Source organism: Microcaecilia unicolor, chromosome 14 (assembly GCF_901765095.1).
Source record: "Microcaecilia unicolor chromosome 14, aMicUni1.1, whole genome shotgun sequence".
Classification (NCBI taxonomy): domain Eukaryota; kingdom Metazoa; phylum Chordata; class Amphibia; order Gymnophiona; family Siphonopidae; genus Microcaecilia; species Microcaecilia unicolor.
Genome location: NC_044044.1, coordinates 46,029,411 through 46,101,098, shown reverse-complemented (window position 1 = coordinate 46,101,098; position 71,688 = coordinate 46,029,411). Strand labels below are relative to the sequence as shown.

At 46.7% G+C, this 71,688-nt stretch overlaps 2 protein-coding genes across 2 annotated transcripts in view; both read left to right on the top strand.

Moving 5' to 3' along the window:
• Positions 1 to 18,018: 18,018 nt before the first annotated feature.
• Positions 18,019 to 47,273, top strand: LOC115457764 (cellular retinoic acid-binding protein 2). The gene is made up of 4 exons (XM_030187342.1): positions 18,019 to 18,229; positions 37,203 to 37,381; positions 38,090 to 38,206; positions 45,495 to 47,273. Exons 1-4 carry the CDS (start codon positions 18,160 to 18,162, stop codon positions 45,543 to 45,545), a joined length of 417 nt encoding a protein of 138 aa, XP_030043202.1. The 5' UTR covers positions 18,019 to 18,159; the 3' UTR covers positions 45,546 to 47,273.
• A 23,208-nt stretch (positions 47,274 to 70,481) lies between these two features.
• Positions 70,482 to 71,688, top strand: part of LOC115457472 (alpha-2-macroglobulin-like protein 1) — a 2,362-nt gene continuing 1,155 nt past the window's right edge. Inside the window, exon 1 of the mRNA XM_030186889.1 lies at positions 70,482 to 70,538. Within this exon, the coding sequence (XP_030042749.1) occupies positions 70,482 to 70,538 (57 nt within the window). The remainder of the gene's footprint in view (positions 70,539 to 71,688) is intronic.

The following is a 71,688-nucleotide window of genomic DNA, read 5'->3' as shown; positions in this document are numbered from 1 at the left end:
TATCTAAATCTGCACTACCCAAGCAGCAAAGGACTTAAATACAAATCAACTTACGCATCCAGCTTTTCCTACATAAGCACGCAACTATGGAACGCATTGCCTTGAAATCGACGTACGATCACCTAAGCTTCCGGAAATCACTAAAAACTAACCTGTTCAAAAAGGCATACCCTACCAGTCCAACACAAATGCCTGATCTCTCCAACCCAACAAAACTAAAGTACGTAATGGGCATAACACAACTCTTCCGTTGTACGATTCCGTAATGTGGCTGTGCCACATGAACTTTATCTTACCACAATATCACTTTGCATTTGTTTACACCGGAGTCTGCAAACGCCTCTCTGGTACTATGTAAGCCACATTGAGCCTACAAATAGGTGGGAAAATGTGGGATACAAATGTAACAAAATAAATAAATAAAGTATTTTGCAGCCTTATGCTTGCACCTTGATTGTTAAGAGTCTATACATGCCCGTTAGTGGTTTCTTGTGTTGGGAAGGTCACTGCAGAGTCAGCATTGGGAAGGTATTTCGCCAAAGTGTCTGATAGGAAACAGAAGTCTAGTTTTTGTTGTAGGTAATTGTGCAGCTGAATGTTGCCCTGGAAAGACTACATTCTGTATTCTATGTTCTCTGTGCTTTTGCTGATCTTCCCCAGCACTCTCAGGACCCCCCCCCCCCCCCAATCCCTACAGTCTTCACTTTGCTGGGGTCTCCAGCATGTACAGTTCTTGCAGTAGGAAGCAGGATCTAAAATACATAATTAAAACAAAAAATCCCCAGCATCCAGAGAGAGCCCAGCCCTTCCTCTGATAAGCTTCCAGTTTAATCCCTGCACACAGCCGCCTCTGGATTGATGGGCAGCTTATTCCTGGTGGCCAGACAGCATGGGAGCCCTGAAAGGCAACGAAAACAGCGTAGCTCTCTGTATTGTCTCATTATTACTACTATTTTCCAACCCAGCGATGACACGATGACATGAACTTGTGGTGCCAGCAAACTCCCACCCAGCTTAGTCATTAAGAAATACCAGCATTTTTAATCAGATCTTTGATGAGTTTAATTAAGGGATTAAACAGACAAGGTTAGAACTCTGCTCCACTCTGAAAAAGAAAGTCTCTCTGGGAAACAGAGAGAAGGGGAGGGAGAGAGAGTGAAATAAAGAGACACAAGAGAGAGAGAGAGAGAGAGAAAGAAGGGAAAGAGACTGAGATGGATAAGGAGAAAAGAGAGAGATTATGTTCTTTTCTCCCACCATGAAGCTGGTTTGACAGCGGGTACCTTTGACAGAATATTCTGTGATTGTATTAAAAAGAGGGTTCATGCTGTACCACATTGTGCATTCTGGGTAAAGGGCTGGCAGATAACTGAGATATAATCATCGCTTGCCACTGGCATAACCCCGAAGGAAATGCCTTGCACGTGGTGGGCCAGAAACCCCCAGTGACAGGACAGGTAGAAGAAGCAGCTGGAAGGATATTAGTGCCCTAGAACAGGGGTTCTCAAACCAGCAGCAGAGCACATTTAACCAGTCAGGCTTTCAGGCAGGGGCGTAGCAAGACCTCGCGGTAGGAGGGGGCCAGAGCCTGAGGCGGTGGGGCACATTTTAGTCTACCGCCCCCCGGCCCCCTGCCACCCTACCGCACCCCACAGCAGCAAATACCTTGCCTGGCAGGGGTCCGCAACCCCCGCTACCTGAAGCCTTCTCCAGCGCCGGTCTCCGGCACCTCCGTGTTCCTTGCCCTGCGCTCTCTTCCTCCTCATGTCATGCACACTCCTTTAAGTGAAACTGAGCATGCTGAGGAGATCGGTGCTGGACAAGGCTGCAGCTGGTGAGGGTTGGGGACCCCCACTAGCAAAACCAGGGGCCCAGATGAAATCTGGGGGGCCCTACCTAGCTATGCCACTTCTTCAGTGGCGTTCTTAGGCTGCCTGACACCCGGGGTGGATCGCCGATGCGCCCCCCCCGGAGAAATTACCCCCTCCTCCCCCGGGTGCATTTTTACCTGCTGGGGGGCGGTGCCGCGCGCCTGTCGGCTCCGAGTCTGCTCGTTCCCTGCTGCTCCCTCTGCCCCGGAACAGGAAGTAACCTGTTCCGCGCAGAGGGAGCAGCAGGGAGGGAATGAGCGGACTCGGCCAACAGGTGCGCGGCACCCCCCCCCCCCCAGCGGTGTGCACCCGGGGCGGACCGCCTCCCCCTTGGTACGCCACTGCACTTCTTTCAGGATACTCACAGTGAATATTTATGAGATTGATTTGCATGCAATGTTAGTAAAGCATGCAAAAGTATCTCATGTATACATTCCTTGTGGATATCCTGAAAATCTGACTGGCTGGGTGTGTCCCAAGGACTGGGTTGACAACCACAGTCCTGGAAGGATAAGTGTTGATTTTCCATCTGTTTTCCTCCACTCCAGAATTTCACACTGTTATCCAGCGGCAGCATGGGGGGGGAATAGGGGAAAGGAGAGAGCATAGCACTGTCTTATGCAGTATTAAGACTGCATGTCAGCTGGGGAAGGGAAGCTTGGAGAGACTACCTCTTGGGTGGGGGGGGGGGGGGGGGGGGAGGGCAGAGTTCCCATAATAAAATATTGTTCTTTAGATAGGTCATAATGCTTCCACTATTCAGCAGTTTGGACTATTAAAATCTTGCCAAGAAAAATACAAAAACATAAAATAACACAGGAGTGAAATTAAGGCATAATCAAGTGCAGCCAGGACTGACCCTAGCGCCTTGGAAGAGAAATGTAATGTTTCCCACGTTAAAGCAGGATTCACTCTTACATTGGGGGACAGTCACATTCTGTGTGATGTGATGAAACCCTGCTGGCTCTGATGGATAGGTCAGTGATGCACAGCACTGAGAATAAGTTTCTGAACCCCCTAGGATGCTCTGTATTTTAGCACAATTAGGTGTCAGGTAGTGGGGAGCCACAGGTGCCGTGGCACCTACTACTACTACTATTTAGCATTTCTATAGCGCTACAAGGCATACGCAGCGCTGCACAAACATAGAGGAAAGACAGTCCCTGCTCAAAGAGCTTACACCTCCAAAATGTTTCTTCCTTGCCTCTCTCGCTGCAAGGTATTTACTCTTCCTTACCTCACTCTTCCGGTGTGGCAATTCTATCTTCTGTCTAAGAGGCATCATGTGGTCAGCCAGTCAGGAAAGAGGGGGGGCCTTGAACATCTGTGCATGCTCAAGGCTGACCGGCTTCCATCCCCTCCAAAACAGGAAGTTCAGAGGGGGTGGGAGCCAGCAGGCTTTGAGCATGTGCAGATGCTCAAGGCCCCGCACTGGCTGGCTGCGCATTACAGGATGGTAGAAAATGAGTTATGCTGAAGATGGGAATGCTGGACACCATAGGCAGGAGGGGAAAGGAAGAAGGGAAAGAGATATGCTTAAAGGGAGGGGGATGCTGGGCACCATGGGCAGAGGGAAGGAGCGAGATGCTGAAGAGGGGGAATGCTGGACACCATAAGACAGAGGGAGGGGACAGAAGAAAGGAAGGAGATGCTGAATGCTTGAATGCCATGGGGGTGGGGAGGGAAGAGAGAAATGCTGGAGACCATGTGGGGCTTGCGAGTGAGGGAAGAAAATAAATTTTGGAAACCAGGGGAAGGAAGGGAGGGAAGACAGAGATGCTGGAGACTGTGATGGTGGTGAAGGTGGTGGGGGTTGAATGGAAAGAAGGGCAGAGTTACAAGAGATAATAGGGGAGAATTGAAAGGAGATGCTGGACACTAGGGGGAGAGGGAGGGAGAGTGGGAAAGATAGATGCTGGATGCCATGGGGGGATAACTATGACATGGTAGAGAAGGGGTGGGGTTGGAGCTAGGAGTGGGGTTTGGGCACCCCCAAACAAAAAGGAGTTCCTCTGCCCCTGATTTATACTCAAAAAATGATTAGATCTTAATCTAAACGCTGAGAGAAAAATAACCCCATAAAGAACTCAAAGAGGTATATATTCAACCCAAAACTTCAACAGTAAGTATCCTTGTATAAAAAATTATGTGAACCCTTCATTTGGAAACTGGTGGGCACCTTCATGAACAGCAATAACTTCAACTGAACATTTCCTGGAATTGTGGATCAGTCCACATCGCCCTGGAGGAATTTCGGCTGGGCTGATTCTTCCATACAGAATGGTTTCAGCTTCGTGACAATCGAGGGCTCCTTGCAAGCAGTATTTGCTTCAGGTTTTACTACGAATCCCAAAGACTACTGCTACTACTTATAATTTCTATAGCGCTACTAGATGTACGCAGCGCTGTACACTTGAACATGAAGAGACAGTCCCTGCTCGACAGAGCTTACAATCTAATTAGGCCAGACAAACAGGACAAACAAGAGATAAGGAAATATTAAAGTGAGGATAAAATAAGGGTTCTGAACAAGTGAATAAGGGTTAGGAGTTAAAAGCAGCATCAAAAAGGTGGGCTTTTAGCTTGGATTTGAAGACGGCCAGAGATGGAGCTTGACATACTGGCTCAGGAAGTCTATTCCAGGCATATGGTGCAGCAAGATAAAAGGAATGGAGTCTGGAGTTAGCGGTGGAGGAGAAGGGTGTGGATAAGAGAGATTTACCCAGTGAGCAGAGTTCCCGGGGAGGAATGTAGGGAGAGATGAGAGTGGAGAGGTACTGAGGAGCTGCAGAGTGAATGCACTTATAGGTCAATAAGAGGAGTTTGAACTGTATACGGAAACGGATAGGAAGCCAGTGAAGTGACTTGAGGAGAGGGCTAATATGAGCATAGCGACACTGGCAGAATATAAGGTTTTGCCACAACATTCTGGTAGGGTTCAGGTTGGAACGTCTGCTCAGCTATTTCTGTAGTAGATTTACTTGATTGATTAGGGTGGTTGTCTTCAAGACTGTACCAAGCTAAAACTGTGCCCCTACAGGACTTGCCTACTGGTGCCCCTGCCCCGCCTACTTTACCACTGTGAATGAGAGAGAAGATGGTGGCCTAGGAGCAATCTTTGCATGTAATACTAAATCAAACAGCAATCAAAAGATCGGTGTTGAAACCCTGGTAAAGCCATACTAAACACAATACTAAACACCAATGGCGTAGCTACGGTTGGCCCTGGACCCCCCCTCCCCCCACCGCCGTTGCTGTGAGCTACCTTTGCTGGCGGGGGACCCCAACCCCCGCCAGCCGAGGTCCTCTTCTTCCGGCGCAAGGCTTCGTTCGGTTTCTGTGAGTCTGACGTCCTTGCGCCGGAAGAAGAGGACCTCGGCTGGCGGGGGTTGGGGTTCCCCGCCAGCAAAGGTAGGCGGCAGCGGGGGAGGGTTGGTGGTCGAGAGGGTCACTCCGCTCCATGGATAAATCCTTCTTATCTGTTCCCTTCTCCACTACTGCCAACTCCAGACTTCGCGCCTTCTGTTTTGCTGCACCCTACGCCTGAAATAAACTTCCTGAGCCCCTACGTCTTGCCCCATCCTTGGCCACCTTTAAATCTAGACTGAAAGCCCACCTCTTTAACATTGCTTTTGACTCGTAACCACTTCGCCTCCACCTACCCTCCTCTCCTCCTTCTTGTACACATTAATTGATTTGCTTACTTTATTTCTTGTCTATTAGATTGTAAGCTCTTTGAGCAGGGACTGTCTTTCTTCTATGTTTGTGCAGCGCTGCGTACGCCTTGTAGCGCTATAGAAATGCTAAATAGTAGTAGTAGTGTCAGGGCAGGTGCCACCACTTCGTCCTGGGGGATGTCTGTGTATCCACAGAGAAATCTTAGGATACAGCCTAAGTGACCAGTTGGCGTTAAGAGATTGGAAAATCAACAGTTCCATTTTTTTTTACAACCAAACTAGACACAGAAATAAAACTGGAAAAAAAACCTACGACCCCTGTTTACTAAGGCGCGCGAAACACTAGAGCCACCCATTTATTCCTATGGGTGTCTCTAGCGTTTAGCACGCGCTAAAAACCTTAGCGTGCCTATAGCGCGGCTTAGTAAACAGGTTCCTAAAATTCATCTTGGCTTCAAGAGAGAAGGGAAAAAGACAAAAGAATTTAGCAGGCTGTGGAAGTTTGGAAACAACCCGTAATAAAACTGTATTTCTTCCAGATGTGTACATTCCCTATCTTTTACGATCAGTTTTAGTCCTTTCCTAATGGCAAATCTAATCTGTTTCCTCTGGCAGTGCCGGCTTTATCTTGTTTAATTGCCTTTTTTTAAAGCTGGTTAATCCCCACATCACCCTCTTTCTCATTTGTCCCTGAAGGTCTCCTGAAGCAATTCCAGCCAGTTTGCTTCAGGGCTTCTAACAATGCTAAGAGGGCCTTGACCCTACTGTACTGCCAGAGGCCAGAGGTGCTGGATGTTTAAAGACTTTGATGAGGGGAACAATTTGGAAAGGATGTGGAGGGTAGAGAAATGATGAAAGGCCTCGATAATTTGACTTGTGTGGACAGAGTGAGGGAGCTGGTTTATTTAGCTTTGAATAGAGAAGAGGGAAGGGGTGACTTGGGAGCAGTCTTCAAATATACAAAGAGAGGTTATGATGAGGACTGCCTGGGGTTGATGTGCTGGGAGCAGGGCACAAGATGACCTGATTAAATTGCAGCAGCTGAGGCGAGGAGGTTCAGGTTAGTGATATTAGCAAGAGCTTTCCAACAGTGAGGGTACAGCTAAGCACTGGAACAAGTTCCCCAAAGGTGGTGGTGGTCCGGGGGGGGGGGGGGCTCTCCGTTCACAGAGGGGCCATTGTATAAATCAGATTGCTATTAGAGAGTTGCATGGGGACAGAAATCTTACCCGTCCCCACCCATCCCCACTGGAATCTTGCCCATCTCCACCCATCCCAGCAAGAATTTAACCCGTCCCCACCTGTCCCCCGCAACAATTTAATCTGTCCCCACCCGGTCCCGCAAGAATTTAATGGTACATTACAAAAAAAAATTCTGGTTGGCTCCCTCAGTCTCTCTCTGGGTTCGAGCTGCTGAGGAAGGCAAGGAAGGAACGGAAGTTGGAACTTGGAATACTGTGCTGTGCACATGTAAGACTTGTCTCTGATTCAGTGGCACTGTGTGCTAAGAGGTTGCCACATGCATATGCCAGTAGGGTCAGGTGACATCTGATGCTCATGCCTATGTCAGAGCTGAGGTCTGCGTATCAGCCCAGGAGCACAGAGGATTAATTGTAAGTGACAGCAGATAAAAACCTGAACTGTCCACCCAGTCTGCCCAACAGTCACACTCACACACTGAACGTGATATTATAGACTTGATTGTGGTCTTTCTTTGGCATTCCTGGGACATAGATCATAGAAGTCTATCCGGCCCTATCCTTATGTTCAGGGCCGCCGAGAGGGGGGGACAAAAGTCCCGGGGCCCGGGCCTCCACAGGGGCCCGCCGCCGCCACCTGGCCCGCCCTCTGTCGCCGCCTGGCCCGCCCTCCGTCACTCCCAGAACTAACCTTAAGCCTCCTTTCACTTCGCAGCAAGCAGCAGCAGGTCAGGCCACTCCTTCCTTCCATGTCCCGCCCTCGCCTGATGTAACGTCTGCAAGGGTGGGGCACGGAAGGAAGGAGAAGAGGTCTGCCCTGCCGCTGCTTGCTGCGAAGTGAAAGGAGGCTTAAGGAGTTCCGAGGGCCCGGCGACCTCGGGTGGGTGGGCGGCGATCTCATGTGGGCGGCGACCTCGGGTTTGGGGGGGGGGCTTGTCCCAGGCCCGGCTCCGGCTCTCGGCGACCCTGCTTATGTTCCAACTGCTGGAGTTGCCCTCGAAGCCCACGCCAGCTTATTCATCTTCTCATTTGTGGGACACAGACCGTAAAAGTCTGTCCAGCACTGTCCTCATGTTTCAGCCACTGAAGTTGCTGTCTAAACCCTTTCCAGCCCATCCTAAACCAGATTGCCGTATATTTATTTATATGAGACACAGACCATATAAGTCTGTCTGGTATTGGCCCTAGTTCATCACATCCGGAGTCACCATCTAAGCGTCACTCGACACATCCATACACATGCAGGTTTTTCATAACTTCCATTTTCTAATTAGACATCCTCTGTGTTCATCCCACGCCTTTTTGAATTCCGCCATCATTTGTGTTTCTACCACCTCCTTAATGGAGACGTTCCGCATCTGTGCTGTTAAAGCAAGGAGGAGGAGACAGCGCTGAAAGAACTTGGTACTCGGTAGGTGAGAGGCTAACGCAAGGGCAGCATACACTTTCACAGGAACCCCGCAGGTACTGTTTCCGTCCCCACGGGATCCCCGCAGAATTGCTTCTGTCCCTGTGGGAATCCTTCGAACCTCGTTCCCGTGCAGGACTCTAGTTGCTATTTCTCTTGGACAACCTGAACAAGATGAATTGGGCGCTAGTGTTCCCTCACTGCATGCAGGGGCTTTAATCTTGCTGTCTCTAAGAAATGTGGGAACCACATTTCCCTGTATACACCATGGCAAAGCCAGGACTGGATTAGCCTTTTTGGATTGACCTGGCAACCCTAACTGCAGTTTATAAGAGAGACAGAGATCTGCATTTAGTCATAACTAAAGCACTTTAGGGATCGTTGCACAAACAACATTATTTGTCTCTTGGCATTGTTTAGTAAGGAGGGGTAAAAGCGGACTGGCCGATTATTTATTTATTTTATTTGTTACATTTGTATCCCACATTTTCCCACCTATTTGTAGGCTCAATGTGGCTTACATAATACCGGAGAGGCCTTTGCTGGCTCCGGTGTGAACAAATACAGGGTGATGTTGTGGTAAGATCAAGTTCATGTGGCACAGCTACATTAGGGAATCGGAGAACGGAAAAGTTGTGTTATGTCCATTACGTGCTTTAGTTTGGTTGTGTTGCAGAGATTAGGCATTTACGTTGGCTCGGTAGGGTATGCCTTTTTAAACAGGTTGGTTTTTAGTGATTTCCGGACGTTTAGGTGGTCGAACGTCGTTTTCAAGGCTTTTGGTAATGCATTCCACAGTTGTGTGCTTATGTAGGAAAAACTAGATGCGTAAAGTTGTTTTGTATTTAAGTCCTTTGCAGCTTGGGTAGTGCAGATTTAGATAAGATCGTGTTGATTCGGATGTATTTCTAATTGGTAAATCGATCAAGTCTGTCGTGTAACTCGGGGCTTCTCCGTAGATGATTTTGTGAACCAGGGTGCAGATTTTGAAGGCGATGCGTTCTTTGATTGGGAGCCAGTGTAGTTTTTCGCGGAGGGGTTTTGCGCTTTCAAATCGCGTTTTACCAAATATAAGCCTAGCTGCCGTGTTTTGAGCGGTCTGAAGTTTCTTTAAGGTTTGTTCTTTACATCCTGCATAAATTCCATTGCAGTAATCTAAGTGGCTTAGTACCATTGATTGTTTCAGGTTGCGAAATGTTTCACTCGGGAAGAATTGCTTCACGCATTTGAGTTTCCGCATTGAGTGGAACGTTTTCTTTGTTGTGGATGCCACTTGGCTCTCTAAGCATCCTAAGGTAATTGAGAGGCCATGGTGGCCACTATTAGTAAGGGCAGCGATCATGTAGTGCTGACCCCTGAGCCCGATTGACTGAGATAACTGCTTTCACTCGGTGGCTTCTGTGGATTTAGAGTTCACAATTCCCTCCAGAAAAATGGGATTACAAGTTCGTAGGTGTCTTGGGGCAATACCAAGACAAGGTCGGGAACGTGGGACTGTTTGCCAAAGCAAATAAGACTCCTGAGGCAGTGGCTAATAGGGAGTGACCTGTGCTCATGGCTAAGGCAGACTCAGCACCATTACAAAGGGTGTATCCAGGTGAGAGATGACTTGGTAGAGCACCTTTGGGCGTTCAGGTAATCGCTGAGGGCCTTGGGTGTGTGTCCAGGTAAGACGTGCTAGGTAATAGAGCATCCAGGTGACAGCTGAATGGTTGGATGTCTGCCAAAATAACAATTTTCCATCTCCCAATTAGTGACATGGGGTTATGAAAATGTCAGAAGCGTCTTTGATTTCTGCCAAAACATGGTACCTGGTCTTTTCCTTTGGATAACTCAAGCTGGGGAACCACAGTAATTCTAGCACGGGCAAAGGGGCTGAAAGGTCTCCATGGAGTCGACTTCCTGCCTACTGAAAGGTGATCAGAGTGCATGCTGGGATCTGTAGTCCATGCTGTGCAGTTGCTGAAAATCTGTCCCTGGACAAGGGGACCCCAAACTCATTTCTCCAGGTCTACACCCCAGTCATAGTTTCAGCAGTTCTGCATGAATATATATGAGATCTGTTTGCATGAGCTGTTTTCAGCGTGCAGAAATAGATTTCATGCATATTCATTGTGGAAATCCTGAATACCTGACAGAATTTGGGAACCCTTGAGTCAGGGAAAGCAGCTTTGACCTCTCCCTCTGCTGTTTGACAGCTGTTTCTTAACAGGGACAGATCTTCTGTGGATCAAAGGCAGTGGAACTGTGCAGAGAGCTTACCTGAAACGCTACATGGGTGAGTCAGCCTATAATTAATAGACTGATCTGCAAGTGATGAAGTTTGTGGGATCCTTAACAATCAAGGCTTGACACCTGTTTTAGTTTTGGAACCTGGCTGATGTATTTGCTCCTCGGAGCAGCGCCCAATGAAGGCAGGTGGCTCAGGTCAGGCTCAAACCTGCAGCTTCCTGAGACTTTCCTTGTTTTGGGGGCTCCATCTCCCCTAACCTTTCACTCCGCTGTTTCCAAACAGCTCCTGTGTGTTCTTCAGCTGAGAAAAACTCAAAACCTGCTTGTGGGGGGCTCTTCCGCTCACAGAGAACAAGATGAATTGGGTGTAGTGTTTCCTCACTGCATGCAGGGGCTTTAATCCTGCAGTCCCTAAGAAATGTGGGAATCGCAAAACCAGGACTGGATCAGCCTTTTGGGATTGACCTGGCAAGTGTTCGGGAGTTGCTCATTGCAGGTCACTGTCTTGTACTGCTTCGGTCATGTTTCTATGAAATCTATCTCGAGGCAAAGGGGATGGATATGATATACTGCCTTTCTGTGGTTACAGCCAAAACGGTTTACATATTATATTCAGGTACTTATTTTGTACTTGGGGCAATGGAGGGTTAAGTGAGTTGCCCAGAATCACAAGGAGCGGCAGTGGGAATTGAACCCAGTTCCCCAGGTTCTCAGTCTGCTGCACTATTAGGCTACTTCTCCACTTACTTAGGTAAATCAGCCCCTATGCAGTGTTATCAGTGCAGTGTGCACTCTGTTGGTAAATCAGTTCCTTTTCAGTGTTATCAGTGCAGTGTAGGCTTCTTTCAAGATTCAGATTTCAGTTTTATTTGATAGCCACCTCTAAGAAGACTATTTAGGCAGTTTACAATGAAAACATTACTTTAAAAAGAAAGGAAAATAAACATCGATAAGACAGAGCAAAATAAGAAACTAACAGAAGCTCTGTTTCTTTGATCAATGGCTGCTGCACTGTGCATATGTCTTTGCTAAATCAATTTCCTGTTCCACATTTCCAGTTGCAGGTTTTCTGCAGGCTTTAGTCCAATAGTAGGGTTGTGGTGGCAGATGAATGGATGCTGGTGGCCCCTTGGGTTTGAGTGTGAGGCTACCTGTTGACTGATGGGTCTCGCCTTTTGGGGGGCATGCTGGTCTTCAACTCCGCCTTTCTGCTTCCCTGACTCAATCTGACATCATGATAGCCCTGTCTGTGCCAGACAGCCTGGGATTTTTTACTGGGTCTGGCAGGCCAGGACAAGTTCCAGGACTGTGGACAAAAGGGAGAACCTTCTGAAGTAACGCAGGAAAAATGCCTGACATGATACCAAAAAAAGAAAGGGAAAAACAAAACTGACTTATTAATTCCAGACCAAAGTAATGAGATTCCTGGTTGAATAAGTGTCCTGAAGTGTCCAGCTGAAAGGATTTAAGTGCTGATTTTAAAACCTTTTTACCACATAGACGGAGAGACACATGGCCTCTTCCCATTCTTTCAAATATATGCAGCCCCAAGTGTGGGGTGTAAAGTGATAAATGAATCATGAACAGGTAAATAAATACACAGGCCTGACAGGGGAGATGTATTTGTCCTGAAAGAGCTTGTCCTGTGTTTAATGCCTGCAGCAAGATGGAAAGCTTAGGGACCCTTCTGGATCTAAGTTAACATCCCCTGCATTCTGCTCCCATCTGCGACTGGCAGGTTGGACTTGGAGAAGCTGTAGATGATTTTGGGAAAGCGTGGGGGTTTTCTGCAATATCTCCAGAACTGCTCGTTTGGAAAGGGGATGGATGCTTCACCAAAAAACCTGCTACATGAACGAAAGAGCTCTGATCAACCTACCCCAAGGATCACCCCTCTCTTAGATTCTTTATATCTTGGTAAAGCGCTCTGCTTTCCCCTTGCTGGAGCTGGGGCTAGGCGGTAGAAGCTGTGGATTGGGCTAGAACCTACCAGAGGTGTACTGATTCTGCCTCCTCCATGCAGGTGGCAGATGTCTGATCCCGGTATGTTTCCCACATCTGTGATTGTTAAGGAAAAGGTTCAGCTCTGTAAGTTCTCAAGAATTAACTGGCAGCTTCAAACCCTGGCCTGGTTTCCCTCATCTGGAATCCTCCACTGCCCTCCACCCTCCCTTTCTCTTCCTGTACTCAGAAATGTTGTCCAGTTGGTTTGGCAGAAGCTTCACAAATGATCAAACACATTTAACAGCTGGGGAAAACTGCGTATAAACTCTCTCCCTACAGCCTTTTATCATTCTTCTATTCTCTCTAAACTGAGACCATCTTCAGTGGAGGAGCAGGTCTGGCCCTTCATTAGGCAAGGCTGGGCAGTTGCCTAGGACAGAAGCTCTTAGGGGCTTCAAAAGTGAAGCTGCAGTCAAAGCAAAAATAGCTCCAGACCACCACACAACCTCAGAGAAACTTGAGGCACTTTTACGAGCAAGGAGGGTGGGTAGTTTTCAAATAGCCCATTTACCCAGGTTATTACGGAAGTGCTAGAGTTAGGGATATCCTGATTGTTGGGAGGGGGAGACTGAAGATTTCCCTTGGATGCTTAATGTCCTTGCACTGGTCCTGTGAAGGAGATGAGGGCAACCCAACACTTTATAAGTTGGTTGAGAGAAATCAAGCAATGTGATTCATCAGCCAACAAAGCAATGACATCCTCATAAAACATTGTCTCATAAAGTCTTACAGAAATAGGGAGGGGTATTTCTGTGTATGTTTTACACCCATCTTGAGCTCTCTGTTCCCTTCAGGAACATCACCTTGTAATTCCTTCAGCCTACGAGTCTCAACTTGCATCAGTGCTTGTTATTTCCCATCTTGACTATTGTAATTCTCGGTACACTGGCCTTCACCTTTTTTCCCTGAAACCTCTTCAGTTAGTCCAATCCACAGCTGTCAAATTGCTCGATCAGGCCACTCCCCTTCTCTGGTCTGAACACTGACTGCTTATCTGCTCCTATCATGTTTAAGGTTCTTCTCATGGTTTACAAATGATGCCTTCACTCCACTAACAATAATCTCCTGGTTCTACCCTCCCCTAATCAGCTTCCCCTCTCTACCTCCCGCCACACAGCCTTCCGCTATGTTGGACCTAAACTCTGGAATGACCTACCTTTGCACATCGGGAATCAACCCTCTCTCCTTGCCTTCAAACAAGCCCTCAAGATCTGTCTTTTTTTTTTCACTCTTCATTTTCTGATTGTAGATTGTCTCCCTCCGCATTTTCTTTTCCTTCCTTTCTGTATATTTTACGGTTATGTAAACCACTTAGTTGCCTATGTGTAGGCCTTTTGGGAGTATGTCAAGTGTTCATAAATAAATAAATAAGGTATAGGGCTTTTTACTGATTGCATCAACACTATGGAATAATTTGATCTCCCTTTGTCTGTCTGGGCAGAATCCTCAAATCTTCATTTCAGAAGTGCATTAAAGACCCATTTTTTCTCCCAAGCCTTCTCAGGGATGTCCCGATGATTGTGGCTTCAGTGTACCTTCAGTGTATACTCTAGTGGATCCTTCTCTACTTCTAGCCCACTGTCAGTTGGTGTACCTCAGGGACCTGTCCTGGGACCTCTTCTTTCTCCATCTGTACTTCTTCCGTTGGTACTCTGATCTCATCCCATGGTTTTCAGTATCATCTTTACGCTGATGACTCCCAGATCTACCTCTCCACACCAGAAATCTCAGCCAAAATCCAGGCCAAAGTATCAGTCTGCCTGTCTGACATTGCTGCCTGGATGTCTCACCACCATCTGAAACTAAACATGACCAAGACTGAGCTTCTCATCTTTCCCCCTAAACCAACCTCTCCTCCTCTCCCCATTCTCTATTTCTGTGGATAACACTCTCATCCTTCCTGTCTCATCTGCTCCTAACCTTGGGGTCATCTTCGACTCCTCCCTCTCCTCCTCTGCACATATTCAGCAGACTGCTAAAACCTGTCGTTTCTTTCTCTATAATATCACCAAAATTCGCCCTTACCTTTCTGAGCACACCACCAGAACCCTCATCCACACTCTTATCACCTCTTGCTTAGACTATTGGGAGCTACTCCTGAGAAGGCTTGTTGGCGGGTGTCACATTGTACAATTTCTTTTGAAGAAGGTACAGATAGTGATGATCCTTGAGAGGACTCTAGATGTCTCAAAAGCACGTAAAGGGCTGACTTATTCTTTAAGTACTCTGGCCCATTTTATCTGAGGGCCTTGAAAATCAAACATAGAGTTTTAAATTTAGCCCTGTAAGGTACTGGTAGTATAATTTGTGCAGGATGGGTGTGATGTGGTTACAGTCGTACTGCAGCATTCTGAATTAGTTGGAGCTGATACAAACTCTTTTTGGTTTGGCCAGTATACAGGGCATTGCAGTAGTCTAGTTGTGATGTTATCATGGCATGGACCACTGTGGTCCGACTCTTCAATATATGGAGAGAGATCTTGTAGCTGCTGAAGGTGATAGAGACAATTTTTGAAGATTGTTAGAATTTGTGGGATCAGAGTAAGTGATTTCAGCAGTATCCCAAGGAGGAGCTCATAATTCCCAAAAGGTATTTTGAAGTCAGGTATTCGATGCATTCTTAAATCCCAGTGCATGCAGAGTCATGCGGAACAGCCTGAGAACCAGCCTGGCTAGGATGCTGTTCTCTAGGGCTGAGTTGTCAATTAGTGTTTTAAAGATTATTTATTTGTTACATTTGTATCCCACATTTTCCCGCATATTTGTAGGCTCAATGTGGCTTACATGGGACCAGAGAGGCGTTTGCAGACTCCGGTGAGAACAATTACAAAGTGGTGCTATGGTAAGATAAAGTTCGTGTGGCACAGCCACAAATGGGAGTCGGACTGCGGAAGGGTTGAGTTATGTCCATTACGTGCTTTAGTTTTGTTGTGTCGCAGGGATCAGACATTTAGGTTGGGTCAGTAGGGTATGCCTTTTTAAACAGGATAGTTTTTAGTGATTTCCGGAAGTTTAGATGGTCGTGTAATGTTTTTGAGGCTTTTGGTAATGCGTTCAGGGGCGTAGCCAGACAGCAGATTTTGGGTGGGCCTAGGCAAGAAGTAGGTGGGCACCAAGTGTTCTCACCCCCCCCCCCCCCCCTGCACCACCACCAAAAAAAAAAAATCTCAGCTGGCGAGAAAATGCTTCTTTCCACCTTGACAGTCTGCAGCAGGCATGCGCTGAAGACTGAGCATGCGCAGGTGACAGTATCAAAGAGAGTAGAGGTCTTCAGCTGGTGGAGCTGGGGATCCCCACCAGCTACCACTAAACGTGTGCTACTGTTGAGTGGGCCTGAATCCTAAAATAGGTGGGCCCTGGCTCACCTGTGGCTATGCCACTGTGTTCCACAATTGTGTGCTTATGTAGGAAAAGCTGGATGCGTAAGTTACATAGTAACATAGTAGATGACGGCAGAAAAAGACCTGCACGGTCCACCCAGTCTGCCCAATAAGATAAACTCACATGTGCCATTTTTTGTGTATACCTTACCTTAATTTGTACCTGTCTTTTTCAGGGCACAGACCGTATAAGTCTGCCCAGCACTATCCCCGCCCCCTAACCACCAGCCCCGCCTCCCACCACCGGCTCTGGCACAGACCGTATAAGTCTGCCCAGCACTATCCCCACCTCCTAACCACCAGCCCCGCCTCCCAACCACCGGCTCTGGCACAGACCGTATAAGTCTGCCCAGCACTATCCCCGCCCCCCAACCACCAGCCCCGCCTCCCAACCACCGGCTCTGGCACAGACCGTATAAGTCTGCCCAGCACTATCCCCGCCTCCCAACCACCAGCCCCGCCTCCCACCACCGGCTCTGGCACAGACCGTATAAGTCTGCCCAGCACTATGCCCACCTCCCAACCACCAGCCCTGCCTCCCACTGCTGGCTAAGTTGATTTATATTTGAGGCCTTTGCAGCTGGGATAATGCAGATAACCCCTTGTACTTTACTGTGTGTCTTAGGGTTGCATGCATTCTGTTATCATTATGCAAACACTTTCCAGCTCAGCTCGGATACAATCTGGTACAAGAACACACTGTATATATACAATGACAGTAGTGGGACAGGCTCGCAATCCCACTGCCCATTAAACTAAGTGCAAAGAATGAGACTTTTAAACAGGAGGCTTCTGGAATAGAATGGAGGGGGGGGGGGGGGGATAAGGTAATTAGTCTGGTCGCTGCCTCCTTCAGCAGATGGCGCTATTGTGACATGAAGGTCTTGGTCAGGCAGGTGCTTGGAGTGTAATAGACAAAATATTAAATAGAAAGGGTCCTACTGAGGTTTTCGTTGTATTTTGGGTATTTTGAAACCCAGACACGAAACTCCCCGTTCCCCTCAAGAGGTCCAGCTCATACATAAAAGCCTACCACAAAGATCAACCAATGTGAATATGCACAACTGGCCCACCTTTATTCAGAACTGTCTCTTAATATCTGCCTGTATACTATAACTTTGTTTTGTTATCATCATGTCGACCAAAACCCTGCAATACTAAATGTTCATTTACTAACATTCTTCCACTACTCATGATGTATTGTAAGCCACTTTGAGCCTGCAAAGAGGTGGGATAAGGTGGGATACAAATGCAAGAAATAAATAAATAAATAAAATACAGAGCAGAATAATGATCCAAGCAGTGAATCGGCACCTAATCACTTCATCTCTTCTCAGGAAATCTCATCTACCCCAACTTGACATTTCGTCTTTTAGATTGTAAGCTCTTCTGAGCAGGGACCGTCCTTATTCGTTAATTTGTACAGCGCTGCGTAACCCTTTTAGCGCTCTAGAAATGTTAAGTAGTAGTAGTAGTAGAATCCGTTCAGAGGTGGGTGGTGGGAGGAAATCTTTTGAAATGCTGTTATAGTGCTTTTTTAAGAATACAAAAATAAAATTAAAAACACACACAACTTAAAATAGAAACAGGATTTGGAAGGTTTTGCTAGGTGGCATCTGTTTTCCCAACAATCCAGGGGTAGGGGGGTTGGTCTCGCAGGCTGGGAAAATAAATTCCAACTCTTCGTCAAGGAATAATCAAAACAAGCACGTTTAGAAAACAACAACACGGAGGAGACAGGCAGAAAATAAAGAGGGGAAGGGAATGAAAGGACACAGGAGAGAAATGGAGTGAAGAGTCTGAGAAAGATGGGAACAAAGAAGCCAGGGGGAAGGAGATGCAGCAGCTAGAAGAAGCAGGTGGGGGTGGGGGGAGAGGGAGATCTCTCCAGGAGGAATGAGAGGATGGGGGGGGGGGGGGAGAGAGAATTTGCATAACATAAAGCCCTGGCTGCTTCCCAATGACACCTCGGGCCAAATTGGATTGCTTTATGAGGTGGGAGGAGAGAGAAAGGGTGTCTGAACTGAAGTGGACTCCACAGGTGGGGTTTTGTTACTGGGTGCATCCCAGATGCAGGAGGGAAAGGGGAGTGACTTTGTGTGAAGGCTGAGCGGAGAGGGAAGGGGGTGGGAATGCTTCCCTATAAGTGCCAGTGCTGAGTGTGGACAAGCCATTCATTCTCCAACCTGGTAAGGAAGCTGAAACGGAGGGAGAGAAAGGAAAAAAAAAAAAGGATTCTACAACCATTTAACCAAGGCTGAAAGCAGGGCTTAGGTTGCATGAAGGGACTGTATTTGTAAGCCTGGAAGGACTTTGCCTTTTGGAGGAAATCTATTTTTGCCACCTGCCTGCCTTCCCTCCCTCCCGGGCTCAAAGATCTGGAGGAAAATGCCCAACTTCTCTGGCACCTGGAAGATGAAACACTCGGAGAATTTCGAGGAGCTGTTGAAAGTTTTAGGTGAGTGGATTCACTGCTTTTATTCCCCTTATATAGCTAAAGCCAATTACATCTAAAAGCAGCCAGCCGTATAATGCAATGCAATACAAATGCAATAACAAAATATAATCGTAATGGGTAAATGTGAAGCGTCTGTTTACGCTTTCCAAAAATACTAGGACTAAGGGGCATGCGATGAAGCTACAATATAGTAAATCTAAAACTAATCGGAGAAAGATTTCTTCACTCAACGTGTAATTAAACTCTGGAATTCGTTGCCAGAGAATATGGTAAAGGCGGTTAGCTTAGCGGAGTTTAAAAAAGGTTTGGCCGGCTTTCTAAAGGAAAAGTCCATAGTCCGTTATTAAATGGACTGGGGGAAAATCCACTATTTCTGGGATAAGCAGTATAAAATGTTTTGTACTTTTCTGGGATCTTGCCGGGTATTTGTGACCTGCATTGGCCACTGTTGGAAACAGGATGCTGGGCTTGATGGACCTTTGGTCTGTCCCAGTATGGCAATACTTATGTACTTATGTATAATAACACACCATAACTCACAATGGGAACAGGAAGGATCTACCTGAGCTCTCCAGAACACAGAGGGTCCCAGCTGCTGTCTGGCCTTCAGTAAAGGAGATTGAAAGGAGGGAGTCAGTGAAGTAAAAGCTGCTTCATTAACAACCCCCCCCCCCAAACAAACAAAGGACGATCTTAGTAAAAGCAACCTGGATCTTTGTGCCATGGAAGGAATCAGTCCCCAGGATAAGGACTTGACTTTCCTTGTCCACTCTTTGTGGACCCTGATTTCCTAAGGTTTTTCTTTTATTCTGTATCTAAGAGATGGAAAAAAACATTTTTTTTATTTAAATTTTCTAAATTGAATCAGGTCATTTGTTTCCATTTCTGCTCTAATGTATTGTCTTCAAATATCAGGGTTTTTTTCCACGTCCTTTTTATAGATTATCTAATTGTGCCAAGCATTTATTTTTATCTGAAAGGTATTGGCAAGGCAGGGACACCCCGGTTTAACCTTTATTCTTGTAACGACAATCTCCCAAAGCTCCTTTCCGATGTTCCTATACAGCCTCATCACAATATCTAATTAGTAATAAAAACGTAATCAGTGTTTTGGAAAATGATCAGAATGTGGGTTCTAAGGTCATCCTTGCTGCTGGGTATTTATGATGGGCTGGATTAGGTGGGGAAAGGGGGTACATTGCAGAGAATTGTATAACCCACCCCCACACACACCACACCACACACACTTACATCCACATCCACCATCTTCCTGCATTGCTTTGTAAAAATCTAGAGTTGGCACAATAAAAATGGACTTCAAAACCTATGCTGGGTTCTTTGTAGCCGGTGGCCAAGGGGTAAGGACCTGAGACCACCAAGATGATGGTCACTCTATTGTCTGACCCTGTTCCCCTCAGTATTTTCAGTACCTTTGGTGGGTTCCTGCTCAGACTGTTTTCCAATGACTGAGAAAACTGTTATTTCAGACTTCTGTGGCTAAACTGGTGAGTCTCCATCAAAAAGTGTCTGAAAAGTCCGAGGGGGTTTGGAAGAAGCATAGTAAGGTAGGAGAAGATCCTTATGGAGGAGTGGCCTAGTGGTTAGAGCACGGGTCTTGCAATCCAGAGGTGGCCAGTTTAAATCCCACTGCTGCTCCTTGTGATCTTGGGCAAGTCACTTAACCCTCCATTGCCTCAGGTACAAGCTTAGATTGTGAGCCCTCCTAGAACAGAGAAATATCCAGAGTATCTAAAAGTAACTCACCTTGAGCTACTACTGAAAAAGGTGTGAGCAAAATCTAAATAAATATTTGAAAGCTTGTCTTTTGCTGCTTTCACATGGTCGAGATGCTGCTGGGCTGTTCATCAATGAGAACCAACAGGAGATGGAATCAAGCCAGTAAAGCTATACCTTGCTCTTTTTCAGGGAGGAACCAATATGCAATTTTCTTGGAGGTTTGGGAGCCTCCCTCCTTCCAACTGAAACATTTCAGTTTGCTGTTTGCACAGGGGAGGAACTGAATGCCACAGGAAAGACAGAAGTACACACACATACTACTACTACTACTACTACTTAACATTTCTAGAGCGCTACTAGGGTTACGCAGCGCTGTACAATTTAACAAAGAGAGACAGTCCCTGCTCAAAGAGCTTACAATCTAATAGACAAGTGAACGGTCGGTCCGATAGGGGCAGTCAAATTGGGGCAGTCTGGATTCACTGAACGGTAAGGGTTAGGTGCCGAACGCAGCATTGAAGAGGTGGGCTTTAAGCAAAGACTTGAAGATGGGCAGGGAGGGGGCTTGGCGTAAGGGTTCAGGAAGGTTGTTCCAAGCATAGGGTGAGGCGAGGCAGAATGAGCGGAGCCTGGAGTTGGCGGTGGTGGAGAAGGGTACTGAGAGGAGGGATTTATCCTGTGAACGGAGGTTACGGGCGGGAACGTAAGGGGAGATGAGGGTAGAGAGGTAGTGAGGGGCAGCAGACTGAGTGCATTTGTAGGTAAGAAGGAGAAGCTTGAATTGAATGCGGTATCTGATCGGAAGCCAGTGAAGTGACCTGAGGAGAGGGGTGATATGAGTATATCGGTTCTGGCGGAATATGAGACGTGCAGCAGAGTTCTGAACAGACTGAAGGGGGGATAGATGGCTAAGTGGGAGGCCGGTGAGGAGTAAGTTGCAGTAGTCCAGGCGAGAGGTAATGAGAGCGTGGACGAGAGTTCGGGTGGTGTGTTCAGAGAGGAAAGGGCGAATTTTGCTGATGTTAAAGAGGAAGAAGCGACAGGTCTTGGCTATCTGCTGGATATGCGCAGAGAAGGAAAGAGAGGAGTCAAAGATGACTCCGAGGTTGCGGGCAGATGAGACGGGGAGGATGAGGGTGTTATCAACTGAGATAGAAAGTGGAGGAAGAGGAGAAGTGGGTTTTGGTGGAAAGACGATAAGCTCGGTCTTGGACATGTTCAGTTTCAGGTGGCGGTTGGACATCCAGGCAGCAATGTCGGATAAGCAGGCCGATACCTTTGCCTGGGTCTCCGCGGTGATGTCTGGTGTGGAGAGATACAGTTGGGTGTCATCAGCATAGAGATGATACTGGAAACCATGAGATGAGATCAGGGAGCCCAGGGAAGAGGTGTAGATTGAGAAGAGAAGGGGTCCAAGGACCGATCCCTGGGGAACACCAACAGATAAGGGGATGGGGGTGGAGGAAGATCCATGAGAGTGAACTTTGAAGGTGCGGTGGGAGAGATAGGAGGAGAACCAGGAGAGGACAGAGCCCTGGAACCCAAATGAGGACAGTGTGGCAAGAAGTAAGTCATGATTGACAGCACATATGGAACCTACAGACACAAACACAGCACACATACAGATATGGGACACAATACACGCGCGTGCGTGTGGGGGGAGGGGGGAAGGGGTGCCTGTGATGGTATATATATAGTACTGCCATTGCATAACAAAGCTGGGCCTGTTTCATTAGAGCAGAGGCAGGATCAGATGTTATCCTAAGGTACAAGAAGATGCCTGGGGAGATGGGAAGAGAGACAATAAAATGACTCTTATTACCAGACAGATTTGAAGGCAGCAGACAATACAGCCTTCTTACAGTTCTAAGAAGTCACATTGATGGCAGGTTCCCGCCCCAAAGAGCTTACCATCCAATCCTTAGTAACCTTCCTACAGCTTTTTAAAGAACACTGCAGTCAACCTCCAACTTTCTTCTGCATGATCTGGTGACAAAAGAGGGGAGAGTCAGCACTCCTCGATGGCTGGAAATGGAGAGACCTGGTTGTCTCTGTACTTCTGTGCTTACAAAAACGATTTAAGGAAAAGACAGACTTGTTCTCACCCTGCAGAGCAATTTTGCAAATTGGCTGAGTCCCTGAGAATGAAGTGGAAAGGCATGCTCCCAGCATGCTCCCGCGGTGTTTAAAAGAAACAGCTTTTGGCCTGGAATGGCACTGGCAGAGCAGGTGTTAAAAGAGTACAGAGCTTATAGCCTTCCAAGAAATAAGAATGACATTTAACTTGGCAGGGTGCTTTGAATGTCAGTGGCTTCAGCAGGGAAAATTGATATTCATTCGCAGCAAAATGTGCCAGAGATTTTCAAAACCTGTGATAAGATGCAGACACTCTCCAAAGTGCTTTTGGGGTTCTGTCACCGTTGAAGGACCCATTTCTGGACAAAGGGGGAAAGGGAGATTGCAAGGGCTTGGAAAAGGATCCAATATGTAATCTAAACAATGGGCTATTGTTCATGGTGCATGTTATTAGCAAAATTCGCCCTTTCCTCTCTGAGCACACCACCCGAACTCTCATCCACTCTCTCATTACCTCTCGCCTTGACTACTGCAACCTACTCCTCACTGGCCTCCCACTTAGCCATCTATCCCCCCTTCAATCCGTTCAGAACTCTGCTGCACGTCTTATCTTCCGCCTCGACTGATATACTCATATCACCCCCTCTCCTCAAGTCACTTCACTGGCTTCCGATCAGGTACCGCATACAGTTCAAGCTTCTCCTTCTTACCTACAAATGCACTCGATCTGCAGCCCCTCCCTACCTCTCTACCCTCATCTCCCCCTACGTTCCTACCCGTAACCTCCGCTCTCAAGACAAATCCCTCCTTTCAGTACCCTTCTCCACCACCGCCAACTCCAGGCTCCGCCTTTTCTGCCTCGCCTTACCCCATGCTTGGAATAAACTCCCTGAGCCCCTGCGCTAGGCCCCCTCCCTGCCCATCTTCAAATCCTTGCTCAAAGCCCACCTCTTGAATGTCGCCTTCGACACCTAACCACTATACCTCTACTCAAGAAATCTAGACTGCCCCAACTTGACATTTCGTCCTTTAGATTGTAAACTCTTCTGAGCAGGGACTGTCCTTCTTTGTTAAACTGTACAGCGCTGCGTAACCCTAGTAGCGCTCTAGAAATGTTAAGTAGTAATAGTAGTTATTCCTGGTCTCCATGTCATCCAGATTTCATTGTTCCATTTCCAGCCTTGGAGCTCAGCAAGGCTTACATGTTATATTTCTGCTCCACTGCATTTGGGATAAGGGAAAGAATTTAGGATATAAGGAATATTCACTGTGAGCGTTCGTTAGATTATTACTGTATTTGGAAATCGATTTTCATTCCTTCTGTCTACAGTAAGAAATAATAGCCTTGGCATTAAAACTCATCCTTAATGCATGGATGGAGCCATCCTAGAGACCCAGCTATAGCATATATGAAGCTCATTTCAGGATATCTGGAAGCCTCTAGGTTGTTCTGTAATTGCAATATTTATTATCACTGCATTGGACTGATTCTGTTGTACAACTTGGTAGAATTATCCTGCCAATATTAGGTTCTCTAAACGGAACTTGTTTAAAAAACATACATTACTGTACATAGTAACATAGTAGATGACGGCAGAAAAAGACCTGGACGGTCCAACCCCCCCCCCCCCCCCCCCCCCCCCACACACACACAATCAGAAAAATATCTGATTTAGAGTTTGAGCCTGGAAGTACAGTCTCAGGGCAGTTCTATAAGGGGGAGCCTCTGGTGTAACCGGATTCATGTGCACGAATGCGCTTAAGCGTCAGTACAACGCCAACTGTAAAGCTCACGTCTAGATTGCAAAGAATGTGCATAATTATATAGTGTAGTATAGGTTACCTGTCTAGCTGTGTGCCCTGCCCAGACTCCGCCCAGGGGTGTGCTCACTTGCAGACTGTGTGGTAAGGCTCGTACATGTGTGTTTGTAAATTTAGAATAACGCTTAGGCAGGATATTGACATGTACACACGCATGCATACAAATATACTAGTATTGTAAACCTTAATGCATGCATCTGGAGGGTAGAGGTTAGCACCTGCTTCATAGAATTACCTACCAGCCCTCTAATTCAAGAAACTTGGGCACCCAAAAAGCGGAGTGGCCTAGTGGTTAGGGTGGTGGACTTTGGTCCTGAGGAACTAAGTTTGATTCCCACTTCAGGCACAGGCAGCTCCTTGTGACTCTGGGCAAGTCACTTAACCCTCCATTGCCCCATGTAAGCCGCATTGAGCCTGCCATGAGTGGGAAAGCGCAGGGTACAAATGTAACAAAAATAAAATAGATACTATTGGAGATTCTACATGGAATGTTGCTATTCCACTAGCAACATTCCATGTAGAAGGCTGCGCAGGCTTCTGTTTCTGTGAGTCCGACGTCCTGCACGTACGTAGCAACAGGGGAGGAGTGGCCTAGTGGTTAGGGTGGTGGACTTTGGAACTGAGGAACTGAGTTTGATTCCCACTTCAGGCACAGGCAGCTCCTTGTGACTCTGGGCAAGTCATTTAACTCTCCATTGCCCCAGGTACAAATAAGTACCTGTATATAATATGTAAACCACCTTGAATGTAGTTGGAAAAAAACCACAGAAAGGTGGTATATCAAGTCCCATTAACAAGATTCCATGCAGAATCTTAAAAAGTAGCAACATTCCATGTAGAACCCCAAAGAATAACAAGATTCCAGAATCCCAGCCTATTTGAGATTCTACATGGAATGTTGCTACTATTGGAGATTCTACAGGGAATGTTGCTACTGTTGGAGATTCTACAGGGAATGTTGCTACTGTTGGAGATTCTACATGGAATGTTGCTATTCCACTAGCAACATTCCATGTAGAAGGCTGCGCAGGCTTCTGTTTCTGTGAGTCCGACGTCCTGCACGTACGTAGCAACAGTGGAGGAGTGGCCTAGTGGTTAGGGTGGTGGACTTTGGAACTGAGGAACTGAGTTTGATTCCCACTTCAGGCACAGGCAGCTCCTTGTGACTCTGGGCAAGTCATTTAACCCTCCATTGCCCCAGGTACAAATAAGTACCTGTATATAATATGTAAACCACCTTGAATGTAGTTGGAAAAAAACCACAGAAAGGTGGTATATCAAGTCCCATTAACAAGATTCCATGCAGAATCTTAAAAAGTAGCAACATTCCATGTAGAACCCCAAAGAATAACAAGATTCCAGAATCCCAGCCTATTTGAGATTCTACATGGAATGTTGCTACTGTTGGAGATTCTACAGGGAATGTTGCTACTATTGGAGATTCTACAGGGAATGTTGCTACTGTTGGAGATTCTACAGGGAATGTTGCTACTATTGGAGATTCTACAGGGAATGTTGCTACTGTTGGAGATTCTACATGGAATGTTGCTATTCCACTAGCAACATTCCATGTAGAAGCCTGCGCGGCCACATTGCTGATCTGCAAGGGCCGACTTCTACATGGAATGTTGCTAGTGGAATAGCAACATTCCATGTAGAATCTCAAATAGTAGCAACAGTGGAGGAGTGGCCTAGTGGTTAGGGTGGTGGACTTTGGTCCTGAGGAACTGAGTTCAATTCCCCACTTCAGGCACAGGCAGCTCCCTCTGACTCTGGGCAAGTCACTTAACCCTCCATTGCCCCATGTAAGCCGCATTGAGCCTGCCATGAGTGGGAAAGCGCAGGGTACAAATGTAACAAAAAAAAAAATGCTTAACGCACACACTAACAAAGTAAATGTCGGCAGATAAAGACCCACACAGTCCAACCAGTCTGCACTTCTTCATGCTTAAACACTGGTATACTTAATTTTCGTCTATCCGTAACATTTTTGCGGCAGAAACCATACAAGCACCGATACTATATCCCAACTACCGACTCCAGCCTCAATCCTGAGCTGTTCTTGCCATTTACTGCGTTTGCATAAATTTGCACATGAAATTTACAGAGTCAGGTTTGTTGTACGCAATTTCATAATTGGCAGCAATTAGCAGTTGAGCGCCCAGCTGCCTTTAGTCACTGTTCCAGAAGTTTCACACGCAAATTCTATCATGCATAACTTCCAGGGGGGGCATGGATAGGTCCGATGTGTGGCCAGGAGTTACTGAATGCTAACTGGTTAGTGCAGGATTTAGATTTTGCTCACCCCTTTTTCAGTAGTAGCTCAAGGTGAGTTACATTCAGGTACTTTGGATATTTCTCTGTCCCAGGAGGGCTCACAATCTAAGTTTGTACCTGAGGCAATGGAGGGTTAAGTGACTTGCCCAAGATCACAAGGAGCAGCGGCGGGATTTGAACCGGCCACCTCTGGATTGCAAGACCGGTGCTCTAACCACTAGGCCACTCCTCCACTCAGCAACATTCTGTGTAGAATCTCAAATAGTAGCAACGTTTGATGTTCCACTGCACTAACCACTAGGCTACTCCTCCATTAGCAACGTTCTATGTAGAAGCCTGCCCTTGCAGATCAGCAACGCGGCCGCACAGGCTTCTGCTTCTGTGAGTCTGACGTCCTGCACGTACGTGCAAGGCGTCAGACTCACAGAAACAGAAGCCTGCGCGGCCGCACTGCTGATCTGCAAGGGCAGGCTTGTGTTTCTCTGTCCAAGGAGGGCTCACAATCTAAGTTTGTACCTAAGGCAATGGAGGGTTAAGTGAGTTGCCCAAGATCACAAGGAGTAGCAGTCGGATTTGAACTGGCCACCTCTGGATATTCTAACCACTAGGCCACTCCACTCGCACGTGAGCCTGTATCGTCTACAAAATGAGTGTCAGTAAGTGCAGATACGGTAATTGTTTTAATGGCCACACATTAATGGCAACATTAGTGCATGGCAATTAATACAAAACGTAGAAAAAGGCCATTTTTACGGCTGTGGTAAAAATGGCTTTAGTGTGCTGGAAAAACCTGTGCACGGGCACCCTAAGTAGCACAAGGCAAAAGTGGCCCTTGTTGGTTCCACCACTTGGCAGTGCTTAGGACCAGGGGCATAGCTATGGGGGGCCTGGGCCCCCGCAAATTTCGTCCGGGCCCCTTGTTTGGCTGGCAGGGGTCCCCAACCCCCACCAGCCGAAGCCTTCTTCAGTGCGGTCTCTGGCGTAGCTGCATTTGCTGCCTGCCCCCCGCTCTTCTTTCTTCTTGTTCCTCTTGTGCATGCTGACGCTCAGTGGTCTCTGGCGCAGCCGCGTTTGCTGCCTGCCCCCTGCCCTTCTTTCTTCTTGTTCCTCTTGTGCATGCTGACGCTCAGTGGTCTCTGGCGCAGCCGCGTTTGCTGCCTGCCCCCTGCCCTTCTGTCTTCTTGCTCCTTTTGTGCACACTGACGCTCAGCAGTCTCCGGCGCAGCCGCGTTCGCTGCTTGCCCCCTCCTCTTCTTTCTTCTTGCTGCTTAGGACAGGTGCTTCACCTACTCTTGGGTTCTGGAATTACATTGCAAAAACAGCCATTCAAATAGCTTAGCAGGGTTGCGGTCTCGGCACGGCTGGACTCGGTCTGTGCCGATCGGCCTGCTGTCCTGTGCCAACTACTGTTTCATATACACGACGCACCCCCTTGGAAGAAGCTCCTCACATAGAAACAGCCTGGCTGCCTGTGAAAGTCTCATTCTGGGAATTGAATCCACAGGAGGAGGGGGAACAGGCCTGGTGGCCCACCCTCGGACTGACACTGGTTTTGCTGACATAAAATCTCTAGCATGGCTCCATATCTGAATGAGGGTTATTCAATGGCTCCATATCCGAAGGGACAATCCTTGTTTCTCCTCATTGCATCTAGGGACTCGGAGTTCCCTGCCTGTGGATTCAATTCCCAGAATGAGACTACAGCAAGACATGGCTTGCTATTGCATACAGGAGGGGCCTGAATTGTGGTTTATGTATCATATATCCCACCTCTAATTTTATCTTTCTTAAATACAGATCATGCTTATATACCCTGAGACATAGGAAAAGGGATGGGGATTGGCATGCCATGCAGCCCCCTCTGGGGTGGATGATTGTCACTTAAGTTTCCAAGGAGGAGTGGCAGCATATCATCCTTCCTTTGGGGTGAGGGGACTACAGTGACATGGCTGGAGATCAGGGAAGAGAAGGGAGATAGGCAATCAGAATTGTTATTCCTATTCTCAGCTCATTACTGCAGCCCCAGCAGTGTTGGTCTGAAATTAGAAAGTGTGAACTCCGTTTTCATTCCCTCTGCCAAGTTATAAAGGGCCAGGGCAAAACTATTTTGATGCCCTGAGCAGAGGGTCTGCATAGTTTCTGCGTTTTGCCCACTGAGGCATAATGAAGATAATGCCTAGCCCTTGCCATTTACCTCTTCCTTCTGTCTTTCCCCATCTCCTAATCACCTCAACCAAATTCCTTTCACCTTATAAACATAACGACACTAAATGTTATAACTGAGCTTTCTGGGAAAAACTGTCAGAGTGGCCACCGGTAGGAGCTGGTGGCCGCACTCTGGGGCCACCAAACCACGATTAGAACTCCTGCCTCAAGGCCCCATTGTAGTAATCCTAAAACCCTGACAGGCTAGGAGAGGGTTGGGAAGCTTTGATCAAAAGATGAAATGTGCCAAGGAACAGGATGAGCCAGTTCAGGATTCATCCGTAGTGGAAAAGGTCAGGCCCGGCTCCGCCAGCCCTTCGTGACCCAGCCAGTCTGGTTTCAAGATGTCCGAAATGAATATGTATTACATACAAGAAAAGCAAGCGATGCAAATGCAGAGATGCCAAGGGTGAACCATCCCAAAGAGTGAGGTTTACCATGCCAAGGAGAAGAGTTGCCAACTTTGTGATGAAGAAAAACCCGACACCTACCTCGACTCCAAGTCCCTCGCCACACCTACTTTTGCACCCTTCACCTTCATCACATGCGCAAAACAGGAAGAAATAAATCGTTGTTCCTTACGAATCAAGATGTCACTGAGCGGACCTCCCCTATCCAAATGGACTTGTAACAAAACTGTATTTTGCAAACAGGACATTACAAGTGCGTTAAATGCCTCTATTGTCAGTACGTGAAGAAAGGTAATAGGGTTCCAATGCCTCACAGCTCCCGATACTTTTACTTAAAGTCCAGGACAGATTGCAATTCCATGGACTTGGGAAAAATCCACAATTCCAGGAATAACATGTATAGAATGTTTGTACGTTTGGGAAGCTCGCCAGGTGCCCTTGGCCTGGATTGGCCGCTGTCGTGGACAGGATGCTGGGCTCGATGGACCCTTGGTCTTTTCCCAGTGTGGCATTACTTATGTACTTATGTCCTCTACTTGGCTCACTTTTATTACATAGAGCAGTGATTTAACCTATTGTGATGTCATAGTGGCTCATTCCACCAATAAGAGCCAACCTCATTAGTGATGTCACAATGGCTTGATTGTATAGAATGTTTGTACGTTTGGGAAGCTCGTCAGGTGCCCTTGGCCTGGATTGGCCGCTGTCGTGGACAGGATGCTGGGCTCGATGGACCCTTGGTCTTTTCCCAGTATGGCATTACTTATGTGCGTGGTGTCCATGTGGGTTGGTTTATATTGGACAAACGTGTTAGCAATATAAATATAGCAAAACTGGAAGGGCCTCTAGTGGCACACTGGAGGGAAAGCAATCGTGAAACATCAGATTTGCAAAATACAGTTTTGTTACAAGTCCATTTGGATAGGGGAGGTCCGCTCAGTGACATCTTGATTCGTAAGGAACAACGATTTATTTATTCCCGGGACACTCTCCAACCCCAAGGGTTGAATCGAGACATTGAGTGATTGTAAACGGGCACACAAGGAGCAAACGCGGGAAGGCATGGGCACGCAGTGCGCTTGGTGTGGGTGGAGCTTTGGGATTCCCTTTGGGATGTTGACCAATACACGTAGACGTTTTGAGTTTGTAAGTCATTTGAAAATTTATATGAGAAAACATATATGCGATTTAAGTTAAGTTTATATAGAGTTTGATGAGGTGATTAATTTTAATATATATTTATACATAGGTTCCCTTTTGAAAAAGCAGAGCAAAACTCGGCCAGAGTCAAGGGGACACGTTATGGTGTATGAATGAAGGCATTGGCAGCATTGGACCCAACGCGGGTCTTTTTTCACTGAATCACAGGGTAGAAACATCCACAGGGGAAGATGGAATCTATAAAAACATCAGGATTGTAACAGCAGGGAGATTTTATGAGATAACAGAAAGTTATGATTGTAACGTACAACATGTAAGGTTTATCCCTCCATTAAGATTAGCACAATATTTAGGCACTGCACTCTGTTTGATGTTTAATCAATGTATATGTCATCAGTAGACTATTTTTTATTTAGGTACTCCCCAGTATCTCTCCACACTAGTCCTTCCCTACTCCCCTTCCCGTGCTCTCCGATCCATGGATAAATCCTTCTTATCTGTTCCCTTCTCCACTACTGCCAACTCCAGACTTCGCGCCTTCTGTCTCGCTGCACCCTACGCCTGGAATAGACTTCCTGAGCCCCTACGTCTTGCCCCATCCTTAAGCATCTTTAAATCTAGATTGAAAGCCCACCTCTTTAACATTGCTTTTGACTTGTAACCACTCGCCTCCACCTACCCTCCTCTCCTCCTTCCTCTACACATTAATTGATTTGCTTGCTTTATTTTTTGTCTATTAGATTGTAAGCTCTTTGAGCAGGGACTGTCTTTCTTCTATGTTTGTGCAGCGCTGCGTACGCTTTGTAGCGCTATATAAATGCTAAATAGTAGTAGTAGTAATAAGTAGTAGTAGTAGTAGTCTTTGAGATTCCGGAATCTTGCTGCTCTTTGAGATTCTGCACGGAATCTTGGTACTCTTTGTCCTTTTCTCTTATTTGTCCTGTCTGTGCTGATTAGATTGTAAGCTCTTTGAGCAGGGACTGTCTTTCTTCTATGTTTGTGCAGCGCTGCGTACGCCTTGTAGCGCTACAGAAATGCTAAATAGTAGTAGTAGTAATAAGTAGTAGTAGTAGTCTTTGAGATTCCGGAATCTTGCTGCTCTTTGAGATTCTGCACGGAATCTTGCTACTCTTTGTCCTTTTCCCTTATTTGTCCTGTCTGTCCTGATTAGATTGTAAGCTCTTTGAGCAGGGACTGTCTTTCTTCTATGTTTGTGCAGCGCTTTGTACGCCTTGTAGCGCTATAGAAATGCTAAATAGTAGTAGTAATAAGTAGTAGTAGTAGTAGTCTTTGAGATTCCGGAATCTTGCTGCTCTTTGGGATTCTGCACGGAATCTTGCTACTCTTTGTCCTTTTCCCTTATTTGTCCTGTCTGTCCTGATTAGATTGTAAGCTCTTTGAGCAGGGACTGTCTTTCTTCTATGTTTGTGCAGCGCTTTGTACGCCTTGTAGCGCTATAGAAATGCTAAATAGTAGTAGTAATAAGTAGTAGTAGTAGTAGTCTTTGAGATTCCGGAATCTTGCTGCTCTTTGGGATTCTGCACAGAATGTTGCTACAGTGGGACTCCGGAATCTTGCTACTCTTTGAGATTCTGCACGGAATCTTGCTACTCTTTGTCCTTTTCTCTTATTTGTCCTGTCTGTGCTGATTAGATTGTAAGCTCTTTGAGCAGGGACTGTCTTTCTTCTATGTTTGTGCAGCACTGCGTACGCCTTGTAGCGCTATAGAAATGCTAAATAGTAGTAGTAGTAGTAGTCTTTGAGATTCCGGAATCTTGCTGCTCTTTGGGATTCTGCACAGAATGTTGCTACAGTGGGATTCCGGAATCTTGCTACTCTTTGAGATTCTGCACGGAATCTTGCTACTCTTTGTCCTTTTCCCTTATTTGTCCTGTCTGTCCTGATTAGATTGTAAGCTCTTTGAGCAGGGACTGTCTTTCTTCTATGTTTGTGCAGCGCTGCGTACGCCTTGTAGCGCTATAGAAATGCTAAATAGTAGTAGTAATAAGTAGTAGTAGTAGTAGTCTTTGAGATTCCGGAATCTTGCTGCTCTTTGGGATTCTGCACAGAATGTTGCTACAGTGGGACTCCGGAATCTTGCTACTCTTTGAGATTCTGCACGGAATCTTGCTACTCTTTGTCCTTTTCTCTTATTTGTCCTGTCTGTGCTGATTAGATTGTAAGCTCTTTGAGCAGGGACTGTCTTTCTTCTATGTTTGTGCAGCGCTGCGTACGCCTTGTAGCGCTATAGAAATGCTAAATAGTAGTAGTAGTAATAAGTAGTAGTAGTAGTCTTTGAGATTCCGAAATCTTGCTGCTCTTTGAGATTCTGCACGGAATCTTGCTACTCTTTGTCCTTTTCCCTTATTTGTCCTGTCTGTCCTGATTAGATTGTAAGCTCTTTGAGCAGGGACTGTCTTTCTTCTATGTTTGTGCAGCGCTTCGTACGCCTTGTAGCGCTATAGAAATGCTAAATAGTAGTAGTAATAAGTAGTAGTAGTAGTCTTTGAGATTCCGGAATCTTGCTGCTCTTTGGGATTCTGCACAGAATGTTGCTACAGTGGGACTCCGGAATCTTGCTACTCTTTGAGATTTTGCACGGAATCTTGCTACTCTTTGTCCTTTTCTCTTATTTGTCCTGTCTGTGCTGATTAGATTGTAAGCTCTTTGAGCAGGGACTGTCTTTCTTCTATGTTTGTGCAGCGCTGCGTACGCCTTGTAGCGCTATAGAAATGCTAAATAGCAGTAGTAGTAGTAGTAATAAGTAGTAGTAGTAGTAGTCTTTGAGTTTCCGGAATCTTGCTGCTCTTTGGGATTCTGCACAGAATGTTGCTACAGTGGGACTCCGGAATCTTGCTACTCTTTGAGATTCTGCACGGAATCTTGCTACTCTTTGTCCTTTTCCCTTATTTGTCCTGTCTGTCCTGATTAGATTGTAAGCTCTTTGAGCAGGGACTGTCTTTCTTCTATGTTTGTGCAGCGCTGCGTAGGCCTTGTAGCGCTATAGAAATGCTAAATAGTAGTAGTAGTAATAAGTAGTAGTAGTAGTCTTTGAGATTCCGGAATCTTGCTGCTCTTTGGGATTCTGCACAGAATGTTGCTACAGTGGGACTCCGGAATCTTGCTACTCTTTGAGATTCTGCACGGAATCTTGCTACTCTTTGTCCTTTTCCCTTATTTGTCCTGTCTGTCCTGATTAGATTGTAAGCTCTTTGAGCAGGGACTGTCTTTCTTCTGTGTTTGTGCAGCGCTGCGTACGCTTTGTTGCGCTATAGAAATGCTAAATAGTAGTAGTACTGGCAATTTAGCATGGGTGATATTCCCAGTTTATCATACTGTAGGAGGTAGCAGTTTATGCGTACATTATCTTTTGATATATAGGAAAACCAAATGTGCACAATAATGAATGTAATGCATAACTAGTTAGGTTTGTATGAAAGCAGTGGCGTTCCTGGGGGCGCTGACACCCGGGGCGGATCGCCGATGCACCCCGCCGCCAGGGTGCAGCGCCCCCCCTGAAAAAGCGCGATCCCCTCCCCGGCGAAATAACCCCCCGGGTGCAGCGGGACCCCTCAGCGAAAGAACCCCCCCCCCCCCGGGGTGCACGCTGCTGGGGAGGGAGGGGGGGGGGTGCCGCGCGCCTGTCGGCTCTTCGTTTCCATGCTCCCTCTGCCCCGGAACAGGAAGTAACCTGTTCCGGGGCAGAGGGAGCATGAAAACGAAGAGCTGACAGGCGCGCAGCACCCCTCCCAGCGGCGTGCACCCGGGGCGGACCGCCCCCACCGCCCCCCTCCCCTTGGTACGCCACTGTTGAAAGTTTAGCACAAAAGTTTAGGCATTGCATTGTACTAAACAAAAATGAATGCACTTGTTCATTGCATCCTAGTTAGCAGAGGGTAGACTTGTACGTGCAACATTATTATGAAGCAGGAATGTCTAAATGTGAGATGTTGGTTCCTTTGATTCTACCAAATGTTCCCCTGGGGATGTAATGGTAAGAATGTATCAGACCTAAGCACGTTTCCATTTTACTTAATTTATTTAGATTAGAGGGATAAAATACTGAGCTTTTGTCGTATAAGTTAAAATTTAATGCCAAGAAGTGCAGAGTGATGAACTTGGGATGCAGAAATCCACAGGAGATGTACCAGATAGGAAGAGAGAGATTGATAAGCACAGCTCAGGAGAGGGAACCTTGAGGCGATTGTGTCTGAGGCTCTCAAGGTGATGAAACAATGCAACAAGGCAGTGGCCGTGGCCAAAAGGATGCTACGCTGCATAGAAAGGAGCAGAAGAAAGGAGGTGTTGATGGTGAGGCCTTACTTCGGAGTATTGTGTTCAGTTTTGGAGGCCGTATCTTGCTAAGGATGTAAAAAGACTTGAAGGTGTTCAGAGAAAAGCGACAAAAATGGTACGGGATTTGCGTCACAAAACATATGAGGAGAAACTTGAGGACCTGAAGATGTATACCCTGGAGGAAAGGAGAGACAGGGGTGATATAATACAGACATTCAAATATTTGAAAGGTATTACTACTATACTATTTAACATTTCTAAAGCGCTACTAGGGTTACGCAGCGCTGTACAATTTAACCTAGAAGGACGGTCCCTGCTCAAGGAGCTTACAATCTAAGAGACAAGTGAACGGACAGTCCGATAGGGGCAGTCAAATTGGGGCAGTCTGGATTCACTGAACGGTAAGAGTTAGGTGCCGAATGCAGCATTGAAGAGGTGGGTTTTAAGCAAAGAAAGATGGGCAGGGAGGGGGCTTGGCATAAGGGCTCAGGAAGGTTGTTCCAAGCATAGGGTGAGGCGAGGCAGAATGGGCGGAGCCTGGAGTTGGCAGTGTTGGAGAAGGGTACAGAGAGGAGGGATTTGTCCTGTGAACGGAGGTTTCGGGCAGGACCGTAAGGGGAGATAAGGGTAGAGAGGTAATGAGGGGCTGCAGACTGAGTGCATTTGTAGGTAAGAAGGAGAAGCTTGAATTGTATGTGGTATTTGATCGGAAGCCAGTGAAGTGATTTGAGGAGAGGGGTGATATGAGTATATCGGTCCAGGCGGAAGATAAGACGTGCAGCAGAGTTCTGAACGGATTGAAGGGGGGATAGATGGTTAAGTGGGAGGCCGGTGAGGAGTAGGTTGCAGTAGTCAAGGTGAGAGTATTAATCTACAAACAAACCTTTTCCAGAGACAGGAAGGTGGTAGAACTAGAGGACATGAACTGAGGTTGTCAGGAAGTACTTTTTCACAGAGAGGGGCGGTAGATACCTGGAATGCCCTCCTGCGAACGGTGGTGAAGATGAAAACAGTAACAGAATTCAAAAATGAGAGGGTAAACACGAAAGAATCCAAACAAGCTTAGCGGATCCAAACAAGGTTAGCAGTGATTAGATGGCAACACCAGTAATTGGGAAGCAAAGCCAGTGCTGGGCAGACTTCTATGGTCTGTGCCCTGAAAATGACAAATCAAGGTCAAGTACACATATATAGTATCACCTTATGCTATGAGTTTATCTTGTTGGGCAGACTGGATGGACTGTACAGGTCTTTATCTGCTGTCATCTACTACAGTGTCGTAGGAAGGGGGGGGGCAGGAGGTGCGGTCCGCCCCGGGTGCACGTGCTCGGGGGGTGCCGGCCCCGCTGGTTCCCTGCTCCCTCTGCTTCGGAACAGGTTACTTCCTGTTCCGGGGCAGAGAGAGCAGGGAACCAGCGGGGCCGACGCAGCTCTGAGTGACGTGCACTCGGGGCGGATCGGCCCTCCCGCAGGTAAGAATGCGGTCTGGGGGGGGGGGGTTTCACTCCGGAGGGGGGGTGCACCGCAGGGGGGGGGGGTCGCGCCGTGCTGCACCCGGGGAGGGGGTGCGCAGCGGCGACCCGCCCCGGGTGCCATTAGCCCTCGCTACGGCACTGATCTACTGTGTTACATACATGCACGTATACACACACCACACACATACACATGTCCTCTTTCCGCTTTATTCCCCTGTCCCTGCCTCACTGCACACAAATCTAGGTTTCTGCTTATATCAATAGAAAGACATCCAAATGACCAACAGGTGTGCTAGAGGCGTTACATTGACATTGTTAGCGGAGAATTTGGGATCTGGCTATTATAAATGTATCTGTTGTATTGGGATCACGTTCTACACCCGAGTCAACATCGAGAAATTTTAGAGCTGCCCAAGTTATCAAGTTCCAGCAGGGAAACGTTTTGGCCACTCCTAGTTTTTAAACCTCTCCCAAAAGCAGTAGTGGATTTGTAGTCGTCCCTGATTCTACCTAGGATAAGGTTGTCAGAAATCCAGGACTGGACTAAAATCTCCTGCCTGGAACCTGGTAGCTCTAAAACCAAGAGACAAGGATCTCTGTTGGGGCTGATCATCAAAGGTGTACACTGTACCTGCACTGACAGCACCAAAAGGATTCTGATGTATAGTCACTGGGGTTCCTTCTCCCTATTCTTCCTGAAGGGGTCCCCTAGTGGTGACAAACATACTTTCCTCCCATTTTAGAAATGGTCCCTGGGGTTTCTTCCCTTTGTTCTTTTTAAAGAAAAGAGGCCCCCTAGTGGTGACAAATGTACTTCCCACTACAACACAGGCGTAGCCACGGGTGGGCCTGGACAGGGCCCAGGCCCAGCCACTTTTGCTCCAGGCCCGCCCAGCCTCTTCTGCCCGCTGTCCCCGTCCGCGTGGTCTGCTCACTTTTACTGCCCTGAAGTGCCGTTCTCCTTCCAGCTCCAGCGATTCCCATAGCCAGCCTTCTGCCAGCGCGTGTCGTCGGGGCCTCTTCTCAGGCACGTCCCGCCTACTCTTCAACTTCCTGCGTCCCACCTTTGCGGAAAACAGGAAGTTGCAGAGTAGGCGGGACGCGCCTGAGAAGAGGCTCCGACGACGCGCGCTGGCAGAAGGCTGGCTATGGGAATCGCCGGTGCTGGAGGGAGAACGGCGCTTCAGGTCAGTAAAAATGACCAGAACTGACCATGTGCAGGGGGCTGTCGGGGGGGGGGGAGGGTAGCGGGTGGAGAGGAAATGCGGCGGTGGCAGTGGACGGGCGGGTGGGGGGGTGGTAGCGGGTGGAGAGGAAATGCGAGGCCTGTGCCCACCCAGTCCACCTCCAGGCCCATCTAAAAATTCAACTCTGGCTACGCTACTGCTACAACAGTACCAGGGAGCCTCACTTTGGGTTTGCGCATTCTGGGCAACACATCAGGTGTGAACGTACTTTAACTCAGTGAACGTGTAAGAGGTTCAGCGAGTAATGCAATGGGTTCATGTTCTTAAGGAGTGAATGTGATGCTGAGAAAGATTGCCGTGGCTGCAGCCTCCAAGCCGGCCGTGGAGATTAAACAAGAAGGGGAAAGCTTCTACATCAAGACTTCTACGACGGTCCGAACCACTGAGATCAACTTTAAAATTGGCGAGGAGTTTGAGGAGCAGACAGTAGATGGAAGACCCTGCAAGGTAGGAGCACAACGGTCTCATTCCCCCCCCCCCTCCCCTTAAAACCCCCAATTATCCACACTTTACAAATACCAGCTAAATACAACAGGGTCTGATTTTATAAACGGACAGCACTGACAGATCCATTTCCTTTGCACAGTTTTCAGCTGGCTGCGTCTTCCCCAACTTAATGAAACCAGACAGTTACATTTAGGGTGTTTGACTCTTAAGCCGTTCTTTTCCCCCTAGCCTGTATCTATGCAAAAAGACAGTAACAAGTCTAATCATTGGTATGAAGAGCAGTTGGGTCCATGTAGGGGAAGGAGGGCACTTTATACCCCCTTCCTCACTCTCCCTTCCCCCATCCTCCCTTCCATCATCTACATTTCCATGCTTCGGCTTTCCTCTTCCTGGTTGTATCTTTGATGTTTCTGCTGTGCCTAATACAGTCAACCTCTCTCTAACCTTTTCTATAAAGGTCTCTTAACTCCCGCCCCCCCCCCCCCCCCCCTCCTGACACCCCATTGGCTCTTTCACATTATGGAAGTGGTTTCGCCAGCTTAGCATTCTCCAGCAAAGGAGTCCACAGGGAGCCATCTGTCTTCAGAAATGATGGATGGGCAAGGTACTGCATGGGTTGTTTGTTATGTAAATGTGCCTCAGTTATTTGGATTGTCTTTGACTTCTTTTCTTTTGGGGGTGGGTGGGGGGATTTCTTTTTGATTGTAGAGTTTAGCCAGATGGGAAAGCGAGAACAAGATGGTATGCGAGCAGCGACTGTTGAAAGGCGAAGGGCCCAAGACCTCTTGGAGCAGGGAGATGACCAATGATGGCGAGTTGATCCTGGTAAGGAAGGGGGAAGCCGGCAGGCAGACGTAGGCGCCAACATTTCAAAAGGACTGGGGGTACCAAACACAATGCAAATCAATTAAGGAGCTTGCCCAACACTGGGGGGTGCTCAGCACCCACAGAGTTGGCTCTTATGTGGGCAGGTGATTGATTTGGGCACTGCTTGCTGGGTTGGTTTCTCTTAAAGTCTGCTTTGTCTGAAACGTTATTTGTTTTGTTGTTCTTTTTCAACAGTTCCAGCATCAGCCACACACCTACTCTGACATTTTCAGACCTTTAGTTAATCTGTTTTATGTAGACCTTTGCTTTTGTTTTTGTATGTGAAGTAGCAACGGGCAGCCAGAAAATGTTTTTTCACGTTGTTTCCTTTGTAATTTTCTGGAGTGTTAATTTCGACCCTTTTCACTGGCCATGTTTTTCTTCTTGGGAGCAAAGTCATTGAGTGCGCACTCTTTGGAAAAAGGACGCGTTCTTTCAGAAACAGGGCACACTCCTTTCCTGGTATCATGTACATGCACAGTGTTTGCACGTGTGCAATGGTTCACTCATGCACAGTGGTGCACTATCGGGCAAAGAGTTTGTGCTCCATCAGAAAGATTACGTCCTTTTCCAAATAGTGCGTTCTTTTTCAAAAGACTGCATCCTATTATAAGTAAATGGAAAACGTGAGTGTTTGTGTTTCTTTCTGCTAATTTTCGGGTTTTAACGGCATGCAACAACCAGAGGCGTAGCCAGACCTCAAATTTTTTTTTTTGGGGGGGGGGGGGGGGGGGAGGCCTGAGCCCAAAGCGGGGGAGCATATTTTGTCCCGCCTTACCACCATTCTCAATCCCAGTTGCAACCCCACATACCTGGGCTGGTGGGGGTCCTGCTTGCCCGCCATGACACGCATGCTTGGGTTTAGTGAAATTGAGCATGCACGAAGCTTGTGCGTGCTCAATTTCACTAAAACCGAGCATGTGCGTGGGGGAGGGAGAAAGCAGGATAGGCAGCTTGGCACCGAATATTGTCGCAGGAAAGCTTCAGGGATTGGGGACCCCTACCAGCCAAACTAGCAGACCTTTGGGGCCAGAACCCAAAATTTGGGGGGAGGGGCCAGTATCTGCTTGGGTTTCTTTTAAACTGGCATGTTTGATTGACAAAATGTTCGATGGATCTAGTCCAGAATATTTGGTAAAATTGTTTCTCCGAGGACAAGCAGGCTGCTTGTTCTCACGATTGGGTCGTCATCCGCGACGGCCCAGGAGACCAGCAAATCCCTAGTAAAAAACAAAAACTTCTCAAACGCACCGGTGCGTGGGCAGAGTGAACTGTGCACGTGCAAACGGCTTCCCGCCTGCGGCGCGAGCGTGCCCTCTCAGTTTCATTTTGTCCATGATCTTGAGTGACACGTATTTTTTGACTGTGCTCAATTTTTTCGGTTCAGCAGACTTTTATTTAGCGTTTACTGCTCCCCCTTTTTTCTTTTTTTCTTCTTTTTTAGTAGATTATTACAAATTTTTAAAAAAAGAGTTTTTTCACCTTATTTCTTAGTTTTCGTCACTTCTTTAAGTTTCCTTCCTTTTTCGTCACGGCCGGACGCTTTTTAGGCTGCTCGGCCAGGTCTTCTTTTCCTTTTTTGTGCCTTTTTATTCAGCACGATCTTTAATTTCGCAGCCGCAATTTTTCCGTCCATGTCATTGAGGACTCCCAGCGCCTTCAAGTGTTGTACTCGCTGCAACCGGACCATCTCGGGTACCGACCCCCACGCGTGGTGTCTCCAGTGCCTTGGGCCCGAACATTTGCCAGCTGCTTGCAAGCTGTGCTCTTTAATGAAAAAAAACGGACCCAAATGTCTCGGGAGGCTCAAGTGAAAGACTTTTTGCTGATCGGTCCGGTCCTTCGACGTCGGCATCGACATCGGTACCAAGGTCGTCGTCGTCGAAGGAAGCATCGATGTCGAGAGTGCAGATAATGGCAGATAATGACCACATCGTGCTGGGAGCAGCGAGGCATCGAATGGGTCTCCACCTGTCTCGAGGCCTACTGCTATGCAGGCCCCCCCGGGACTGACCTTCATCGGACCCGGCCCCGTGGAGGCGTGAGGATTCCACGTCCTCCTTTTCAGTACCGAGGTCTCGATGACGGGCGTCGAGTGAAGGCTAAGAAGCACCGTCATCATTCTCCTTCCATGTGCAGTACCGAGAGCTCCAGGGAGCTGAGGGATTTGGCACCCGAGAAGCGTCAGCGCCGAGAGGACCACTCATCCTCTATCCAGGAGGTGCCGATGCGTCGGTCTTCTGGCAGTTTGGTACCGGCTCTCGAGCCCCCTCAGATTCTGCCACTGGCTCCTGCACCAGCCCCGCAGCTTTTTCCGATGGAGCTCTCGACGAGCGCATCAGGGCCCTTCTTCCAGAGCTTCTGGAGGGATTGCTGCACCAGACTGCTTCGGTGCCAGGGGTGCTTGCGCCTTCTGCATCAACTGTGGAAGTGGCATCTGGGCCTTCACCTGTGGTGAGGTCTCCATCCTCGGTGCCGCTTGCAGCATCGGCCGCCACCTGGGTCGATTCTCCCTCGACGTCGGCAGAGGAAGCTTCGCCGCAGTCCAGGCAGGAGTCGATTTCTCGACATCCCCCTTGAGGCTGTCATTCCTCGACGTCGAGACAGGCTTGGGTTTGGGCTGCTCTTAGAGAGCTTTTGTCCGATACCGATGATCAGAGCTCGTGGGAGGAAGAGGAAGATCCTAGATACTTTTCTGAAGAAGAGTCCTATGGGGTCCCCTCTGATCCTACTCTACCTATTGAAAGAAGGATGTCGCCACCTGAGAGTCTTTCTTTTTCCTCCTTTGTTCGGAAAATGTCTAAGGATATTCCCTTCCCTATGGAAGTTGTGGATGAGCCCAGGGCCGAGATGCTCGAGGTCTTGGACTATCCTTCTCCGCCCACAGAGGTTGCAACGGCCCCCTTGCATAACACGCTCAGGGAAGTTCTTATATGAAACTGGTCGTCCCCCTTTCTAATCCAGTGGTCCCCAAAAAAGCTGAGTCCCAATACAGAGTCCATGGAGAACCAGTAATGGTGAAGGCCCAACTACCTCACGATTCCATGGTGGTGGACTCTGCTCTCAGAAGAGCCAAGAGTACTAGAGACTATGCCTCGGCACCTCCAGGCAGAGAGTCTAGGGTCTTGGATTCTTTTGGGAGAAAGACGTATCAGGCCGCTATGCTCGCAGCCAAGATCCAAACATACCAGCTCTACACGAGCATCCACTTGCGCAACTCGGTGAGGCAACTGTCCAGTTTGGTTGAAGCACTTCCTCCGAAGCTTGCCGAACCTTTTCACCAGGTGGTCAGGCAGCAGAAGGTGAGTTGCAAATTCTTGGCCAGGGGTACTTATGACACTTTTAATGTGGCATCCCGAGTAGCTGCTCAAGGTATAGTGATGCGCAGACTCTCATGGCTGCGTGTCTCTGACCTGGATCTTAAGACCCAGCAGCAAATGGCGGATGTTCCTTGCTGGGGGAATAATCTTTTTGGAGAAAAAGTAGAGGACATGGTCGATCAGATCAAGAAGCACCATGATGCTATGGATTCTCTCTCCCGCCGGGCATCTTCTGCTACCGTCTCCTCATCTAGGAGGTTTTTTAGAAGAAAGAGGAGTGCTCCCTATTCCTACAATAGGCGTCAGTACACTCCTGCTTCTCGGCAGCCTATCCAGGCTCAGTCCCAGCACTCTCGTTCCCATCAACGGCGTGCAACTAAGGCCCCTGCGGCTCCCCAGCAAAAGCAAGGGACTGGCTTTAGTTGTTTGCTTCATGAGAGGTTTGCTTTTGTCAAAGCCCCCTGTCAAACCTCTACCAGTGTCATGGGATCTCAACGTCGTTCTCACCCAGCTGATGAAAGCTCCTTTTGAGCCACTGAATTCCTGCCATCTGAAGTACTTGACTTGGAAGATCATTTTCTTGGTGGCTGTTACTTCAGCTCATAGAGTCAGAGAGCTCCAAGCCCTGGTAGTGAATGCACCTTATATCGTTTCATCATAACAGAGTAGTCCTCTGCACACGCCCTAAGTTCTTGCCAAAGGTGGTGTCGGAGTTCCATCTGAACCAGTCAATTGTCTTGCCAACATTTTTTTTCCCTGTGCACACACCCGCCCTGGTGAGGACAAGTTGCACACCTTGGACTGTAAGAGAGCATTGGCTTTTACGTGGAGCGGACAAAGCCCTATAGACAGTCCGCCCAGTTGTTTGTTTATTTTGACCCTAACAGGAGGGGAGTCGCCATCGGAAAATGCACAATCTCTAATTGGCTAGCAGATTGCATTTCCTTCACTTATGCCCAAGCTGGGCTGACTCTGGAGGGCCATGTCACGGCTCATAATGTTAAAGCCATGGCTGTGTCGGTGGCTCACTTAGTCAGCCTCCATTGAAGAGATTTGCAAGGCTGCAACGTGGTCTTCAGTCCACACATTCACATCTCACTACTGCCTTCAGCAGGATACCCGACGTGACAGTCGGTTTAGGCAGTCGGTGCTGCAGAATCCGTTTGGGGTTTAGAATCCAACTCCACCCTCCTAGGCCCATTTATGTTCTGTTCCAGGCTGCACTCTCACTTAGTTGTGTTTCTTTTTAGGTCAATCTATGTTATGTCCTCGCCGTTGTGAGGCCCAATTGACCAGTGTCATTATTTTGAGTGAGCCTGGGGGCTAGGGATACCCCAATCGTGAGAACAAGCAGCCTGCTTGTCCTCGGAGAAAGTGAAGATACATACCTGTAGCAGGTATTCTCCAAGGACAGCAGGCTGATTGTTCTCACAAACCCTCCCCTCCTCCCCTTTGGAGTTGTTCTATTCTCTGTTTTGCTTTTTATTAAACTGAGAGGGCATGCTCGTGCCGCGGGCGGGAAGCCGTTCGCGCGTGCGCAGTTCACTCTGCCTGCCGGTGCGTTCGAGAAGTTTTTGTTTTTTTACTAGAGATTTGCCGGTCTCCTGGGCCGTTGCGGACGACGACCCAATTGTGAGAACAATCAGCCTGCTGTCCTTGGAGAATACCTGCTACAGGTATGTATCTTCACTTTTCTTTTCCTTCGTCACCTTGTTTTCAAGAGCAGGCATGTCTCGACTCCTTTATTTTCCATCCTTATTGGGGGTCAGATATAAGAAGTCTTTGGAATTATCCTTTCCCTATCAAACTATGTTCGTTACCCATTTCTCTTAGAACAACTTTCGTAAAAGTTTAAAGACTTACTTTTTTTTCCAAAATGTTATCATTAGTTTTATATCATAAGAACATGAGAGTAGCCATATTGGGTCAGACCAGTGGTCCATCTAGTCCAGTATCCTGTTTTCCAAACAGTGGCCAAGCCAGGTCACAAGTACCTGGCAGAAGTCCAAATCGTGGCAACACTCCATATAGAACCCCAAAGAATAGCAAGATCCTGGAATCCTAAAGAGCGACGGGATTCCATGTAGAATCTCAGAGTAGCAACATTCCATGTAGAACCCCAAAGAATAGCAAGATTCTGAATTCCTAAAGAGTGGCAAGATTCCATGCAGAATCTCAAAGAGTAGCAATATTTCATGTAGAACCCCAAAGAATAGCAAGATTCTGGAATCCTAAAGAGTGACAAGATTCCATGCAGAATCTCAAAAGAGTAGCAACATTCCACGCAGAACCCCAAAGAATAGCAAGATTCTGGAATCCTAAAAAGTGACAAGATTCTATGCAGAATCTCAGAGTAGCAACATTCCATACTACAAATCCCAGGGAAAGCAGTTGCTTCCCATGTCTCCCTCAATAGCAGACTATGGACTTTTCTTCCAGGAATTTGTCCAAACCTTTTTAAAACTTAGATACATTAACCGCTGTTACCACATCCTCCGGCAAAGAGTGCCAGAGCTTAACTATTCGTTGAGTGAACAAATATTTCCTCCTATTTGTTTTAAAAGTATTTCCGTGTAACTTCTTTGAGTGTCCCCTAGTCTTTGTACTTTTGGAACGAGTAAATATGCAAGTTTGTGCAGACATTTACACCAGAACCTATGCACGATTATCAGACTCAGACTAGGCCTCTGCTTGCCCTCCCAACTTAGGTGATCCATCTGTAAGTCTATATATTTTGTACCATCTCACTCACAGTATATGAAGGTCAACAGCACCAGCTACAACGTCAAGAGAAGGATACCCCCAATCCCACTCCCAGCCAGCCCTCCCCCTCTAAGTAAAATTAGCAGTTCACTACCCAGACAACATAGAGAGGTACTGACAGTTCTCTGCACTCGTTTCAGTTTCACTGAGTCATCCACTTGGAAGGAGATACAAAAATAATATCTGATTTGGTTTTTTTTTTAATTGCTTGACCTATCAGTATCACTGGAGTTCACTGGGTACAAGGTGAGCCGCCTGCATCTCAGCTTGAATCCTGATTTGGATGGATGAACTCATTCTCAGCATGGATTTGCATTTTTGGTCTGCTCTTAGCAGCCTCGAGGCTTTTTTTTTTTCCAAATGTCTGTCAAAGTGGAATCAGTTTTGGAGTGGAGGAGTAGCCTAGTGGTTAGTGCAGTGGACTTTGATCCTGGGGAACTGGGTTTGATTCCCACTGCAGCTCCTTGTGACTCTGGGCAAGTCACCAAACCCTCCATTGCCCCAGGTACAAATCAGTACCTGTATATACTATGTAAACCGCTTTGAACGTAATTGCAAAACCCACAGAAAGGCAGTCCCTTTCCCCTTCAAGTATTTTTTTAGCCAGCCAGTCAGTTTATGTTTGAATGCAAGTTAGGTCCCCTACTAATATCTAGAATCTACAGTATGAAGACGGAGGAATTAATGCAGAAATGATGGAAACCTCTAGAAACCCTTCAAAAGACAAAGTCACGAACCTCTAAAACGGAAGATGTGGGCAGAAAGAGACCATTTGTGCCCGTTACTGTCTTCACAGATCTTACTCCCTCTACATTGTTCTCCTTCCCTCTGCCACCACGGCCCCTTGTGCCTGTCCCATTGAGCTTCCCTCCCTTCACCGTCATCTGAAGACCCCTCATTCGTGAACTGGAAAATGCTTCCTGCTGGGAGTTATTGAAGCCTGCTAAATGTTTGAATGTTTGGATCATGTATCTCCTAGCCCTTCTTTCCTCTTTAGGGAGTTCTTCTGTCTAGAATAGCTCATGAATGGCTTTCATTAGCTCCGAGCTGTGTGTGTGTGTCTGTTGATAGATGGCTAAAGACTGAACTTCTTTTGTGAGTAACGATAATTTGTTCTCCAGCAGTAGCTGTTCTTGTTCATCCCCTCTCTTGACTCTTTGCAGACCATGAGTGCCGACGATGTGGTGTGTACAAGGATTTATATCCGGGACTAGCAAGGCAAATAGGTGACGAAGCACGGTGGCAAGGCCGCACACCCTTCCAGTCCTGCAGAGAGTGCCCTGTTTACAGCACGCAAAAAGGACCAGTGCCCTCTCCCTCACCACTTTTTCCACCAGCCATCCTCCATCAGAAACCAAGCCGGACTTTCTTGGCGGTTTTTGCCTCGCAGGGAGCTGCAGGGGTGGCTAACCATCATTCCAGTGTGTTTATCCTCCGATGTCTTCCCGCAATGGAAGTCGTTCAAGTATCTCTTCAGAGAAATCCAGCTTTCCCTCACCCAGAACCACCCATTTCAGGAACTGAACTGCTCCGACTGTTGGGGGGGGGGGGGGGGTCTCATCTTAAAACCTAATATGCACCCATTTTTCTTTGTAAAGATTATTGAAATTTGAAATATGAATGCATGGTTCATCCTTGAAGATGATGAATACAACAATTTATGAAACATAGTCTTCAATGACGTGTGTGCAGTGTTCCCGTTAAGCTATGCAGTGGTGGCCCAAGGCAAGATGCCACCTGAGGCATGGCTGAGATGCTGCTGCCAAACCACTCCCCCCCCCCCCCCCCCCCCCCCCACCAGGCCACGGTCTGGCATTTCCCCCTTCCTTTCTCCACCCCCTTCCCCTAGTTTACCCTCTTTTCCCATTTTCCAAGAGGCGGTGGCAGCAGCGACTAGGGTACCGGCCTCTTCCTTACTGCGGCTCATCTTTGATGAAACAGGAAGTTACATCAGAGAGGCGGGCCACGGTAAATAGAAGAGGCCGGTGCTGACGGCAGGGAATTGCTGCCGCCTTGGGGAAGGGGGTGGAGAAAGGAAGGGGGAGATGCCGCTCCGGGAAGAGTGGCGTCTGAGGCCCATGCCTTAGGTGGCCTAATGGTAGGGTTGCCACTGCTTTTGGCAGTGGTGGTGCAGCAATGTCATGGTGATTCAGCAGGCAAGTTCTTTGGGATGCTCAGGGGACCTGCTCCCACCTCATGATTGAAACTGTAATATCGCTGCGTCATTCCTCTGATGGTAGGAAAATGGTGGCAGACGTCTGCACGCCTTAGAGCAGGGATTCTCAGGCCAGGCCTTGGGAAACACCCAGCCAGTCGGGTTTTCAGGATATCCACAATAAACATGTAAGAGAGAAATTTGCACACTCTGCCTTCATCGTATGCAGCTTAATCTTATGCATATAGATGTCTTGAAAACCAGACTGACTTGGTGTGTGCCGAGGACTAGGTTGATAACCCATGCCTTAGCTGGAATGTTGCTTAGGAACCATCAGACAGTGCTGATCTAGTTCTGGTCCTACCCACTGCATGTCTGGGTAATGTAGTTACTGATTTTTAATGTGGACTACAAGTCCCAGCATGCAGTGGGGGAGAAACCAGGCCTGGATGTGCCTGAGCAGCAGAAGTGAGGCTTGTCGGTATTCCTAGTTTAGAATCACATGGAAAGCCCCTTCTAGGCTAGTAGTTGGTAGAAGGCCAGGGCAGCCCCACCTTGAGGGTACACACGAACAGCAGTCTTCAGTTAGAAGGGGGTGGACTATAGTGACCAGGGGCGGCCTGATCATTGGAACAATAGGACAGTGGTTGAGGGCCCACAGCAGTAGGGGACCCAATCTCTCCTAGCTTCCATCTCATTTAATTACTTTTGACAGGTGGTCAGGGGCCATAAGTACATAAGTATTTCCATACTGGGACAGACCGAAAGTCCATCAAGCCCAGCATCCTGTTTCCAACAGTGGCCAATGCAGGTCACAAATACCCGGCAAGATCCCAAAACAGTACAATACATTTTATGCTGCTTATCCTAGATTTTCCCCAAGTCCATTTTAATAATGGCCTATGGACTTTTCCTTTAGGAAGCCATCAAACCCATTTTTAAACTCCGCTAAGCTAAGCGCCTTTATCACATTCTTTAGCAACCAATTCCAGAGTTTGTTTACACGCTGAGTGAAGAAACAATTTGTCCGATTCATTTTAAATGTACTACTTTGTAGCTTCATTGAATGCCCCCTAGTCCTAGTATTTTTGGAAAGAGCAAACAAACGATTCACGTCTACCCATTCCACTGCACTCGTTATTTTATAGACCTTTATCAAATCTCCCCTCAGCCATATTTTCTCCAAGCTGAAGAGCTCTAGATGCTTTAGCCTTTCTTCATGACCCTTATTGCCCAAACACCCAGATCACTGTCAGTCCGCCCCTGATAGTGACCATAGAAGAGCTGAGCCTGATGAGATAAGGTGAGGTTGTATGAGTTTTTGGGGGCAAGCATATGTTCAGCTCTAGCCCCCATTTGCATTATTGTGACTATGTAGCAGCCACTATAGCTCCCCCCTTCCCCCCCCCCCCCCCCCCGACATGAGTAGTCAAGAGAGGGAGCAGTGTGAATTAGACTGTCATAATACACAGAGCTGGGAGGGATGAGACACTGAGTGAAAGGCACCAGAGTTAGGGGTTATTGCAGTGTATTTTATCAACCCTTCCATAGAGTAGTAAGTCTACTACCATGTTTCTGGGTATTCAAAAAGTTTCAGCTTTTTCCTGCCTCTTAACTTGCACACTCCACCGCCCCCTATCTCCAGAACATAAGGAAGGCAGAAAAAAAATTAAAAAAAACAAACAAACAAACCTAACAGAAACAATGAAAGGAGAAAATAGGAACTGTTTATGTCTGATCTGGAATCTTTTACGTGAAATTGTATTCTTCATGTTTGTTTACTAGTGGAATACATCCTGTTATCTCTTTCTTATATCTCAAGTTTGTCTTTTTTTGCAAGTATTTATTTCTTAATATTTTTATGAGAAAATGAAAGAAAGCCCCACCTCACCGTATTTTGTGGTTGTTAGAATCAAACGCTGTGTTGAACATACACTGTTGAAATACCTGGATCCCCCACCCCGCAATAAATGTCTTAAACTCTTTCATCATCTTTGTGGCATTTCTCTGTATTTTAAAAATTACTTTTCCTCATCCATAGATTTTTAGTACTGTGGTAACCAGGTACAAAGCATATAATTTTGGGGGCACTCATGATCATGACTAAGTTGAGAGGGCTGACCCAAAGTGGTGAACTGGATTGGAAACTGGTTGACTGGTTGAGGGTGGTGGTAAATGGAATTTGCTCTGAGGAAAGGAAGGTAAGTAGTGGAGTGCCTCAGGGGTTGGTACTGGGGCTGTTTCTGTTTAATATATTTGTGTGAGACATTGATGAAGGGTTAGAAGGAAAGGTTTGCCTTTTTGCAAATGACTTGAAGATAGCCAATAGAATGGATACCCTGGAAGGAGTAGAAACCATGAGAAGGGATCTCCAAAAATTAAAAGAATGGTCAAAGATCTGGCAGTTAAAATTAATGCAAAGAAGTTCAGAGTGATGCACTTGGGGTGCAGAAATCCAAAGGAGAGATGTACCAGATAGGAGGAGAGAAATTGATAAGAACAGCTCAGCAGCAGGACCTTGGGGTGATTGTGTCTGAGGATCTCAAGGTGATGAAACAATGCAAGAAGGCAGTGCCCATAGCCAGAAGGATGCTAGGCTGCACAGAGAGGGGTAAAACCAGCAGAAAGGAGGTGTTGATGCCCCTGTACAAGTCGTTGGTGAGGCCTCACTTGGAGTACTGTGTTCTGTTTTGGAGGCCGTATCTTGCGAAGGACGTAAAAAGCCTTTAAGCGGTTCAGAGAAATGCTATGAAAATGGTACGGGGTTTGCGTCACAAGACGTATGAGGAGAGACTTGAGGACCTGAACATGTATGCCTGAGAGGAAAGGAGAGACAGGGGTGATATGATATACACATTCAGATGTTTGAAAGGTATTAATCTACAAACAAGCCTTTTCCAGAGACGGGAAGGTGGTAGAACTAGAGGACATGAACTGCGGTTGCAGGGGGGCTGACTCAGGAATGTCAGGAAGTACTTTTTCATGGAGAGGGTGGTTGATACCTAGAATGCCTCTCATGGAAGGTGGTGAGGATGAAAACGGCAACGGATGGACTGTACAGTTCTTTATCTGCCATCATCTACTACGTTACTATGACCAGAGTTGGGGGTAGGGGTGGGGGTAGAACAAAAGATGAAAGAATGATAGTTTATTAAATTACAACCAACATTACTTATCAAACATTGAAGGATTATTTGCAGCCTGGATATAAAATCCACTGTATTTGGATTTTTTTGGAGTGTTGCCCCTAAATGAGGATTAGGACTCCCCTTTCCCCCCTCCCAGGGTCTGAAGCTCTGGTTAACCTGGGGCCTGGAGATCTGATATGAGAATCAGACCCTGATCCCTCCGTACGGTAGAGCAATGGTTCTCAAACCAGTCCTCAGGGTACCCCCAACCAGTTGGGTTTTCAGGATATCCAAAATGAATATACATGAGAGAGATTTACATACAAGGAGACAGTTCATGTAAACTATCTGCAGATATCCTGAAAGCCTGACTGGCTGGGTGTGTCCCAAGGAGAAGCAATGTGGTAGAACATAGCACTGCCATTGAGTCACGCAACTGGCCCAAAATGTAAGGCCCTAACCTTAAAAAGTATTTAACTAGAAATCGACAGCTGCTGTCCAGATAAATTCCCTAGGAGGCGCTCTCTGTGAATGGATAAATGCAACTGATTGCAAATTGCCCCAGCACCGTCTAGAGTGAGAATAGCACAAAAAGGCAGGTCCTAAATGAGGCCAATGTATGGATAGCAGATTCAGTATCACCGCTCACCACGCTGTGCCAATATTCAGCATCGCTCCCTGTCTGGATAATGATGCTGAAGATGCCTGACAAGTTAACACCATGGCTGGTGTTTGAAAAAAAAAACAAAACACCGGCCATTGTTTAAATGTTGATCATTAAATTGTGACCTGCTGAGTGAAAAAGTATCAAAAGTGGGGTACGTGACTTATTTATACCGCAGGATACAGGGATTTCAACTGCATAATCCTGCAAAATTTCATCCTCTGATATGGACTAATTACGTCTTTTAATAAAGGATAATTAACCCCAGAATCACATACCACATTTTAGGTACTTGCAATTTTTAAGCTGCAAAACATGAAAAACAGGACACTAAGGTCGTCTTTTACAAAGCTGCACTAGCGATTCCCAGACGGCAAATCAGAGGAAGCCCATATGAACTGAATGGGCTTCCTCTCATTTACCGCTAATGTTCGGGATCCATCTGCTGCTTTTGACACTGTTGATCACAGCCTGCTCCTTGATACGCTGTCCTCACTTGGATTTCAGGGCTCTGTTCTTTCCTGGTTTTCTTCTTATCTCTCCCAGCGTATACTCTAGTGGATCCTCTTCTACTTCTATCCCACTGTCAGTTGGTGTACCTCAGGGATCTGTCCTGGGACCTCTTCTCTTCTCCATCTATACGTCTTCCCTTGGTACTCTGATCTCATCCCATGGTTTTCAGTATCATCTTAAGTAGAGCCCATTATAAACCATAAAGCTTCCTAGCCCATTATAAACCATAAAGCTGTATGTCTCTGTTGATCACCCTCCCCTCACCTATCCACACCCATCCTGTTAGAATATCAATGATATGCTTTGATGTCCCCATACATACTTCCTACCCACCCCTCTCCTCCCACCCTGTCAGACTGTCATAGTAATGCTTGAATGTTTTCACTTATATACACTGCCAGCTAGCACATTTGCTTATTTCCGATCTGAGGAAGAAGGGCAACCTTCGAAAGCTAATCAAGAAATGGATTAAGTTATGTCCAATAAAAAAGGTATCATCTTATTTTCTTTTCCATGTTTTATTTTGTTTGATGTCTATAGATTCTACATGGAATGTTGCTATTCCACTAGCAACATTCCATGTAGAAGTCAGCCCTTGTAGATCACCAATGTGGCCGCGCAGGCTTCTGCTTCTCTCTCCTCCCTCCCTTCGTGTGGGCACGCTAGGCATACCTTTGCTGGCAGCCAATAAATGGACTGCCACCACTCCCAACGTCTTGCTCTGAGCAGCATGCTGGAACTTCTCTCACATGCTGGAGAAGGCCCAGCCTGCTGCCCAGAGCTGGAAACAAGGAGCGGGGAGCAGCAGTATTTACTTGGCTGGCAGGGCTCAGCATCCCCACCAGCAAAGTAAAAGAGAATTCAGCAGGGGGCTCAAGCCCACATTTTGGGAGCCAGTTGTTAAAGTAGCCATGGAGGGCCCTACTTTAACAACCGGCTCCCAAAATTCTTAAAAACTTAACAACCGGCTCTTGAGAGCCTGCTCCAGCACACCACTTGATGTCTGTGTATCTAGTCTGCTAAGAATGCTGGCCCCTCATACATCCCATAGGAATATATGGACATCTCTAGCGTTTTGTGAACGCATATTTTTAGCGTGCCTTTGCAAAAGATCCACTGAGCACAAAAACATCTAGCAAATGGTCATTTTTGAAACAAAAAGTTGGACGTTTTTCTGGTTTGAAAATGGCCTTGTTTGCTACTGGATTTTTGGACGTCTTCTGCAACACGTCCAAAATCGGATTTAGACATCGTGTCGAAAATGCCCCTCCACATGTCATAATGCACTCAAAAGTGTCAATAATCCAGAACAAATTTTAACATGTTGTGTTAGCAACAGTTAATTTGCTGATTAAAGTTCTAACCAAAACTGAGTGTAAATACGTAAGTCTAAGTTGGTCTAGACAAAAACAATCAAACAATTATATCATACTATGCTGGACTGCACAGTGCAATTCTATTACATAGTAACATAGTAGATGACGGCAGAAAAAGACCTGCACGGTCCATCTAGTCTGCCCACGATAAACTCATATGTGTATACCTTACCTTGATTTGTACCTGTCTTTTTCAGGGCACAGACCGTATAAGTCTGTCCAGCAGTATTTCCCGCCTCCCATCACCGGCTCTGGCACAGAACCCGTATAGGTCTGCCCTCCCCTATCCTAGCCTCTCAAGGCATGCTTTTTACCGCTGCTGCCGCCATAACCCTGATGAGGTAAGATAGATGACTTTTAAAATTTGAAGGGAGGGGGCCTGGAACTGGAAGGGAGGGATGACGATCCTGAAACTGGGAGGGAGGGGGCCTGGAACTGGAAGGGAGGGACGACGACCCTGAAACTGGGAGGGAGGGGGGACCCTGGAACTCGGAGGGAGGGGGGAATGCACCACCTGTAAAAAAAAAAAAAAAAAATGTCAGCACCCCTAATCATTTTGAAAAGTTGGCTCCTATGTCTATAAGTAACAGCTTGATGCCAGCCAAACCAGAGGCCCTGGCCCAAAGCCCTGCTGTGTCTGCTCCTCCGCAGCCTCCAAGGGGGATCCAGCACCAGAGGTTTCTGTCTCCTGCTCCTGTCAGGACGCGCTCACCCGGGTCCCATCAGGAGCAGGAGAGAGAGAGAGACACTGGCACCAGGCCCCCCTTGGAGTTCGGGCCCAGGGAATTTTGCCCCCCTGCCTTGGCGGCCATCAATGTAATACACACTTACATGGCATTTGTACTTTGGATGTACAACATTTACAGATCATACAGAATTCAGTGATAAAGCTTCTCGCTAACTCCTGTAAATCTGATCACGTGACTCCCTTATTGTATAAAGAACATTGGTTAGCAGATGTGCACAAGATCCTAGTACTTACCCACAAAATCTATCATTCAGAGCAACCGTTATATCTTTTTCGACTTTTGATACTCTATACTCCCTCTTACATTATCACAGCAATCATTTAACAATTCCTTCTTTCCAAATTATAAGATTAGACGCTATCCGATTCTGGATTTTTAGTGTCAGAGATCCAACTTTATGGACTTCCAACTAACAACATCCCTATGATCAGAACTTTCCTACTCAACATTTTAAATAGCTCTAAAGACATTTCTATTTCAGGACGCGTTTCATATTGAAGTGTCGACTATAAAAACCTGTGTTGTGTCTTTTTTTTTGGTTTCCATGACTTCGCCCCTCTGAGGATCAGGACATCAGCTACCACTTCTTGCCACATTTGGCCTCTTTTATTCTTTTAATATAGTAAGTGACGGCAGATAAAGACCTGAACGGTCCATCCAGTCTACCCAACAAAATAAACTCATTTTACATGGTATGTGATACTTTATACCCGAGTTTGATTTGTCCTTGCCTTTCTCAGGGCATAGACGTTGACGTCTACCCAGCACTGTTCTTGTACTGAAGCTAACGTCGAAGCCCCTTAAAATTTACACTCCAGCCCATCCGTATCTATTCAGTCACGATCAGGGCGTAGACAGTAGCTCTGCCCAGCAATGGTTTTGCGTCCCAATTACTGGTGTTGCCACCCAATCTCCACTAACATTCCATGGATCCATTCCTTCTAGACAGGATAACTGTATTTCCCTTCTTGCTTTTATTTCAGTATTTTATTACTACGTTGTAAACTGCTCAGATGGCTCGCTCATAGGCAACATATCGAGATGTAAATACACTTCAAACTTGTTCAGCATGAGGAACAGGCCTCGACAGAAGTCTGTGGACTCTTTCAATTTCCAATCGAGGTTCAAAGAAAAGATCCAGTATTTTTGGGAGCCAAGGTATAAGAAACACAATCATATCAGAGCCTTCCGATGTTTCAGGAGGACCCAGAATTCTAATGTTGCTTCAGTGATCACGATTAGACAAAACTTCTACATCTAGCTGAAGCTGTTGAACTGCCGTTCCATTTTGTTAAGTTTGTTGCGCATTTACTTCCAGCGTTAACGTTCTTTGTTCCAAATTGTTCAGTTGGTGTTGAGCCAAGGTTAAACTTTGAATTCAAGCTCTCGCATTCTTTTTGAAGATTTTTGGTCAGTTCCAGTTGCATTTTAAGCATAGGCTACAATATTCACACAATGATCCGTCTGAGCAGCTCTCACTGCACACTTTCCATTCACATCAGGCTCCAAACTCCCAGGGCCTATTTTCTTTTGACGTTTTAAATTCAGGTTTTAGCTTGCAAGCACCCAGTCAAGACTTTAGAATGTGCATTTCCTGCCTGTTAAAGGATTATTTTCAGGGGAACTCTCTAGTTTTGGGGTGCTGCAGCTAGGATTTCCAGTAAAGTCTACCTCCTCCATCATAATTATCAGCTCGATCAGTGCAGTTCTGATTGGTGTAAGAGTAAATGGTCTGAAACCACAGGCAGCTTAACTGTGTCCAGAAGTCATGGAGCTAGACTGGCAGTCCTAGCAAAACCAGGTGCTCTACATTAGCTGGAGGTGAACTAGCTCCATGTCATATGGAATATTCTGATCCAGTCTTGGTTTTACCCCCTTTTCCAGTCATGCAGGTGTAGTTTGTAGTTTGCTAAGGAAAACAGGAACTACAAGTCCATGCATGCAGTGAGGCAAAAACCAGAACTACTACTACTACTACTTAGCATTTCTATAGCGCTGCCAGGGTTACGCAGCGCTGTACAAGTTTAGACAAGGGGAAGGACAGTCCCTGCTCAAGAGATCTTACAATCTAAAGGTAATAAGCTATGTAGTCAGTATAGGTATCATGAATGGGGAAGGTGGTTAGGCGCCAAAAGCAAGGGAGAAGAGATGGGCCTTGAGTAAGGACTTGAAAATGGGCAGGGAGGGTGCACGGCGTATGGGCTCAGGAAGTCTGTTCCAGGCATAAGGTGAAGCGAGGCAGAAGGGGTGAGTCTGGAGTTAGCGGTGGTGGAGAAGGGTACAGAAAGGAGTGATTTGTCCTGAGAGCGGAGGTTACGGGTGGGAACATATGGGGAGAGGAGGGTAGAGAGGTAATGGGGGGCTGCAGATTGAGTGCACTTGAAGGTCAATAGGAGAAGCTTGAATTGTATACGGTAGCGGATCGGGAGCCAGTGAAGCGACTTGAGGAGAGGGGTGATAGAGTATCGGTTCACGCGGTAGATAAGACATGCGGCGGAGTTTTGGACAGATTGAAGGGGGGATAGGTGGCTAAGCGGGAGGCCAGCGAGGAGAAGGTTGCAATAGTCAAGACGAGAGGTAACGAGCGAGTGGACGAGGGTTCGGGTGGTCTGTTCAGAAAGGAATGGGCGAATTTTGCTAATATTATAGAGGAAGAAGCGACAGGTCTTAGCTGTCTGCTGGATATGGGCAGAGAAGGAGAGGGAGGAATCGAAAATGACTCCGAGATTGCGGGCTGAAGAGACAGGGAGGATGAGGGCGTTGTCAACAGAGACGGAAATTGGGGGAAGAGGAGAAGAGGGTTTGGGTGGAAAGACAAGGAGCTCAGTCTTAGCCATGTTCAGTTTCAGATGACGGTTGGACATCCAGGCAGCGATGTCGGAAAGGCAGGCTGAAACTGCACTGGTCCACTTCTTTGGACATGGATCTAACTGCAAAGCCCCGCCAGGTTCTCCAGTTCAAGGAAGGAGACCTTTTAAGCCAGTCCTGGTTTTGAACTTGCATCCCACAGCAGCATGGGATTTGTAGTCCCTGACTCTATTGAAATCAGTGCAGCAGGTCTCATAATGTATCGGGATGGGAGGGTTATCAGAAATCCAGGACTGGCCCAAAATCTCCCTCTTGGAACTGGGAAACTTGGCAGCTCTACGGCTGACTGCCCTAAAACAAAGCAGTGGATCTTAACTTAGGATAATTAGGATGTGTACAAAATTTGATTGCTATAGCTAATGGGGGGCCAGTGATGGTCAGCAAGGGACAGAGTAGTGGGACTGAATGAACAGCCTTTCCACTCAGGTAATTCATGTGAATTTGCCAGAAGGAAGAACCTCGCCTCTTGGGATTTATTCTGCACTGTGATTGTGGACAGAAGCTTTCTCATTTCCATGCCTTTATGCGTGGTCCAGGAATAACATGTATAGAATGTTTGTACGTTTGGGAAGCTCGCCAGGTGCCCTTGGCCTGGATTGGCCGCTGTTGTGGACAGGATGCTGGGCTTGATGGACCCTTGGTCTTTTCCCAGTGTGGCATTACTTATGTACTTATGATGCTGTTAGGTTATAAAATATATTTGGTAGAGGCAGGGGGCAGCTGAAAGGGGGAATTACCCGTAAGCATGATTGAATATGAATTCAGTTAAACCCTCTGCAGCACTGATATTACCCAGGTCTAGTTCCGTTTTGGAAGGACAGGGCAACCTCCTACTGACTGCTACCCGATTCTGCGTGTCATATGGTCAGTGGCTATGGGGTGGGTGGTGGCAGGAGCCAGTCTGAGGCCTCCAGAGATCTCTGTGTCAAGTTGCTAACCTTATTCCATACGGCAACAACTTTTTCGCATTTAGATGGATCACAAGACCACACTGAACATGGGACAGGGAGGTGGACACCCTGGACTGGAAATACAATTTATGATGGAGGGGGAGACCTAAGGCACACGATGGTACCTGAGGGAACTGAGAAATTCCCAAGGAGCAGGTTGCCTGGCATCTTTGAGGCAAGAGAACCCGCCAGATTGATGGCAGAGCCCTACCATGGACTTTAGGCTTTCGTGGGTTCTGCTGTGCTCTGTCCCATCATCTTCTTGGCCTGAGAAGCAGGCTCCCAGCTGAATGGGTTGGGCAAAAGCTTTGACTGGTCGTGCAAGGCAACCTTTGACCTAGCTTAGCCTGGCAGGGCACAAGCATGCGCTCCAAAAATGCCCCGTCTTGGCTGCGGTTGGCAGACAGAAGGAAAGGCTCCACTTTCATTTCCTTAGACAAAGCCGAGCAATTCATCTTGCAACTCCCCTACCCTGACAGATGTATGCGAATTGTTTTCAACAAGAGACTTAATGGATGCGAGGGAGGTCAGGGGGCACAGGAGGCTTCACCCTGCTTACATTTTGTCTTTTGCTTTCAAACTGTTTCTCTTCAATTTTTTTTTATTCAATTGTTTCAAATGAATCTATCTATCTTAGAAGGACCTGGATGAGAAGCTGTCATTAGTAACCAAAGGAGACAGGTTCTCACTCTCACTTCTTCTGTATGGAGACATTTTACGACCTTTTTAAACATTTTCAGTGGCCATTACAACCTTTCAGTGAATCCTTTTCCATTCTCGCTTCAGATCACAAAAGCAAAGACTTCGAGAGTTATTATAGAAAAGGTTTTTCTTGCACGTGTAGGTGTGCAAAGGATAGAAATTCACAACTAGGAGTAAATATAATAAACAACCATACCTCCAAATTGAAACAAAAGAGCCGATGGTACAGATTACTAAATTAACAAAAATATATCTGTAGTGTAGTTTGATTTATCTGTTGCGTTTGACCTTGTCAACCATAATATACCGTTGTCGAGATTGAATGCTATAGGATTGAGGGAGAACGTTTCGAGTTGGTTCAATGATTTTCTTACCATGTGAAATTACAAAGTGCGTAAAGCAGGCAATCTGTCGGCAGGTTGGAACCTGGGTTGTGGGGTCCTACAGGGCTCTCCGCAGTCCTCATTGCTGTTTAATGTGCTGCTCCAGCCTTTGGATTCATTGCTGGAAAGACTTAGAATACTGTTTTTTTATTTATACAGATGATATCACCTTATTGCTCCTGAAAACTGGGGATTAGAGTAGCACTTTATCAGGAGTCACGCACAGCAGTGGCAACGGCGTAGCCACAGGTGGGCCTGGGTGGGCCAGGGCCCAACCGCTTTGGACTCAGGCCCACCCAAAATTGTGACACTCTTGCTATGGCTGGTGGGGATCTCAAAACCTTGCCAGTTGAAGATTTTCTTTCCATGGGCAGCCAGCGCTCTTCCAAATGTCAGCCAGCAACTTTTGTCTTGAGCTGATGCTGAGACCAGTCCTCCTGCACATACTCAGTTTTTGTACATGTAAAAGCACTGTGAGGCAAGTGTTGCTGGCTGCTGTTTGGAAGAGTGCTGGTTGCTTGAGGAAGAGGAGAAAATCGTCTGCTGGCAGGGTTTGGGGATCCAGCTCAATTATTTAATGTTTGGGGTTTGTGGGCGGGGAGGGGTGGAGAGAGGAGCAAACCGGAGAGCTGGGGGGGGGGGGGCAAATTCCATGCCAACCCACCTTGGGCTTAGGCCCACCCAAAATTGGCCATCTGGCTAGGCCCCTGCGCACAGGCTATTGAGGATTGGACCTCAATTCATAGACTTAAATTAAATCCAGAAAAAAAACGAAATTCCTCTGACTGGGTCCGTTTGACTCGTCACAATTTCCTGTACAATTTTTTATTGAAGCGAATATCTTCTTTTTGATTTTTGCTCTAGAGTTTTGGGTGTGGCAGTAGACAGTTTACTCACTTTTTCTAGTCATGTAAAGTCCTTCCACACCTTGAGAAAACTGAGAACGATCTGGAAATACTTTGAACCTGATTATTGGTTCAAGCTTTGACCTTGTCCAGATTGGACTACTGTAATATTATTTTTAATGGTTGCACAAAGACGCTTATCAGACATCTTCAGCTCATACAAAACACAGCAGTACGTCTGATTTTCTCACTTGGCCATTTTACATCAGCCAGTCCACCGCCGAGGAGCTTGCATTGGCTGTCGGTGGAGGCCAGGGCAAAATACAAACTTTGCACTACGGCTTTTCACATTATTTATGGTTTTGCACCACTTTATGTGACCTGGTGGAACTTCTACATCATACTTCAAATAATACTATGAAAGTTTGCAATCAAATGTTGCTAACATTTCCGTCTGTTAGAGCAAGGAAACTTTTTGATTCTTCGCTGTACTACCGGGTTGTCTCTGTGTAGAAACTTTTTCCTTCAGAGATTCATTTGATAAGGAATTATCGAGTTTTCCGAAAAGTTCTCAAAACTTTTCTATTTAAGTACATAAGTAATGCCACACTGGGAAAAGACCAAATGTCCATTGAGCCCAGCACCCTGTCCACGACAGCGGCCACCTGGTGGCTTCCCAAACGTACAAACATTCTATACATGTTATTCCTGGAATTGTGGATTTTTCCCAAGTCCATTTAGTAGTGGTTTATGGACTTGTCCTTTAGGAAACCGTCTAGCCCCTTTTTAAACTCTGCTAAGCTAACCGCCTTCATCACGTTCTCCGGCAACGAATTCCAGAGTTTAATTATGTGTTGGGTGAAGAAACATTTTCTCCGATTTGTTTTAAATTTACTACACTGTAGTTTCATCGTATGCCCCCTAGTCCTAGTATTTTTGGAGAGAGTGAACAGACGCTTCACATCCACCCGTTCCACTCCACTCATTATTTTATATACCTCTGTCATGTCTCCCCTCAGCTGTCTCTTCTCCAAGCTGAATAGCCCTAGCCTCCTTAGTCTTTCTTCACAGGGAAGTTGTCCCATCCCCGCTATCATTTTAGTTGCCCTTCGCTGCACCTTTTCCAGTTCTACCATATCTTTCTTGAGATGCAGCGACCAGAACTGAACACAACACTCAAGGTGCGGTCGCACCATGGAGCGATATAACGGCATTATAACATCCTCACACCTGTTTTCCATACCTTTCCTAATGATACCCAACATTCTATTCGCTTTCCTAGCCGCAGCAGCTAAAAAATTATTTGCATTTTGAACAGTTAGCTTATCAGATTCTGTTTTAATTTCACAATATCCTGCTTTTTTCCATTGGGTTTTGTATTTTCTGGAATGATATCTCCTTGACTCTTGTTGTTATCCGCAATGAACTAAAATGCTGGTATTTCCTGACAAGAAGTCCTGTATAATATAAATGTGCAATGTATAATAATTAAATATCTAACTTCTAACAAATTCATATAATAAATGAATCCAATACATTAAAAAAAATTTGAAATCAATGCTCAGTTCACACAATACAGTCATCACACAAAGAGACTGAGTGGATGAGAAGCATCATCGCACACCCTTGTTCTCATAATGGGGCCATTCTACCAAACGGCGGTAAAAGGTGGCATGCGGTGGAATCCGCAAGTGGGTTTGCTGTCCGCCGAGGCCACCTTTTACTGCTGTCGTTAAAAGGGCCTTTTTTCCAGGAGGAGTAGTAAATGGCCATGCGGTAAGCTATTTAGGCGGCAGTAAGGATTCTGGCGCTAACCTGGCGGTAACCAGGCAGCACCCCCCCCTCCCCCAGCGCCGGAAGAGGTACACGACAAAGGTGGGATTGCTGCTGGGCTCCTGTGCGAGCCTAGTGGTAGAGCAGATTTGCCACGCGCCAATCCCACGCTCCCCCTTCAACCCTTTACTAAAATGGCCCCAATATTAGCAATATTACCACACAGTACTATGGCTTAATCAATATCGCAATGCTCAGCCCGTCTCTTCAGCCCGCAATCTCGGAGTCATTTTCGACTCCTCCCTCATCTTCTCTGCCCATATCCAGCAGACAGCTAAGACCTGTCGCTTCTTCCTCTATAATATTAGCAAAATTCGCCCATTCCTCTATGAACAGACCACCCGAACCCTCGTCCACTCGCTCGTTACCTCTCCTCTCGACTATTGCAACCTTCTCCTCGCTGGCCTCCCGCTTAGCCACCTATCCCCCCTTCAATCTGTCCAAAATTCCGCCGCACGTCTTATCTACCGCGTGAACCGATACTCTCATATCACCCCTCTCCTCAAGTCGCTTCACTGGCTCCCGATCCACTACCGTATACAGTTCAAGCTTCTCCTATTGACCTTCAAGTGCACTCAATCTGCAGCCCCCCATTACCTCTCTACCCTCCTCTCCCCGTATGTTCCCACCCGTAACCTCCGCTCTCAGGACAAATCTATCTGTACCCTTCTCCACCACCGCTAACTCAAGACTCCGCCCCTTCTGCCTCGCATCACCTTATGCCTGGAACAGACTTCCCGAGCCCATACGCCATGCGCCCTTCCCTGCCCATTTTCAAGTCCTTACTCAAGGCCCATCTCTTCTCCCTTGCTTTTGGCGCCTAACCACCTTCCCATTCCTGATACCTACACTGACTACATAGTTTTTACCTTTAGATTGTAAGCTCTCTTGAGCAGGGACCGTCCTTCCCCATGTTTAAACTTGTACAGTGCTGCGTAACCCTGGCAGTGCTATAGAAATGCTAAGTAGTAGTAGTAGTAATATTGCAATGCTCAGCATGAAGCAAAGAATATATAAATAAATGAAATGTAAATAAATAAATATTGTTGTACTTATTTTAATTTCTGTATTAGTCCATGTGTGCTAGAGTGTCCCGGCAGCCATTTTGAAGAAGCAGCAGTAGCAATGGGCAGAAAACAGCGGGGGTTCTTTCTTGCCCCTGAAGAGGACATTATTAGACCACCAGGGCTCCCCTTAAGGTAGCCCCATGGATGGCTCTGCAGCTTCTCCTCCTCCTACCATGCTGGACTGGTGAGTATCCGAAACAATACATTAATTTTAAATCCTTCATAATCTACAGCACTACTTTTTACTAACCATCCTGTTAAAAGTATATGTAGGCCGATTACACTTTGTGACAGCCTGGTTCCATTAGTCAGTACTATTCATATGGATAACACTCTTTCCTTCTGGTGGTTGGGCGGTGGGGATAGTGCTGGGCAGACTTATACGGTCTGTGCTGGGGCTGGTGGTTGGGAGGCGGGACTAGTGCTGGGCAGACTTATACGGTCTGTGCCAGAGCCGGTGGTGGGAGGCGGGGATAGTGCTGGGCAGACTTATACGGTCTGTGCCAGAGCTGGTGGTGGGAGGCGGGACTGGTAGTTGGGAGGCGGGGATAATGCTGGGCAGACTTATAGGGTCTGTGCTGGGGCTGGTGGTGGGAGGCGGGACTGGTAGTTGGGAGGCGGGGATAGTGCTGGGCAGACTTATACGGTCTGTGCCAGAGCTGGTGGTGGGAGGCAGGGATAGTGCTGGGCAGACTTATAGGGTCTGTGCTGGGGTTGGTGGTTGGGAGGTGGGGATAGTGCTGGGCAGACTTACACAGTCTGTGCCAGAGCCGGTGGTGGGAGGCGGGGTGGGTGGTTGGGAGGCGGGGATAGGGCTGGCCAGACTTATACAGTCTGTGCACTGAAGAGGACAGTACAAATAAAAAAGTAGCACATATGAATTTATCTTCTTGGGCAGACTGGATGGACCGTGCAGGTCTTTTTCTGCCGTCATCTAGTATGTTACTATGACCACAAATCATCCAAGTTGCCAATTGCTCTTTTTTTTAAATAGAAACTTGATCGACTTACCAATTAGAAATACATCCGAATCAACACGATCGTATCTAAGTCTGCACTACCCAAGCTGCAAAGGACTTAAATACAAAACAACTCATGCATCCAGCTTTTCCTACATAAGCACACAAATGTGGAACGCATTACCAAAAGCCTTGAAAACGATGAACGACCACCTAAACTTCCAGAAAACACCGATCCAACATAAATGCCTGATCTCTGCAACACAACAAAACTAAAGAACGTAATGGACATAACACAACTCTTCCGTTGTACGATTCCCTAGTGTGGCTGTGCCACATGAACTTTATCTTACCACAGCATCACTTTGTATTTGTTTACACCGGAGTCTGCAAACGCCTCTCCGGTACTATGAAAGCCACATTGAGCCTACAAATAGGTGGGAAAATGTGGGATACAAATGTAACAAATAAAGAAATAAATAAAATATGCAAGGGAGAGGGAAGCGGTCTAGAAAAATGTAGATGAGTACAGGTGCAGGGAGTGCAGCTAGAAAAAAGGTGGATAGAGTGTGGAGGCTTGAAAAGGTGTATGGAGTGGCGGGCGGGGGGGGGGGGGGGCAGCTGGAAAAGGTAGACGAGGCGTGTATGTGTGTGCACCATGGGAATGGGGTGGAGGTCTGAATGAAAGTGCATGGGAAACTGACAGCCCCTATAATCAAACATATAAATGGCGAGTGACCGACTCACTCGCAAATGCGCAGTAGAGACTTCCCTCTCTGTCCCGCCCCCGCGTCAATACGTGATGACGGGGGGGGGGGGGGGGTGGCGGGACAGAGAGGGAAACTGCGCCACCGAGGTTGCTACCGCTCCCCCCCCACTCGGAGTCGCCGCCGCCACCCCTCCACCCGGCCCGGGCCCTCTCTTCACTTCTGAACTTACACATCCATTCGCCGAACGCAGCAACGCACATCAGCTGAGCTGCAGTGAGCCCTTCCTTCTTTGCCTGTGGCCCCGCCCTCCTGTGACGTAACGTCAGCGAGGGCGGGACACACACGGGCAGAGAAGGAAGGGGCAGCTCAGCTGATGTGCGTTGCTGCGTTCGGCGAATGGATGTGTAAGTTCAGAAGTGAAGAGAGGGCCCGGGCCAGGTGGAGGGGTGGCGGTGACTTCACGGGGGGGAGGGGAGCGGTGGTGACCGCGGGGGGAGGAAAACCTCAATACCAGCCCGTTTTTACGGGCTCAACGGCTAGTAGTAACATAAACGTAGTAACATAGTAGATGATGGCAGAAAAAGACCTGCACGGTCCACCCAGTCTGCCCAACAAGACAAACTCATATGTGCTACTTTCTGTGTATATCTTACCTTGATTTGTAACTGTCATTTTCAGGGCACAGACCGTACAAGGGGAAATCTGCACAAAAAAAAAAAAAAAGATAAATAACCCCACCCCCTTTTACAAAGCCCTGCAGCAATGCCGACACAGCCCATTCGCTTTGAACGGGCTGTATCAGCACTACCTCACCGGCAGCCGCAGCTTTGTAAAAGGGGGAGAAAGTGTGCAGAATTTTGCAGAACCTTTTTAGGAGAAGTATCGGACTAGTCATCCACTGCAAAGAAACACCCAAACCCAACCTTTCATGGAAGCACTGACCCTAATACATTCAATTGTCATCAATCAATCCTAGAGGTGACAGGCTCTGTATCCCTCTGATTTTTTAAAAATGTACTGCTTAGCTTCATCACTTTCCCCCTAGTCCTAGTATTTTTGGAAAGAGTAAACAAGTGATTCGTATCTTCCCATTCCATTCCACGCATTATTTTAGAGACCTCTATCATATCTCCCCTCAGCCGTCTTTTCTCCAAGCTAAAAAGCCCTAGCTGCTTTAGCCTTTTCTCATAGTGAAGTCATCCCACACCCTTCATCATTTTTGTCACCCTTTTCTGTACCTTTTCTAATTCTGCTAGATCTTTTTTGAGATGAGGTGACCAGAATTGCACACAGTATAACATTCTCAGTTTTGTTTTCCATTCCTTTCCTAATAATTCCTAACATTCTATTTGCTTTCTTAGTCGCCACTGCACACTGAGCAGAGGGTTTCAACGTATCATCAACAATGACACCTAGATCCTTTTCCTGGTCGGAGACTCCTAATGCGGAACCTTGTATCACGTAGCTATAGTTCAGGTTCCTCTTTCCCACATGCGTCGCTTTGCATTTGCTTACATTTGCCATTTGGATGCCCAGTCTCCAGTGGCGTTCCTAGGGGGACTGACATCCGGGGTGGATCGCCGATGTGCCCCGCCCCACGGGTGCAGCACCCCCCCCCCCCCGGTGCAGCATGACCCCCCCTGGCGAAAGGACACCCCCCACCCCGGGGAAAGAACCTCCCTCGGGTGCACGCCGCTGGGGGGGTGCCGCGCGCCGGTCAGCTTCGTGCGTTTCTATGCTCCCTCTGCCCCCGGAACAGGTTCTGTTCCGGGGCAGAGGGAGCATAGAAACGCACGAAGCTGACCGGCGCACAGCACCCCCCCCAGCGGTGTGCACCCGGGGCGGACCGCCCCCCCCGCCCCCCCTTGGTACGCCACTGCCAGTCTCCCAATCTGGTAAGGTCCTCTTGCAATTTTTCACAATCCTGCGATTTTAACAATTTCGAATAGCTTTGTCTCTCATCAGCAAATTTAATTACCTCAGTAGTTATTCCCATCTCTAGATCATTTATAAATATGTTTATTGGGATTTATTAACCGCCTTTATGAAGAAATTCAACCAAGGCGGTGTACAGTAGGTACGGTTTAACATAATATTTTATTAGCAGCATAACAATAGTAAAATAACCAAGAATAAACATAAATAAAATAAATGAGGTAAATTAGAAAACAGAAAACTGAAACCTAATAATAGAGCTACCGTGAAACAGTATCAAAAATCTACACTTTTTTTTTTTTTTTTCTGTTCAATCATTTTTATTAATTTGGATATAACAATAAAAAAGGAAATTAAGTACCATTGACTTAATAACAGTTTAACAAGTTAGAACATGTACACTGACTTATAGAAAAATTATGGACAGTGTTTACATCATCTCTAGAATCCCTGATGCTGTTACATTACAGGTAATTATAACTATAGGAGTAAACATATTATTAAATGTTAGCGGTGGAGATAAGAAATTATACATATATATGTAATTAGTACCCATTTATATTTGCATAGATTATAATAATTAATATTAACTGGATGAGTAATTGAGTATAGGAGACCAGGTTTTATTAAATGCTACAAGGGAACCGCATTTCTCAGCAGCGGCTTTTTCATATTTAGCGTATAGACATACTGTATTCCACCACATATCATAAGATAACTTCGTAAAGTCCTTCCAATTTTGACATATCAGTTTTAAAGCAACTTGAATCAATATACGAAGTAATTTGGCTATGTGTGGTTGTAGTATCGTGTCTAAACCAAATTCTCCCGTGATTATGATTTTGTATGTTAATGAGATCTTAAAATCTAGAATTTGAGAAATCTACACATTTAACAGCACTGGAATTCAAATACCAGAGATGTAATACAGTGTTAGCATAAAGATGCATCTAATAAGCATGCGTTAGGACATGACTGAGCTCGAAATGTGATTGGTAGGATGAGATTGATTATTTGGACGTTAATATTAAATATGTTGAGGACAGATTCATTACTCAATCTTTTTGTAAAATTATGGATAGAAATACACTTCTAGGAGTTATCATTTATTTATTTATAGCATTTATACCCCGCTCGATAGCAGGTTCAGTGCGGCTTTCAATGTATGGGTACAAAGTGTCATAGAGGTAACACAATGTGTGGTAACAAAGTATCATAGAGATAACACAATGTATGGGTACAGAGTATCACAGAGATAACACAATTGTGTAGAGAAGGACAAGAGGGAGAGATGTGGGGGGAAGGATTGAGGTGTGTTAATGTTAGGTTCGTAAATTAAGTTGGGTCGTTTGGGTAGGCTTGTTTGAAGAGGTATGTTTTCAGCAGCTTTCGGAAGGGTAGATGTTCGTTAGTTGTTCTGATGTGTCTTGGTATGGCGTTCCAGAGTTGACTGCCTATGACGGAGAAGTCCACGGCAGCTTAAGGAAAGTATCCCTGTAGGACAATTTCTTCGTTTAAAACGATTGTGTACAGAAGATAATACTTTTAGAATTCAAGCCAGGGGTATGAGAGAGTGGTGGATACTTGGAATGCCCTCCAGCGGAAGGTGGTGGAGATGTAAACGGTAACGGAATTCAAACATGCGTGGAATAAACATAAAGGAATTTATTTATTTATTTGTTGCATTCGTATCCCACATTTTCCCACCTACTTGCAGGCTGGTGGTTGGGAGTCGGGGTTAGTGCTGGGCAGACTTCTACGGTCTGTGCCCTGAAAATGGCAGATACAAATCAAGGTAAGGTATACACAAAAAGTAGCACATATGAGTTTGTCTTGTTGGGTAGACTGGATGGACCGTGCAGGTCTTTTTCTGCCGTCATCATCTACTATGAGAAGGAGGTTTTGAGAAAGGGGTTAGTTAGCCTCTTAGAGTCATCAACAAGACTGTTTAGTGCCAGGGATACATTGGGTGACCAGCAGTTAACTTGTGTTTTGCCTTATTTTGATAAGGTATAGATGTGGTGTAAACACTGGCCCGTACTGTCCTTGCATAGGCAGTTTGCTAATCAACCCAGGTTTGCTTACACTCGGAGCCACTGACCTCTAATCATGTCGGACATCGGAGGTGTGGTAAGTGTGTTTATTGCCATCTGTGTATGGAGACTGCAGTAGTAGCGATTCCCCTTACCCAGAAACAATTTTATTTGAGATCAAACACTGACTGATTTATGGTGTAGTGTGCCCTTGTTATAAATGGTGTATAGGAAAGATGGTGTGCCCTATTAAACACAGAATTGCCCAACATTTGAGCAACTTGCGTCTACAGTGAGTGGAGGCGAACCATAGACCATCGGATTTGCGGTTTGTAGTGTTTTTACAAATACAGTCAGTCAGGGGCAGGGACACGTCACAGGTGTTATAGCTTACAGAGCAGAGAATCATTTTTTAGGTGGAACACAGTAAAACCGGTTGGGTTGAGCAAGGCGGTTGATTGGTCATTATTTGGACAATTGAAAGGAAACTCTGGAACGATGAATGTGAAAGATGATTATTATTATTATTATTATTTGTAGCATTTGTATCCCACATTTTCCCACCCATTTGCAGGCTCAATGTGGCTTACATTTGCCGTTATGGCGATTGCCATTTCCGGACTTTAGATATGCACATGATTTTGCAATCAAGAATGCATTGTGTGCTTGCGTACTTGTTAACACGTGGTTTTGCAATCAAGTGCGTATGTATGTGGTAGAAGAATACATTGTGGTACCTTTCCGCTCTCATCTCTCCCTACACTCCTCCCCGTGAACTCCGTTCGCAGGGTAAATGTCTCCTGTCGTCCCCCTTCTCCCCCACTGCTAACTCCCGGCTCCGTTCCTTCTATTTCGCTGCTCCCTATGCCTGGAATAGACTCCCTGAGCCAGTACGTCAGGCTCAGTCTCTGGCTGTCTTCAAGTCTAGGCTTAAAGCCCACCTCTTTGCTACTGCTTTCGACTCCTAATCATGACTCTCTTATTCAACACCCTCACTTATCACCCCTACCACTGCAATTTCCCCACCCCTAGCTGTCTGTTTGTCTGTCCAATTTAGATTGTAAGCTCTGTTGAGCAGGGACTGTCTTTTCATGTTGATTTGTACAGCGCTGCGTAAGTCTAGTAGCGCTATAGAAATGTTTAATAATAATAGTAGTAGTACTAGTTGTTTTCTGTGTGCAGCATTCAAGCTACAAGAGCCACATTTTTCAGGTTTGGTTATGTCTACATAAAAGTCAGAAAAGTTTGCAAAACATTAAACAAGGGTGCTAGTTCATATTCATCTATATTGTTTTTTTTTTCTGGGATTCAGGTACACATAGGGGAAGTCCGTGCTGGGAAGCGTACAGGTGTCCCTGTGTCAAAAACCTTACCCGTACTATTACGGTGACTCACACGGAAACCTCCAGGATATCTGCCAGAACTTCACCGGTCAGGTGAGTAGCACAGGGAGAACTGAGGTGCCGATACCACGTGGTGTGTGCCATCCCCAACCCCCCACCTTCTCAGCCAGTCTGATCACGGTGTTCTGATGCTGTCTCTCAGGTAGCACTTGCAGATTTGTGTGGAAGTCTTATGGGTTTTACTAGCTACTCAGATCCGTTAGGAGGAGTCTGGAGTGCTTAAAATGTTTGTGCTGGGACTTGGTCAGAGAGGGTAGTGGGAAGGCATGAGGGCTCTGTAAATACCAAAAGAATTTACTAGATTCTTTCTTTCCTGCTTTCTACAGACTAACAGGACTGGCTGTCTCACTGCCACGGTCATCACAGGATCATACAACCTTACCGGTTATCAGTACGGCCAATCCTTGGATGGAGACGCCATCTTTGTGGAGGATGGAACAGGTGAGCAGAGTGACCTCGAGCAGGTCCCTACCTGTGGCTTCTTGTGGATCCATAGGTCATTCAGCTTTTTACATACGATGACCACATAGCTTAGGACATTAAGAAAGCATCCAAGCTGTTCATGAAAGCGGGAATTACGAGTCCCAGGATGCACTGTCTTTAAAACCTGGACTGACTCAGAGCTGGAGCTGTGGTCGGATCACACGTACAGCCCATGTTGCGTAATTTTCACTTCTGTTTCCTTGGTTCAGATCGGATGCTCTTGGCCCAATGATTTCATCTTCTCTGCCACAGAAAGAAACATGCAGGTGTTCTTCTATTTTGGGTTCTCCGTATCGAAAACGTTTGTTTGAACTTATTTTTTCACACTTATATCCAGGTGCTAGGACCAAATCACAACACCACATAACATAATATCAAATAAAGAAAAATATTACCTAAAAACATAAGAAAAAAGAAAACCCAATAAAAAACAGCAACAATATAAAAATGTACAATTGCCCTCACAGCCACCACTCGTTGATGTGCTGGATGGGGTACTGGGACTTGATGATCACTCACAGGCATTGCCCAAAGTGGTGGGGAGAGATGAGAAGATCAGAGAGTATTAAGGTACCTTAGGGTGGGGATAATGAGAGAGAAAGTAGAGTACACCCTTTTCACCTCTCGCCTAGACTACTGCAATTTGCTTCTCGCTGGTCTCCCGCTCAGCCATCAATCTGTCCAAACCTCTGCTGTGCATCTTATATTCCGCCAGAGTCGCTATACTCACGTTAGCCCTCTCCTCAAGTCGCTTCACTGGCTCCCTATCCGCTTCCGCATACGGTTCAAACTTCTCCTTTTGACCTACAAGTGCATCCACTCCGCAGCTCCTCAGTACCTTTCCGCTCTCATCTCTCCCTACACTCCTCCCCGTGAACTCTGTTCGCTGGGTAAATGTCTCCTGTCGTTCCCCTTCTCCCCCACTGCTAACTCCTGGCTCCGTTCCTTCTATCTCGCTGCTCCCTATGCCTGGAATAGACTCCCTGAGCCAGTACGTCAGGCTCAGTCTCTGGCTGTCTTCAAGTCTAGACTTAAAGCCCACCTCTTTGCTACTGCTTTCGACTCCTAACCATGACTCTCTTACTCAACACTCTCACATCACCCCTACCACTGCAATTTCCCCACCCCTAGCTGTCTGTTCGTCTGTCCAATTTAGATTGTAAGCTCTGTTGAGCAGGGACTGTCTTTTCATGTTGATTTGTACAGCGCTGCGTAAGTCTAGTAGCGCTGTAGAAATGTTTAATAGTAGTAGTAGTAGTATCAGAGCCTTGGATAGGGAGGGGACTGGTAGAGAGAGCCTAGGGTCCACATTCATTGATGACGCTTCATCTTTTTGTAAAGGTGCGGTCTCAAAAGCCAGCAGCACGTTTTCATGCTCCTTCACTGCTGACACCATGACGTTTGCGAACATGGACAAGGCGTATCATGCAGGAGTTGCCTACACAGGACAGGTGAGGCTTTGAAAGAGATTTCCACTTCCAATGAGGTTATTAAAGTGTCATAAATGCCTTCTTGTTGAACGCCAATTTTCAAAAAAGGTTCCAGGGGAGATCCAGGAAATTATAGACCGGTGAGTCTGACGTCAGTGCCGGGGAAAATGGTAGAAGCTATTATTAAAAACAAAATTACAGAGCGCATCCAAGGACATGGATTACTGAGACCGAGTCAGCACGGCTTTTGTGTGGGGAAATCTTGCCTGACCAATTTACTTCAATTCTTTGAAGGAGTAAACGAACATGTGTATCTGGGTTTTCAAACGGCGTTTGACAAGGTACCTCATGAAAGGCTACAGAGGAAATTGGAGGGTCATGGGATAGGAGGAAATGTCCTATTGTGGATTAAAAATTGGCTGAAGGATAGGAAACAGAGAGTGGGATTAAATGGGCAGTATTCACAATGGAGAAGGGTAGCTAGGGGGTTCCTCAAGGGTCTGTGCTAGGACCGCTGCTTCTTAATATATTTATAAATGATTTAGAGATGGGAGTAACCAGCGAGGTAATTGAATTTGCTGGTGACACAAAGTTATTCAAAGTCAAGTTAACTCACGAGAGGATTGTGAAAAATTACAGAAGGACCTTATGAGACTGAGCGGCTAAATGGCAGATGACGTTTAATGTGAGCAAGTGCAAGGTGATGTATGTGGGAAAACCCCCCCCAAATTATAGCTATGTCATGCAAGGTTCCACGTTAGGAGTTACGGACCAAGAAAGGGATCTGGGTGTCGTCGTCGTCGATAATACACTGAAACCTTCTGCTCAGTGTGCTGCTGCGGCTCGGAAAGCGAATAGAATGTTGGGTATTATTAGGAAAGGCATGGAAAACAGGTGTGAGGATGTTATAATGCCGTTGTATCACTCCATGGTGCGACCGCACCTTGAGTATTGTGTTCAATTCTGGTCGCCGCATCTCAAGAAAGATATAGTAGAATTGGAAAAGGTGCAGCGAAGGGCGACTGAAATGATAGCGGGGATGGGACGACTTCCCTATGAAGAATAAGGAGGCTAGGGCTTTTCAGTTTGGAGAAGAGACAGCTGAGGGGAGATATGACAGAGGTGTATAAAATAAAGAGTGGAGTGGAACAGGTGGATGTGAAGCGTCTGT

Coding starts and splice junctions, on each gene's coding strand:
- LOC115457764 (XM_030187342.1), top strand. CDS start 18,160: ATGCCCAACTTCTCTGGCACCTGGAAGATGAAACACTCGGAGAATTTC. Junction 18,230..37,202: donor GGAGCTGTTGAAAGTTTTAG/GTGAGTGGATTC, acceptor CATGTTCTTAAG/GAGTGAATGTGATGCTGAGA. Junction 37,382..38,089: donor TAGATGGAAGACCCTGCAAG/GTAGGAGCACAA, acceptor TTTTGATTGTAG/AGTTTAGCCAGATGGGAAAG.